This window comes from Physcomitrium patens, chromosome 21 (genome assembly GCF_059467195.1).
Source record: "Physcomitrium patens ecotype Gransden chromosome 21, ASM5946719v1, whole genome shotgun sequence".
Taxonomy (NCBI): Eukaryota; Viridiplantae; Streptophyta; class Bryopsida; order Funariales; family Funariaceae; genus Physcomitrium; species Physcomitrium patens.
The window spans coordinates 9,571,563-9,643,651 of NC_143430.1; the positions used below are offsets into that span (position 1 = coordinate 9,571,563).

General features: G+C 34.5%; 5 protein-coding genes and 1 long non-coding RNA gene across 24 annotated transcripts; 2 read left to right on the forward strand and 4 right to left on the reverse strand.

Annotated features, from left to right (window-relative positions):
- Positions 1-262: 262 nt before the first annotated feature.
- Positions 263-5,393, forward strand: LOC112273896 (uncharacterized). 8 transcript variants are annotated; one of them, XM_024502930.3, is made up of 7 exons: positions 264-779; positions 911-1,144; positions 1,374-1,452; positions 2,043-2,412; positions 2,547-3,155; positions 3,257-3,833; positions 3,917-5,393. In XM_024502930.3, exons 4-7 carry the CDS (start codon positions 2,097-2,099, stop codon positions 4,620-4,622), a joined length of 2,208 nt encoding a protein of 735 aa, XP_024358698.1. In that variant the 5' UTR covers positions 264-779; positions 911-1,144; positions 1,374-1,452; positions 2,043-2,096; the 3' UTR covers positions 4,623-5,393. The 8 variants fall into 8 exon arrangements, with proteins under 8 accessions (XP_024358701.1, XP_024358698.1, XP_090101936.1 ...); XM_090245811.1 differs by having other exon boundaries at positions 265-779; positions 3,920-5,393; XM_090245810.1 differs by lacking the exon at positions 1,374-1,452.
- A 3,028-nt stretch (positions 5,394-8,421) lies between these two features.
- On the reverse strand, positions 8,422-17,685 carry LOC112274280 (dual specificity protein kinase YAK1 homolog). Of its 2 annotated transcripts, XM_024503602.3 has the most exons (18): positions 17,234-17,684; positions 16,657-16,856; positions 16,209-16,362; positions 15,675-15,784; positions 15,312-15,381; positions 14,927-15,009; positions 14,420-14,498; positions 14,043-14,206; positions 13,725-13,857; positions 13,253-13,361; positions 12,930-13,012; positions 12,675-12,749; positions 12,462-12,536; positions 11,284-12,164; positions 10,788-10,898; positions 9,835-10,565; positions 9,370-9,652; positions 8,422-9,188 (listed from the first exon to the last, which is right to left on the reverse strand). In XM_024503602.3, the coding sequence occupies exons 1-17, from the start codon at positions 17,597-17,599 to the stop codon at positions 9,621-9,623; spliced, it is 3,456 nt and encodes a 1,151-aa protein (XP_024359370.1). In that variant the 5' UTR covers positions 17,600-17,684; the 3' UTR covers positions 8,422-9,188; positions 9,370-9,620. The 2 variants fall into 2 exon arrangements, with proteins under 2 accessions (XP_024359370.1, XP_090101737.1); XM_090245611.1 differs by lacking the exons at positions 8,422-9,188; positions 9,370-9,652; positions 9,835-10,565 and having other exon boundaries at positions 10,862-10,999; positions 17,234-17,685.
- Positions 17,686-20,569: 2,884 nt separating this feature from the next.
- On the reverse strand, positions 20,570-21,082 carry LOC141044658 (uncharacterized). The gene is made up of 2 exons (XM_073529737.1): positions 20,795-21,082; positions 20,570-20,693 (listed from the first exon to the last, which is right to left on the reverse strand). Exons 1-2 carry the CDS (start codon positions 21,080-21,082, stop codon positions 20,649-20,651), a joined length of 333 nt encoding a protein of 110 aa, XP_073385838.1. The 3' UTR covers positions 20,570-20,648.
- LOC112274058 (uncharacterized) lies at positions 20,628-26,199 on the forward strand. Of its 7 annotated transcripts, none has more exons than XR_012216305.2 (5): positions 20,628-21,519; positions 21,815-21,960; positions 24,635-25,240; positions 25,400-25,470; positions 25,698-25,894. XR_012216305.2 is itself a non-coding variant. In XM_073529734.2 (3 exons), exons 1-3 carry the CDS (start codon positions 21,432-21,434, stop codon positions 24,755-24,757), a joined length of 357 nt encoding a protein of 118 aa, XP_073385835.1. In that variant the 5' UTR covers positions 20,628-21,431; the 3' UTR covers positions 24,758-25,894. The 7 variants fall into 7 exon arrangements, 2 of the variants coding, with proteins under 2 accessions (XP_073385835.1, XP_073385834.1); XR_012216306.2 differs by having other exon boundaries at positions 25,421-25,470; XR_016499778.1 differs by having other exon boundaries at positions 24,635-24,773; positions 25,117-25,470.
- LOC141044659 (uncharacterized) lies at positions 25,832-27,055 on the reverse strand. Its single transcript, XR_012216307.1, has 2 exons — positions 26,362-27,055; positions 25,832-26,086 (listed from the first exon to the last, which is right to left on the reverse strand). It is a non-coding gene; the product is annotated as an uncharacterized LOC141044659 (long non-coding RNA).
- A 30,514-nt stretch (positions 27,056-57,569) lies between these two features.
- LOC112273975 (SH3 domain-containing protein 2) lies at positions 57,570-60,829 on the reverse strand. Of its 5 annotated transcripts, none has more exons than XM_090245861.1 (3): positions 60,698-60,829; positions 60,096-60,254; positions 57,570-59,448 (listed from the first exon to the last, which is right to left on the reverse strand). In XM_090245861.1, exon 3 carries the CDS (start codon positions 59,306-59,308, stop codon positions 57,953-57,955), a length of 1,356 nt encoding a protein of 451 aa, XP_090101987.1. In that variant the 5' UTR covers positions 59,309-59,448; positions 60,096-60,254; positions 60,698-60,829; the 3' UTR covers positions 57,570-57,952. The 5 variants fall into 5 exon arrangements, with proteins under 5 accessions (XP_090101987.1, XP_024358860.1, XP_024358858.1 ...); XM_024503092.3 differs by having other exon boundaries at positions 60,519-60,814; XM_024503090.3 differs by having other exon boundaries at positions 57,570-59,356; positions 60,519-60,813.
- Positions 60,830-72,089: the final 11,260 nt, after the last annotated feature.

The following is a 72,089-nucleotide window of genomic DNA, read 5'->3' on the forward strand; positions in this document are numbered from 1 at the left end:
CGCCGAGACAGTCACAGTGATCAGAGGTTACTACTACCCCTCGTCGCTGGAGTATATTCACCCGATTGTGGGGTCATGAACGGTGTTTTAGAAAATATGAAAAATAAAAATAAACACTGGGCCATCGAAAGTCAAATAATTTCGTTTGCTCGGACAATGAAAGCGTTGGTCCTTGTCTCGTGTCCACGTCGTATTGCTTTCCTTTTTTCTGCCCCTGACCCGTCGTCTACCAATCATCACACTGTCAAACGATGAAAGGGTAGCCCCAGCTTGGTCCGTATGACAAACTGCACAATACTCTACGCAATTTTATGGAGTGAGCACGGCCCCAACCCAAGAGATTGTTTCAGCTGCCATTTCTCCATCAACGCTTCCGTCTTCTCTTTCCGTGATCGTGGTCTCTTTCCAACGAGGAGTAAAATTTAGCTTTTCAAGGTTTGTTCTTCGTTGTGTTGTGCAGCTGGAAGTGTGTTTGTCGGTGCATGGGTTTCTGTGTCTGTGTAAACAATCCGGTGATGGAGCATTTTTCGGGATAATGGGGATGTGGCTGTCCTTGCAATTCACTCAAAATCGTCAATCAACTGAGTGGTATGAGGAAACTTGTTCAAATTTTTGAAGAGGCGGGATCTATCGTTGTAGTAATAAAACCGGAGGTTTTCACAGTAGGCTGGGATTGCCTGTGAAAGAGTGGGGAGAAGCACGAGCTAGCCATGTGGGATTGCCGTTTGTGAGGAACATCAGATTGGAAGAGCAGTTGGATACCGAGAATCCAAAAGAAGGTACTTAATCCGTTCTGCTCTTTAGTCTGGTTTCTTCTTATTTCCCATATCTTCTCCTGTTAATTAGAACCATACGCTCTGCAAAATTCCACGGTCATGAGAAGATCGGGATGTCCGCTCCGATTCTGCAGCATCGCTGTTTACGCTTTTTACTCTGCCCTCGCCAAGAACCATCGTGACGTCACAACTTTCCTCCACTAGAGACGTGGCCACAGTCGCCGCACTACCCACCCTCGAACCTGTTGTTTCACGGCACCGCTTCAGCAACAGTTAGGATTTCGAGCTTCACGTCGATTCTTTTCGTTTTCGGTGAATGACTGAGCGTTCCCACAGACCGCTTGATCACTCTTGGGTTTTTTGGAGCGGTGAGCTCCTCCTTCTCCTTGAACAGGCTTGCCATGTCTCGATTGAATTCTTCGTGAGATTTTTGGAGCTACTTCAGGTTGATAGCTTTATCATTTCCGTACCTTGTCCCTGACCCCATAAGTCCCGACTACATTAAGTGGCGCAGGATGCATTATTGTTTGTAGATACGCATCGCTATATCCAAGTCTTGGTGATCAATAATAATAATCTTGAGCCGGTACAGTACAGGTGGAGGTCATGCAGCGGCTTCCACCGAGCTTCTAGGGATTTGTATATTCAGTAAAAGGGATCGGTAAAGAGCGCCGAAGTGAGTAAGCAATCAGTTCAAAGAAAGCAGCAAGATTTCCTTATTCTCCTTGTATTAGATCCACGTCGTGATCGTCTTTTTGACTATTGACCAGCTGTCGTCACGGGTCGTCTGAGCTTCCAAACTTAGAAAGCCCTGCTGGTTTGTTTGTATGTGTAGCTAAGAAATTTAGGGCAGCTTAACATTAACAGTTGAGGTAGTCCAAGTATGGAGCCAAGAGGAGGCTTGAGATAATGGAAAATTGAAGAAGATTTTCATTTTTTTTGTTATAAACAATTTTGCATTGAAAAGGCACGTATATATTCAACACGAGATCTTTGTAAATGTTTGAGGGATAGATACGAACTGCCCACAGTTTTAAAGGAAATAGAAGATAAATTTACACCGATGTGAGACACCTTGAAAATGAATTCAAAGTCTACGTAAATTTTCAGAATGTTATGAAAATCTGAGACTCCTCCCGTCCTTCCTCAACGACAGGAGTGATGTAAATTTCTGTAACCAGCTGCATACATAAGGGAATTTTCAGAGATCACAGTACTTCGAAACACTTGAAGCTTTACTATGTTAATTGTATATTGTTTTTGCAGGATTGAATTCTAACGAGAATTCATCGAGATATTGATGCGGGTGAGCTTGACAGCATGGCACCATCTGTGAGGAGCGATGCAGCCTCCAAAGGCCATGGCGTCGCTGGTTTCACAAAGAAAGCCATATTCGGAGCTTTTGTTTTGTGCGCTTGCATCATCGTCCTATTTCAGCATGTGCGGTATACTCAGCTGGTTATTGGAATAGAGCCAGATCAATACTCGAATTCAGCAGTGTTAGATGTAGAAAACGTCATGACTCTGTCTAAATCGGAGAACGATACTGAACAGGTTTTAGTGGATCCATCCGATCCGTCAGACCATCAATCCATGGATTGGATGGTGAATTCTAAAGTTCACAACTCTGCCTCAGGTGAGCTCCAATCCTTTGATTTTACGACCATGTAATGCCCCTGCTCACTCTTGTGTCATTTATGCTTCGACTCAATTAGCGTCAGTTGACAGTTCAACGGTTTAAAATTTGTTAATTCTCGTGTGGGTGTTCAGAAGATATTGATGTTTCTATAGCCGTCAACAATGAGGAAGAGATCGACAGAGAGATTGAAGAAGAACTGGAACCTGATTGGCAAAATACAGATACCAGCTTCAGTGGCTTGCCAAACCGAAGTGGGATTGTTTCTGAAACCAATGCGAATTCCAATGTCGAGGACAATGAAGCGTCGAGTAGGGTAAGCCAACGAGAGTCAGTGGATGAGACGGGAGATATGCCGCTGCCCCTTCTAAATCAAGTCACGGAAGCATCCAAAGCCGTCGAGCTGAGAGAGACCAGTACTACTCCTGCGTCTGACAACGACTGGAACATCCCCAGAGCTGTCCCGAAGAATTGGACACCGCCAAAGAAATGCGCAACAGCGGAAGAGATGGGAGCTGAAACAGTTGGGGAAACCAGAGCTTCAAGCCTGCGGGTCCGTGCCATGATTCGGGAATTCATTGCCGAGCATGGCGCAGAACGGGTACGCAAGCTTCCAGGAGGGGAGTTTTGCCGACGTGGGTTTGTGCTAGGGCAAGCGTTGGAAGATGGATTCGGCAACAATATGTACAAGGTGCTTACAGCAGCTGGACTCGCTGTTATGCTCAACCGGTCTTTGATCATAGGTACCAACCCTAAGAAAGTCACAGAAGCTTGTAAACCTACTTGGAAGTCATGATGCAGCAAAGGTATAAACTAACGCATAGTTGGAAAAAAAAAATTGCAGCCGAGCGCGGAGGCACCAACCCAACTTACGTGGTGCGACCCAAACAGAGGCCGAGACCCGCTTTTGGAGCTTATTTGGAATTTTCAAACCAGACATTCACAGTGAGAGAGGTGCGGCGTCTGTGGGCAGTACACGATTGTGCAGGGAAATACAACCGCCATCTCATCTTACAGACTGATTCTCTGGAGAAGGGCTTCAGGCGCACGAGGTGCATTTGCGATGATTGGACCTCTCTCACGGTTCCGATCTTCCAATTCAAAGGTACAAGTGGCCCAGGGGCGATACAATTGCTTTTGAAAAGCAGCCATCCCGTCATGCGCGCGGCGGCTGCTAAGCTCTTGGGAAACCCTGCTATCCCGAACTCCCGCCCCAATACTTTTGGAGAACTGTTTCGAGCTTTTATAGCGCCGAATGCTGATATTGAAGAAGCTGTGCAGTGGGCGTTGAAGGGAGGGCCGGATCCTGACATTACAGTTCACCTCCGAATGCTGCACAGCAAATCTCGGCTGGGAACAGCAGCTGCATCTACTTGCATCACTAGCATTCGGCAGAAAATCTCCTCGGAGCTGCTCAGCAGGTGTTACAAATTCTCAGAACCGCTTGAAGTAATTCTTTAGCTGCCCAGACACTCTTGAATGCTAACCATGTTCATGGTGCCAGCAGGGGACGACGCCCAAGGGTAGTGGTGGTGACGGACACCCCTTCCATCATCCCTGCGCTGCGAGAATCCTTAGGACAGACAGTGGATGTTGTCCGATTCAATTACATGGCATACGCGAAAGAAATCGCGAATCGAAGCAAGGCGTTCAGCCTCAACAGTGGTCTCCCCGCGCGCAAACGGATCCGAGACTGGGGCGAGATGCCGCGCTGGGTGGCCATGGTGGATTTCTTCCTCGCCGCTCGTGCTCGCACCGCGGTCGTATCCGGCGCATACCGCCGCGTGAGCACGACATACGCTCAGCTCGCGGCAGCCCTTGCAAATGCTTACACCCTCAACGAATTAGACACCTCTCGCCCGGTCTGTGCCTACTACAGCAGCCTGCAAGCCCCACTTTTAGCTTCTGGATTGGCAAGTCAGTCCGGGTGGGGCCACACTTGGCGTCCGTTTGGTGGGAAGCTCGGATGCAGGAACCAGGAAAGGCAGTGTGCCCGAACGGCTCTGTTGCCATACACCTGGTGGGACGCTCCATGGCAGTCACCAGTAAGTAGCGACATCCGAAAACTTCAAGGGTTAGCAGGCATCGATGACAACGGACAGGTTTCGGAGAGCACCATGGACAAGTTTTGTGCAGCAGCGAGACGAAAGCCTCTACTGAAAGTGAAACTGCAGATTCCTAGCTACGAGCAAGCCATCGCGGAAACCTGAATCCCAATTCTCGGTTTCAGCCAACAACGTCTTTGAACTGCCATCTCTGAGCCCCACCAGTGCGATTGTTTCGACATGGTCGCCGAGGTCTGGAATCCGCAAAGCTGAGTTCTGCTCCTTGTCATGGCTGTGTATCCTGCGTGCAGATCTTCCAGACGACTCATGGCAATTGGGTATTACTCACTGGCAAGCAGAAGACGATCTGAAGCTCAGTGAATAAACAAACCTCCTGTTTGTTTCGGAACATGCACGCCTTAGTGTCAGAATTTGTGGCAAAAGTTGCGGTGTCTGATTGAGGAGCACATTCCAGGATCTCCACCTCGATGACACTAGAAACCAAAGTCGGAGCACTCACTCAGCACCAACTCTGGAAGAAGTGATATACCACAATTTGCTAGTGCGAAGAGCCTGTCAGCGGACCGTTCAAAAGCAGAATTCAAGTGCTCCAGTCATTGCATTTATTTAAAACTTGCTGGTCCTTGGGCTCGCGGCCACCGTGTTTTGGAGTTACTTCAGATCACATTTTTGTCTGTTGGTTGATGGGGACCCCACAGCAAGAGAGATGTTATGTCGAACTTGGTGTCAATTGGTGTTCGGTGTCAACTCTCTCAGTTGCTGCTTCCACTGGCTCTGGGAGGTTCCAACTTCCACTCAAAATGGGTTGGAATTATAAGAGCGATGGTGGTTTCCAGTTACCTTGAGAGTGTTCAGCTGCTCTTGAGAGTGGCAAGGAGAGGGAATCACTGATAATAAATTATCTTCTTCAGTTTACCTTACATTCTTTTTTGGATTGGAAATGACATGTCATGTACCTAGCACTAATATATATATATATATATATATAAGTGTACATGTACAACACATGAAAACTATGGCATGCATCAAGTTTGTTGACTTCACAATTTCAGTCCACAATCAAATCTTGAACTCTTTATTTTCAGGATTTAAAAATAGAAATAGAAATACACTAATATGTTGCATTGAAATGCTAGACATAGTTGATTATGATAGATTTAGTTATCATGAACTTGTGTTTTAATATGAAATTTTGTGTTGTTTAAGGTATAAGTATGAAAAACAGAATAGACATGAATAGCAGATAAAATCAACAGTTAAACCAAGCACTATAGAACTAAATACACTTTTTCTTTTTCTTTTTCTATTTTAATTTTATACACCAGTAGTTTTAGCTCTCATATAAATATTAACGAACTTTATTTAAAAGGTCAACTAAGAGAAGGTGACCCTCTTTAACAATTGTAGAAGATCATTCTATTAAAAATATCAAATGAGTTGTCAAATGTCTATTCAGACTTTAATTTGCATAAAGCTTGAATTTTTGTGACTCGGAGTATGACCCTCATTATAAGACCTTATTAAATTTGTGAATTACTTTATGTAAATTTTAACTTTTTATTCCTAGAAATTTTTATTTTATTTTATTTTATTTTAATAATAACTAAGTAAAATTTTAGAATTTTAGAACTTTTTATTTTAATTTCTATTTAATGTACTATATCATGTAGTTTATTTTTAAAAATAAATCTTAATTTGGTTTTTAGTGATAATAATATGCTTTACATTCTCTTACATATTTTTTCCAAAAACTTTTAGGATATATTATTTAAAACAAATACAATATTGTTAAATTTATTATGCAAGCCAAGAATAATTACATTTAATCCACAATTCACTTATATTACATAATAATCATAGAAAAATCTCATTTAATATTTACTTCTAATAAAGACTATAAATTTTAATTTATCTCACTATTTAATAATGCTTTAACTTAAAATTTTGGATGAAATTATTACATTTTCAATCATTAAAATAGAACATATGCTATCACCTTCAAAAGGGACTTTGAAGATTAAAACCTTGTAGCATTACCCATTTATAACAAAACAAATAGAAAATTAATCATCTTTAAAATTATATTAATTAATATTTTTTATCATTAGAACTATTTTAATGTAAATTAGTAGTAACAATACTTAATTATTTATCTTTGGTGGATTATCAATGTCTTTCTGCTACATTTTTATTATCAATGTAGCTATAAAGCAACTTCATACTTATATACTTGAATGTTGTCCATTATTACAAACAAATTATTTGTAGACATTTATAGATTATTTAGCAATTCTTATTATAAAATAATCTTTTACTTATACATTTGATCCTAAAGAGAATCATCATATAGTAAATATAAAAAAAATTATGATAAGTACATCATATTCTTTTAACTTTATTTTTTAACCTACATGTCAAATTCAACCAATATAATTTAGCATAATTAAATACAAAGGTCTAATAAAGCCTCTCAACAAAAGTCTAAACTTACTTCTAACCACAATCAAATTAATTCAAGTCCAAGTGACAATAACCACTTAACAAGTCCTAAAAAAATAAAGATAATTTTTTATTTTAGGAATGTATGTCTATGGTTGTGTTTACTTTTCTATGCCATTTTTGTCCGCTTACTAGTAAAGGCACAAATAGAGGCTTTATTTGCAACAAAAATACCATCTATATTAGTTTTTAAATTCCAAACTCTAATTTTTTAAAATTCCAACAAACAAACCACTTTAGTCAATCCTTGCAATATCATTTAATTCTTTGAATCAAACATTATTTATAAATAATCATTAATATTTTAAATACAATTCTAAAACATCAATACTTCATAAAGATATTAGATATAACTTTTTGAGTATTAAAAAACATACATATATTTTATGGTAAAATTTTAAACATATAATTGAATGAAGCAATAATTAATTATTATATAATATTTTAAAATTATGTAATGTAATCTTTGATGTTTTACTAAAAAAAAAAAAAAAAAATCAAGCATAAATTTTAATTAAAGAAAATCATTTTTTCTAATCTTATCATAACCAAAAATAATTTCAAACTTCTATTCTTTATAAAACTCCACCTCAACAACTTTAAAGAAATATTTGAAGCTTTTATTTTTTTTATCAAAAAATAATAATTATAGTCATAAAGATGTATACTACTTAGAAATATACTTAAATAAAGATTGTACAAAAGTTTAATCCAAGTATGTCATAGACAATTGCACAATCAACAAATTTAATGTCATTTTTAATAGACAACAATTCAACTCATAGATTTTAATAATAAATAAAAACTTCGTAACTCTATTAAATCTTAAAATTAATAAAGCCAAGTATAAGTAAACAAGAATTCTACAAGACAATGATTAAAGCTCTATACTAAACCATTTAGAAAATTATCATCATGAAAAATTTAAAAGATTTGTATTTATATTCTATATATTTATTAAAAAGTCATCATTTTTATACAAGAAATGATAATATATTAATCTAAATATATAGATATTAAAAAAATTATTAACTTAAACAATGTATTATCTTTATATTTAACTTTGATTAAATAAATCACTCATAACTACGCACATTAAAGAGCAAAACTGGCTGTTTTCTTCTTGTGTGCAGAATTAACACAATTATGATTCAATAGTTGATAAAAAATTTACTTGAAGAAAAAACCAGAACTGGCACCAACTCGCCCATTAATACTAATTCCTATCACAACGAATGCCAGTATTTAAGCAACAGAATCATCGCGGCATGAAATAAACATTAGCAGCCAACCCTCCCTGACCGTATTTGACGATACAGATTGCTACCAACATGATCAAGAAATTTCAGAAACTAAAATTGACACGTTATATTTAACTGAATTTTGAGTGGAGAAATGAAGGCTGCAGAATCCAACATTGCTGATCACACAAAAAGAAAACATGTGCTGCAATCATGCATTGGGGCTGGCTTAATGATTAGATTTTCCTACATTGATTCCTGAAAAGGTTGCTATCACCTCATTTGAACCAATTAATAGCTGTGACCTTGCCCACTTCTTCACTACATGAAATTCAAGATGGCTTTCAGGGCCCGAACGAGCTGCCGATTCATGCCAGACTTGAAAGTTTTGCTCATAATCGAGCCTTCATGCAGTACCGGAACTTGAAAATGAGTCATATTATTGACTCTGGTTCAAAGTCTGTCTAATACCCATGGCTATGGCTAATTGAGTTCTAGGTAGTTGTATCAAGTTGAATGCTGTTGAACGAAATCTGACATTTGGAGAGCACCCCGTCAATGGAACCAGGCATGTGTTGACGGGAATAATGGAAAAAAAGGTGAATTTGCCCATAAATCAAATACAGCTCTACCGCTTACAAATCAACCACGTGCTGGTATCTTATAACCACAAGAGCAGCACCTCTGATTCAGACAATCTGGAGTGCATTCCGAATGGCAAGCCAATTGTCAAGCACACCAGAATCGGCTATTTTACAGCGCATATGCTACTTCAACCACCAAACACGGTATTCCACCGTCGGAATGTGCACACACTAACCCGCCATTGCTCACAATCACATGAAAACCTGGGCATTCCCTATGTCCAGACAACCATGCAGATGCAAAACGGACCGCAACAACTCCAACGTGCTGTTCAGCTGCACTTGTAAACAACCTATGTTGGACGAATTTTCTAAGATCGAGAACCCTTCACAACACAACACAGTGGAGACATAACAGTTAAGTCAAGGAATTAGTCATACAACTTACATGCTTCATAAACAAACGATACAATTAGGAGTATACTATGATAAACTAGCACCATAAACCCGACGAGTATTGAGCTTCAACACCAACGGCCCCTGTTTCACTTGGAACTGCTGTCATACCTGGAAGAGATTTCCATACGCCTGCATGGAATTGACTGTTCATAAATGATCGCTGATATTTTGCGAAATTCACAATCAGTCTCATATAAGCCTCAACTTGGGCATAACATGCACAAGCTCCTCAGCCTCCATTTGCTCCTCAGCGCTACTCAGTGCACCTTCGCACTCTTGTGCACAAACCAACAAGGCATCTATATGCCGCCAGATCACACGGCTGCTTTAATGACTACTGCGCCGGATCACAGCCTCATTCACTGTCGACCTGGCATTGGGGGCTTTGATCCTGAATATTATCAATTATGTCATCATCACATTCAGCGAAACGTCCATGAGGACTATCACCCAACCGTACCACAGTAGCCAGAAGAAACACAAAATGATACACACACAATCCAATTTCACCTCGCAACACAAACCTTACAGCCTCCTTTCATCCAATATCCAAAACGTGAGATCAGAAATTACCTAAGCAAAGCTCATGGCTCTGGGGAATAGACCAATGGCGATGCAATTCCTCTCCTCCCCCATAGTAGCCCTGATGTGGGGCACATTGCATTGCATAACTTATACCTCCATGACCTATACCTGTTACCATTGCAATTCCTGCTGCAGCGGCGGCATTCGAATTTGGATCACCTTGTCCACTATTCACTCTGGCAGCACTAGAGGAATGGGTATCATAAGCTGCCCCCATGTACTGAACTCTGTTATCATTCTGAGGGGATGGCAATTGATTCCCATGCGCTCTCATGTCCCTATTGGAAATCCCCGGTACCACCCCTGAAAACTGCGCCTCTGGAAGTGCGTGATTCATCCCATAGTGCTGTTGGTGATGCTCGTTTTGAAGTTGGTGCTGCTGAAAAAGAAGAGCCTGCTGCCACTGTTGCAAAGACGCTGTTCCGCCAACTGCACCACCCACTTCCCCAGGCATATGCCTCATGGCCCCCTGATGAACAGGGTGAAGAGGAGTTTGCTCTGGTGATATCTGCTGCCACCCATGTTGCGCCTGTTGCTGCTGGTTACCTTGCTGATAACGCTGCTGCTGAGAATTATGAGAAATTTGGGGTCCAAGCCTGCTAGGAGAAGTTTGACTCGAAGAAAAGTGGCCGGGCTTCGGACGTAGGTACCTAGACTGGGAGCTATTCGAAGACGCAAAACTATCTATGCTTGAGGTGCTCACTCGACCTTGTGATGTCCTGCAAACACAGCTCATGCCACCAATCCATCAATTCCATGACAAGCGCGTTGCATGCTACAGAGAGTACATTAATTCCTACTACTACTAATACTAGAACTATTATAATGAAGTCGTCAAAAATAACAATCAAACACACCAATTAAATGACTCGAAATGCAATCCATATTCTTTCGAGAAAAATATAAAGTGGTCAAGAAACTAATTTGAAACAAGATATTACCTCCTCGACGTGGTCCCATCATAAAAGCCGTCACCTCCAGCTCCACTGGACCTAGCAGGGCCTTTCCTTGCTCCAGCTTCGTGACCATCTTCTTCTAGAAGTAGTTCGCCACTGCAACCAGATCATACACCTCAGTAAATTAAACACCGACAATCAAGCAATCCAATGTATGCAAACATTTCCAACACCTGCCTGCATGCCAGCCTGCTGACCTGCAAAACAAAACCATCACCACAAATCCCACTACACATCATCTTCACGACACTAAAGCAATCCAGTTACACATCTAAATCCATCACGTCCAAATCACAACACACTTAATACATCTACAGCTAATATGAGAAACTACCACATCGTTGCTAAATACGTACTAGCACACACACACAGTAAAAGTTAAGTGAAAGGACTGAGAAATGATTCTCCATGTCCACTTTCCGAACATGCACACGCACACGGACACGCCCAAAATAGGTTAAGCGACTTCGGCTATTCTTACCTGAAGTCGGGATCCCAATGAGTGCTCACTGCGGAATCTTCATCTCCACCATCCATAGAACTTCCTGGTGATAAATGCGAACCTAGCGTGCCTGGACCGTAAGAAGATAACCCCCGCAGCGACTGCGTCGCCCCCCCACTGTTGCCATTCCTAGCACACCGAGAGTGAGGTACGTGTGGACCACCTCTTCGTACCCCACCTTGACCCTCAAAACTCATATTCGGCATTGCATCCACATTCGCATTCCCACTGCCGTGTTGAAGCCTCGACCAATGCGCCAACTCCTGCTGCTGGGACAGCTGCGACCCCTGTCCGTGTCCACCGGGACTGGGGTGTCCTTGCCAAGGCCGCCTCCGAAGATAATGCCCTTGCGCACCATTTGCATTGCCCGGTTGCCGCGCAGGCGAAGCTGAATTATACCAATTCGGGGAACTTACCTGCGATTGAGATCCATTCGACTGGAAGAAACTAGATGCTGGTGACGAAGGAAACGACCCTGGCGACGCACCATAAGGACCAGGGGACAGCTGATAGAGATTTTGATGGCCGAATCCAGACGGACTCTGTCCCAGATTGAATGACGGACTGGCTCCAATATTCAATGACCGAAGAGCTGGATGTTGCGGATGCATAGATGGTACGAACATTCTCCCTTGCCAACTTGATTCGGGAGAGCTGCCTACCCTTGATGCTTGAGCACTCATGCCCATCGCATGTGCACTCGGTTCGTCCATATAATTGTCGAAATTGCCGTCCATCGTTACACCTTCTCCATAGCTTCCAAAACTGCCCACACTGCCATGACTACTCCCTCGTGAAAAATGACTGGGATGTTGATGAGGGCTCGCAGCGTACCGAGTACCTGTGTTTAACCCTCCCACCTGATTTGCAAAGCACAATAAGTAATCATGTAGCATCCAGATTGTTTATTCGAAGAACCACATCAACCAAATCACAGCTATCATGACAGGTTTGCTGCCATAAATAAATGTATTCACGCATCACGACACCCTCCATCAACTTCAATACAAGCACACATGAAACCGATCAAATTGTGTGTATGTATGTGAGTGTATATAGTTCAAATACAACATAGAAAAGTTTCAAGCATGACAACCTCCACTATCCCTCAAATTCCTCGGATAATGGCACAAAAAGAAGTGCAGACACTAAAATACCTGGGGAGAAAGGCCTGCGCCAACCCAATGCCCCGCCGCGCCACTATGGTCTATGAGAAGACTTTGATTCACAGACTGTAAAAATTACACCGCATATCAGAAACTACAGTCATCCAATTACACACATTTTAATGAATTCCACAGCATCACACCTTCAAAATATAGCAATCAATCATATATAGCTCCATAACAAAACTTCATCACAGCAATTACCGCTCGTGGAGTCTCTGGAACAGGAACATAAGGCCCAACGAATGGCTCATCTGTTATGAATGGGTGCTGCGCAGCCTGTAAAAGAGGATTAGCAACTCACTGTGAGAACATCGTCACACGCAAACTACCTCACGCAATTAGTCTTCCAGGATTAGGTTCGAATGATAGTAAATATCAGCAAATCATGATAATAATCTCGTCAGTTTGGGTACTGCACATTACTTTACAACTCACAAAGCCGTGAAATCACATCACCTGCTGCGGTGTCCATCTTTTCCTTGGGTCACATTCGAGCAAGCCTCTTAAAAAATCCACGAAACACTCCCGAGCTTGCATCTCTGCACAATGAACATCGAAATTATGCGCTGAATCACACCACAACTTCACAAAACAATAACTCGTCCAACACATATGACAACGATGATGAATACCACATTCTGAGGAACTTTACGAAGTAAAACAGTGCAGAAGTACTCATTACCAACTTCAGAAAAACATACGTAAACCATACAGCCAAGCGCTCGGAAACTATTTCAACACAGCAACTACAAGTCGTCAAGCACCAAACAATGAACCACCTTTATTCTGATCCGCCGCTGGCATGGGCTTCATGTGAAATCCCATTATCACTTCCGAAAGATTACCATTGAAGTACCTCCTCCCAATCTCGGGCTTCTTCCTATGACGCTGCACCACACACCCACATCCAATCATTACACTCCTACCGTAACTTGCACGAAAAATTAAAACCTAAAATCAAAATGGATTCCCCCCACATACAAGGATTCAAAACCCAATGTTACAAAACCAGCGTATTTACCAACACGAATTTGTACTCTGTTAGGGCACCCCACAACAGACACTACAACCCCAACAAAAACACCTCAAGTAAAAGAGAATCTGCAACAGAAACCCAAGAATCATCTTCATCTAAGTAGCGCTTAACGACACACCCTATCAAACTATCTCCACACTCGAGTATACAACTAGATACCACGTGGTTAAGACAAGTCAATCCTATCATCAAATTCAAACCATCTGGCAACGTACCGCTTCATACTCCTCGACTGTCAGCAGCTGATAAGCGCTGACACTGTGGTCGGCATGAGGAGCAGCTGTCAGTAGCTTGAAGAACTTGTTCGTGTACTTTGCATTCCTCAAAATATGATCCGAGGGTTGGCTTCTGCATCATCATCCAAACCATGCCCACACATCAGTACTAGTTCCATACACAGAAAGCTGCACTCATCATGCATAACCCCTTCTAACCAACACTAAAACAGCAAATTTCGCCCCGAACTCATCCGAGCAAAATTTCAATAGCATTTAGCAAGCCCAACATCTTAACATCATCACGGCACAACATACTCGAGTTTCTCCTTCATAAATAGCAGCATATCAAAGTCGGAAGCTCCGGGGAACAGTGGCAGCCCCAGGAAAAGCTCAGCTGCCACACACCCTAACGACCACATATCGATAGCGGTGGTGTACCGATGACCAAGCAGTACCTCGGGAGATCTGTAAAACCGACTCTGCACTCGTCAAAACCACAATTCGCGTTAGCAAAAGCATCCATTCCAAGTTATCACACATTCGATTTTGCATAGGCAGAATCTTAAACATACAAAGGAACACCGCAGCACGTGGTTCCAGCATTATAGCACCCTAAACTTTTGTTCCATATTACAGGTACAACGCCATATTCTCCTAAACATCAAGCCATGGGATGCAAACCATCACTCTACCTGTATATATGTGTATACAGTTCGATCTTCTTTACACGCTGAACCGAAATCGATAAGCTTCAACTCCGCGGACCGAAAACTAAGACAAACAAAATCCAACCAAATTAATCGATTAGCCAGGCACTTGTGAGCACCTTAGTCGAAATTCTAAACACCTGGCACAAAGCAAGGTTTCCAACAATATACGTAATAAATATTGCAAACCCAGGCTCGATCCAGCAAAGACTACAAAACAAATCGATACCAACAGCTTAAGCAGGTTCTGCCACCGACTTCCATGATCGAATGTAAAGACATAGACTACATTCAAAAACGTCTGCATCGCAAGAAACGGATTGGCTATGTCACTCTGACAACATGGACAGAAGTTCCCAGCAAAAGCCATTCCGGATTCCATCCTCTCCATCATTTATGAAACGCTGAAACATCTAACCCATCCAAATACTATCCACTGTTCACGTAACTACGCAGACCAGCAAGAACGACAATTAATTGAATAACCATTACCTCTCAGTCAGAAGAATGTTCTCCGGCTTCAAATCACAATGTATAACCCTAGCTTCCCGCAGAAGACTCAGAGATTTCAGCAACTGGGTACAACCACAAGAAACTCATCAGAACAGCCACGTTTCACACATACCAAACGAACAAACCTGCAGTCTCAAACAATGAGGCCATACAGCGACTTCTTTCAACAAAGATTCTCAGAGACAACTGATCTTGGAAGAAACCCTACAAGACAATCCGCCGTAAATCCTAGCGGGCATTCCTTAACCATCGGTCTTACAGCATTACTAATCATCTTTACTAAAACCAACACACCCACAGCGAATCACACCATAGTCTACCTTTCAGGATAGACAATATGTCTCGATCTCACCAAAATGCATACCTGTTTAGTGAACATTCGCACCAATACAAGGGACATGCCCTTCAAATTCGTTTTTTTCAACAGCTCGTACCTGCATTCCCGTATCAAAACAAACACACCATAAAAACACTACGTACTGATCAGAACTTCAACCATCTCCAAAACAAACATGCATTTCGCAAAAACATGCAAACGAAACTGCATGACTAATCACCAGGGCACAGAACTACCACAGGCTTCTCCAGAATTCCCGTGCACACCAAATCAACCCACAACCCTACGTGCAAAACAACTCCTGCTCGATATCCGTACTCCCGACGAAGGATCACGAAGATCTAGAACCCAGTGATAAAAGACAATCACCAGTTTTGAGAATGCACTCACAAGTTTTCCGTAAGAAGCTCAAATACAATGCATAGATGCTCATGGTGCTGAAAGTGGTCTAGGCTTCTGACGATGTGGTACTGGTCATCTGGATCGTATTCCCTGTTCAGCTGTTAACCAAGGTCAACAACCGCAGGTTAGAACAACCCGTGTTCATTCAAAGAGGGATCAGTATGAATTCAAACTTTCCTCCCGTCTAATTCTAAAACACTTGCACACTTTCCGTTTTACATCCTTTCAATTTTGTTCTTCTGCAAACCATACTTCTAATTCACAGCGTCGAAATCGCCAAGCTCATCCGAACACCTACAAAATCCTAGAACCCCGTCTGTGAACAGCTCGGACTCTGCAGCTCCTCTAAGTTTTCATCACCGAACCCACGCTCATGCGGTGATTGCAACCCTAAAAAAGTCCCACGCATCCTTCCGAAAAACCCACCACAAACAATCACGACCTCGTTCCATCATCTTTACATCCCTACCACACCCTCAAAAAACGCCCGGTTGAGTGTCCGCGCACAAGCTAGAGCCCTACCATGTGCAAAATTCCGATCTCGAACCGCGCCTGGGTGTAATAAGCTGCCAAATTCTTTATGACCTTCACTGCAACGTATTCATTGGTCTCCTCCGTATAACATCTTGCTACCTGCCCAAAAGTGCCAGAACCCACCAGATCTTTCACGACATACCTGCATACATACCCAACGCATTTCAACCCTAGTGCACTCAAAACTCCTCTCATATTATTTGCAAGCTCCATACATGCACGGCATTCTCCAACACCATCTCCTTTAGCGCGCTGCTCAAGACCTAGACATCTCTACCAAATAAAGGAAGTCTACGCACCCTACTTCCCTCCAGAACACACTTGAGGGAGAGCAAACACATCAATTCTGACCTAACCATGCAAAATTCGCACTTTGAAACCGAATTACGAAAAATCAAACTTACTATCAAAGTAAATTATTCCCACTATTACCAACCTGCGAGTACCATCGCTATTCACCAAGACTTGGTTGAAATACAGCACAAGGTCGTGCTTTTCATTGTCCAGGCCATTCTCTGACACGATTGTCGATGGAACAGTCAGGTATCGCTTCGGATTCAGATCCGGTGAAAAAGCAAAATCGGGATTACAGTTTTGGAACGTCACCACAATATCCTTCGTGAGCTTGTACGCCAACTACGTCATCAACATGGAAAGTTCCTTCTCATTAATCAGCTGAAACCCAATGAATAACAGCAGGCACAACAGGAACAGCACCCTACCACCCCTCGTGCGCGTACATTCGTTTAGTCGCAACACCCAATCTTCCACTCATTAACATCAGCTGATTGAAAGTGAAGACATTCATGATCGAGAACAACGAGCGTAAACGGCTATTCCCTACTTGACAAGGATATCCTAATTGCTTATAGGAAATTTGTACGCTAATACGAAATTTTAGAGCCAAACACAGCTTACCCCGCGCATGCGCGCGCACACACACTTCTAAAACATAAATAAAATTTTGTTTTTAAAAAATGTAACAAGTGTGCAACCGAGGACCGAAATTGTACCGGACGGGTAACGTGGATATGCAATCGTAGTGCATTAACTCCAGCGTGTTGCCTCAACACCCTTGACGGTGCCTCGGCCCCACTGCGCTGCCTCGACACCCTTGGTGCCACATATGCCTGGAACGAAATCGATCGGGGAAACCAATGAGACTGAGGCATCGGATACAACAGCCTGCGGCCCCGACCACTAGGAACCCCAAATGTCGAGTCATCGTCGTCGCTACTGGATTCGCCATCCGATGATGGCGACCGTGCTGAATGACGCGCACCTTCCTCCATCATCGGCATAACAACGTTCCTCCAACCTTGAACCTGAACACTCCTGAGCCGATTCTCGTAGCAGATTCCACCTTCAGCACAAAGCATTCACTCCCCTAACTCCCGCTGTGTGTGCCCCCCCCCCAAAAAAAAAAAAAAAAAAAAAAAAAAAAATTAGTTCCCCACTACTAGTTGCCAACAATACCCTGGCCACCGACCCAACCGGGCTGGACATGCATCACAAACCGATGCTCCCGTAGCAACCACACCACCTGATCCACCGCGGGCAACCACTTCTCGATCCGCCACAAGCTCCTCCATTCCACAATCACGCCGAATACCAAGTCCCTCCACTCCACGCCCTTTCTCCTCGCCCCTCCTCCCTCTCGTTCCTTTCTCTTCACATCTCCCACACTGCCCCGAACACCCCGACACTACCGCATTGCCGTGACATCCATCCAAATCCCACAGCCATGGCCACCGTCACCTGCCTCGCGAATGCGACCCCTCTCCCGACTCCTCTGCCTCATCCTGCTTCGTCGTCCCACCCCACCCCCCCCCCCCCCCTGCTTCCCCCTCAAACGCCGCTTACACAGAGCAGCGTCTAAGTTGGCTGCAAACACCCACCGCTACCGCTATCGCCCGCGAATTCGCAGCAAGTGAACACTAACACGGAGGGCAGAGTCTGTGTCTGGTCACTGCGGGGCGGACTACCGTGCGCAATGAAGCTGCTCAGCATCCAGACTTCATCGCTTGCAGCGTCGGCATCCCCACCCCCGTCATCTCCTCGCCGTCGCCACCTTTCGTTCGTTTCCGCTCCTCGGTCGATGCCTTCTGCTCCTCCTGCTTCTTCTCCTTCCTCTTCTTCCAGAACCAAGTGTTCATGCTTTAAGCGATGCACACTTTTCTTAGTTGGAATTGGGTTCTTAAATCTCGCCACCAAATGCTCGTGTCATGCATGCATTTCCCGAAGCAAATCAAGGCCGAGGGATCGAGAAAAAAAGGAGTTTTCCATTCATACTATCAAAAAAGTTGTTTAACCCTCTTTTGTATCATTTGGATGGAATATGTTTGTATGTATTTTTGTTCTCCTCTTTTCTGTGTGTACTCGTTTTACGAACGTTTGTGTTGAATCATTGCTTGTTTTAAAAATTGAATCCTAATTAAGACTAAAGTAAACATAAATGACTTTTTGCTGATCCATTTGAAATACCTTAGCATTTTTGTTTCCTTTGTGTTTACAACTTTAATTGGACATTTAACTTGACAAAAATTGATAGGGGGTGCAATTTTATTGTATGGCACCACTGTACAAATTACAAATGTGAAGCTCACAGTATCAATTATGTACAAAAGACTTGGAGATCAAGCCACACAAAACACACATTCCTTGTAGAACTCAAGCAGAATTCTTCACGTGTGAATTGTGATATTGACCCCTAATGAATAATTCAAAGTTAAACATGCCACAAAATACATGAAGTTTTTTCCTATTGCCTAAAATGTCCATACTTCAAATTTGGATTTATTAACACTTTTCAATCCTATTTAAGTTGAAATGGGGGAATTAGAGTATGAAGTTATGAAAATTTTGAGTGGTGATGAACTGAAATAAAAATGTATTTGAGTTGGCCCCAAATTTCCACACAAGGGGCTCTTCTCCCCGTTTAAAAAATTCTCAAACATCGTGTTGAAAAAACATTTCTCCATTTCCAAGTCATCTTGTCACTTGGTCCATTCAACCCTAAAAGTGGGGCCGTTTGAATTGAAGGGAATGGAATGGGCCCCACCTAGTTGACCAGCTTCTCAGTCCTCGTTTGAACTTCATGTTTTTTTATGGTGCTAGAAAACCAAACAACACAACACATCACAACAAAATGAGCCAGTCAGGAGGGGGCATGAGAATCTTTCCCAAGCATATTCCATCACGGAACATGACACATACCCTAACCAAAATACGGGGATTGTGCCAATCTTGTCCTTGGAAACGTTTGGGTGTCCAGATCAGCATGGACGTTTCCACATGAATCCACGTAAGTACCAGAAAGACACACACATTGAATTGGGATATGGGATTGCAAATGGTAAATTTATTCTCTCTTGCTCTTTCTAGTGTTACTCCAACAATCTTTCCATTGAATTCCTTTACAAAAATACAAAAAAATATATTATGTAATTGGCTGTTTTTTTTTTTTTTTTTTTTTTTTTTTTTTTTTTCTCATGGTTGATTTTAATGCAAGAAAATTTAAGATATATTTTTATTTTCTCACTGTGCTTATTAGTATTTTTATTATTTTACAAACATTTTGTAATGAAACCTACTCAAAACTGAAGTAAATAATATTTTTCATTGTTATCATAAACGCTTCAAACATGGATTTTAGACAGTATTATGGATGTCAATTGCACAAGCAATGCACCAAAATCACACTGATGATTTTTGACAATTTCAGTGAGAAATTCCTTATACATGTTTCTTAACTGTGAATTCCTCTTGCCACAATTTGACATTATTCTCGTTTATTATTTTAAAAAAATATAAATATAAATGCATGGCCATTCATCAAAAATATATTTTTTAGTTCAATTTGGCATATTGTTGGAAAATCCTGAATAATGTACCGATAAAATATTTTTAAAAACAATACTTACTAATAAATAAGCAATAAATAGTTTAAAACATGTTTGGAATGAATTTCATATGTAGTAAATGTTTAAATTGTACATGTTTACATGTCTATAATTGAACTACTCAATATAATTATTACACGATGAAATTCCATTTTTAAAACACTTGTGGGTAATATTAGAACAGGGATAAAATATTCTGAATAGTGATATAATTATAATAATGTGATTATTACAGACGAATATGATAATAAACTTAACAGCAATAGTAAAACGCAGTTTAACAGAACACATTTGACTGAGACCATTTTAAAGTATCGTTTCATTCATCTGACAAGGTCCGGCATAATACGACGAATGAAGAATAATCCATCCAATTACATCATCATACATCCATGAGTATCCCCATGGCAGTTTTCGGCGTGCGGCTGAAGCGGAGGCGAAAACGAAGCTCAATCCACAATGCGATGGCGTCGGAAATGGTCCCCTATCGCTCTGCTACCGATCTCATTGGCCATGGCGCTCTTGCTCAGGACTGATCCCACAGCTTCATGGGCACACGGGAGTGTTTTTCCTGTCACATTAATAACAAAAAATTGAATTCAGATTTTCATTGCTGTGATGCTTGGACACGGGTTAGGGTTTTGGAGCACAATGCTTATGGTTTTGGGTCACCTTGAGATTTGGCGAGCACAATTTACAGAATGTAACGCCAACTGGTTTAGGAGTTTGATCTTGTTTCCGGATTTCATAAATCGTCTTCTTGCCTTCGTCATGGTCTATCGTGTTGGCGGTAAAATTTCTGAAAAAATGGCTCCAATATCGTCCTATTTCGCCGCGTCCCTGCCCTCTTTTTTTTTTTTTTTCCTGACTAGTGGATTTTGTTTCCAAATCCACAGGCAGGTAACTGCAATTGCACGAGCAGTATGCGGGATCTTGGAAGCTACTTTCAACAAGCCGCATTCCGCGACATTTTTTTTTTACTCGTCTGGTTCATTGCAACGTACTATTTTTAGTTTGGTTGCCATGTCACAGCTGTGGGTCCAGGAGCTGTTCTCTTTCTTCATGCAGAAACTTCTCATCTGGAATACTTATTTAGTAGCCGCAATCCGGAATCGGAAATAAATTTAGACGTACTGGCAACATGGCGGGCTCATGTCATGGTTGATTCGTAACCTCAATCAACGAAAAACTGCTTTTCATGCACCGATGGAGATTTATCGCCTTTCCAGGAGTCACAGCGGCAGATGTTCCTCCATCATCCGATGCAACCGTGTTGTAACCTCAATGGGTAACACCAAGGAAGTCGCGGATGTCGGAAAATCAACGCAATGTGACCCCTGAGCTGTACCATCTAGGCTACAAATTCTGTCGTGTGAAGCACTTCAGCTACAGACAACGTAAATCCTATCTGCCACTTATTTTCGGATTGAAATCTGCGTTTACGTGTCTACCCTAATTATAGAGGAAACGAAATCCACCGATTCATAGTTCACGTCAGATCTTCTAATAGATTACTCGCATTGCACGCCGAAAATAGCCTGAAACGAAAACGTTGCGAGAGATACTGTGTCCGCGAATAGTGCATGTACCTTATCTGAGCACATCTGCCACACCGTGAACCCCATGGACTGATGAACAGAGTCAAACACAATCTAAAAACACGAGTGTCGTTTGAATGAGTGGGCAATGCAGTGAAGGCTTTCGGCACTTGTAGCGGAGCTGGAGATCTGGAGTATGCACCATCTGGATTCCGGGGAGAGGGGCTCCTACATCGTGAAGTCCGCAAACGTGCTGATCTGCTGATCTACTGCTGCTGCTGCTGCGAACACAACCACACGGTGAGTATTTCAATATTCTTCACGCATCTTCGGACTGCCCCCCACTCTGTTCCGCTTCCTCTTTGCGAGAATGGGGCTTTTTCTAGATTTGCGCTCGGTTCCAAAGCAGACAATTATACATAAACTCTTCACACACACACACACATATATATATATATATATATATATATAATGATTGCATACACTGTGGCATGAACACGTTAAAGATGAAGATCAAATCAGAGCTTTGTGTGTATGTGACTGTATATATATGTTTAAGCTTTTGAAAAATTCTGTACCCACAAAAGAAAAGGTGTTTTAATGGGGAATGGGGTAGATTACAATAAAATAAAATAAAAAATCATTCTCTGAAAAGGAGGAGTTGTGAAAAAGTTTAATAGTACTCTACTGGGAGTGCATTCATTGGAAGTTGAAGGACCCAAACATCAAGCATCTCTTCTAGGGCGCATGTTTAACATGTTTGTTTGGGGTGCACAAGAGATACTCTATAAAAGATAAAACACCTGCACTATTTGCAAATTATAAAAAGATAAAAATATATGTTTTATTTCAAAAATCAATGTGATTTAGATAAATAAAAATAAGTGAAATAAAACCATGGATAGATGACATCTTCCACATAAAATATTTTGGAAACTTCTCAAACATGAATTGAATTTACAAGTGTCATTAGAATCATTTAATTTTAACATATTTGTTTTAAGAGTGTTGTGAATTGAGGAAGTTACTGTGAATGTATCCTATAACTTAAATACTTAAAAATGTATGACTTCAATCAACAAATTAATCCCACATACCATCATTTTTTGAAAATATCAAATTAACAATTTTGAATCTTATTATAATTTTAAATTCTTTGTTGCAAGACTATCAATTTTTTTCCAAAGTCAAAATATTAAGTTATAAATAACAACGATATGTTGTAAAAAATGAGTCAAATAGTTTTAAACAAATTTTACTAGTTCTGAAACAGTTGTTTGATTGTCTTTTTGTTAATTGGTAGAAAACTCAAAATATTGTCTACTACTTGATTCAAATGCTTAGTTGGTCTAGAACTCAAAGGTTGATATTTATTTTTTGCTTTAAAAATTTATAGATTATTTTTCAAAATCCTTACACGAAAATTAAAATTAATTTTAGTATAATATTAATTAAAGTCCATGATCTAAAGTGGTAGCATTAAAAAATGTTTTATTGTTTTTTTTACTTGTTATAATTTTAGTAAATATCCAAATAAATTAACTAATATTATCCTTAAAAAGTACTTATTCAAATAACAATAAGAATTAGAATAGTTTCAATTAATCAAAAAGAGAGTTTATTATGACTTTCTTGAACAATTTTAATAAATTTTTATTTATTATTTATTAACTGAATGTATTTCTTTTACTCTAATATGGAGATTAAGTAACAAAATAGAATTTAATTAACTCTTAGGGTTCTAAACAAACTCGTATCATAAAACAATAATATAGTTTGAGTCTTATTACAAGACCTTTACAGGATTATGTGCAAGATTTTGGTACCAAATGCATTATGTATGTCGTAAAAATCTATAATACACATGTTAATAGAAATAAATAGTAGTACATTAGGTTGATAATTTTTCATGTGAAACAATGTAGAATAACCGAAACATTATTTGGATCTGAATGTATCTTTGGATATATTATGTAGTAAAATGAACTGCTCGTAGAAGTCATATGGATTTAAGAAAGTATTGTAGAAGCACATTTGTTTTGTATTCCTTATGGTTGTTAATTTTTTTAATGACCTTCTTATTAATTGTTTTTGATATTATCAACGTTTCTTTTGTATTCCAATCTTGGCGTAAAGATTATCCAATGTACTTATGTTTGAAAAATAATATGATAAATTCTGTTCTCTAAAACATAACTAATTTATATATACTTTTTAATTTTTTTCTATAATTTTTTAAATTTATTTTTGGCAAGTTTTCCTTAAATCATGTCTTTAACATATTTTATTGTTATCTTTGTTTACAAAAAAATTGACCTTATTTTAGATAAATATAAAAATGTTTGTTTTTGCACTTTTTTTCTGTTTTTTATTTTTTATCATAAAAGACATTTATATCAAAAGTTTCAACTGATTCAAATTCGATTTTTTTTAATGTTTTATAAATTAATTATATATTTTTAATTCCAGTTTAAATTGCATACTATTTGGGCTTAGAAACTTCTACATTTACTTTGACTACAAAAAATAAATTTAACAAAAGACATAGTCTAATTTGTTGCATTTACAGTTTTTCCATAAGCTTATGATTATTTTATTTTACTTCTGAACTTTTTTTATTGCATTTATCTCATTTTTGTGGTTTTATTTTTATCTAAAAATAAAAAACCATAAAGATGAAAAGACCATCTTTTGACCAAAAAGATTAGTGGCACTTAGGAGCCACTATATATATATATATATATATATAGTAAAGTAGGTACGTATTGAGCGTCAGAAACTTTATCAAGGTGAAGAAATTCAATGTTTTCCGGACGTAATATCTTCAAATGTGTGGTATACTTTGAATATCGAGGGGCATAACCACGACATGTGCTACTATCTGTGCTCAGTGTGATTACATTTTCCCACCCTACATTGTTGTGTAATTCATGTATACACAGTTGTGACGTAATCAAAACGCTGATGTTTGCAGATTGTTTGCGTTCTCCCTGTTCTTGCGAATGAGAATGCCCCTTCTTTCGTTATATATTTCTTCGAATTTGATGACGTGCAGACAAGAGTGTTGGTTTGGAACACATTAGTGACATTATTATAGTTTGTTGCAAGTGCAGGTAGAATGGAAATGATTCATCATTTTGTTATTATATTTACGTAATATTGCTGTAAAACTTTGTTAGTCAACGTTAAACTTCTTGCTTGATCCAAATGTAGAATCGAATTTGTTCACGGTTTTTAAATTTTCATTTTTATTCGTGTTCTTTGAGGTCTTTTGGTAATGTGTAGTGTTTGTCTATGTTGGACTGTAATTCTCATGTTTCTGCTATGCTGTGGCTGCTTTTCGGATTTGTTGCTGAGGAGTCTGGTACCAAATACTTACATGATAAAGACTTCTGTTTTCATTCGCTCAAGGCAAGCTCTCTCAACTTCAAGACTGTTAAGATTTCTGAAAAACAGGTCAAAGTAATACTTTCAGCACAAATCAAGAACTTCGTCACTTCTGCGGCGTGTGAATTTGGTATTCCAAACAGTGTGAAGACATGAACGGTTGACAAATTGTTGAATGCAGGATGCTGAATATGTAAGAATTGTCGTTGCTTCAAATTTGGTGCAAATTTGCTTTGATTAATCTAGGGATATCACTCTGAGGGTTGTATTGTATTATGTCATTTGATTTGTTATAGAACTCTCAAGGCAACACAGGAGTTACAAAAGAGTGTTGTTGAGATTGCCTGTTTAGGAACTACTGTCCATATTTCAGGTGCTGATGAGGCATTACAACACATGAAACCTACAACTCTTGTTTTCAAGGTATGCAATTCTGTCCTCCAATATTCATTCTTTTTACTAGTATTCACAGAAATGGCTGCAATAAAATGCCTTTCCATCACCTGTTGGTCTTACTTTTCCAAAGCTTGTGTGCTAAATAGCATCATAAAACCAAGTCTTGTATGTACTGTAGAATATCTTCTGTGCAGAAAGAGCTCAACGATATTTTCTTTGAATTGAATTGATGAAAATGGCTAAAAATGTGTCAGACAGTGGAGAATGATTGTCAAGCCACCCGAGACGTTTTCATGTTCATCAAAGATTCTATAATATTTACGCACTCAGAATCGTTTTTCCATTCAGGGACTTGCCCAACTCTATTTGAGTTGTCCATTTACTCACGTTTTTTTGTAAAATGTAACAATTTATTGATAAATTTCCAATGTGACAACCTAGAGTTGCAGTACTACGATTTGGTTGCAAGGTGTGATACTGCTAACTAGAGTGGAAGCCTTGCAAGATTATGTTGGAGGGAATTTGTAATTGTTAACTGAGCCTAAACTTGCACCCACATCACAAACTAAAGACTTGCTTCATGTTGAACAAAATACAGTAACCTGATCCAATGTGTTCCATTTTGTGACATTGATAGCTTGCTCTGGAACATAATAAACAATTTCATCCTTTTTTGTGTGGAAGAGAGAACATATTTTAAACCTTGAATTCTCTTCAGTTTGTAGTTCAATTTGGTGGATATTTGAATTATTTAAAGACTGAGATTGGAGGTGACTTTGGAAGTAATTGTTTATTAATGTGTATATATATAAATATATAAATAAATATAAATTCACTGAAATAATTTCTCAAAAAAAACCAAAAAGAAAAAAAAAAGAGGGAGATTAAGAGAGAGATTCTATGGTGCCACACACTCACCCATCACCGCTGGACCCAACAACTCAAGCTGTGTGATTGATTCATCCGTCCATAATAACACTTAACCACTCACGAAGCCATCCGTAGACTCATCGTGCAAGAGTCTGGAGCTACATCCCATGCAGCATGCGATACCTTTTTGCACCCTTTCCTTTCTATCTGTCTGTATGTCTGTTGCAGGGGACTTCAAGGCCTCCGACTTCTCACGCCTGATCAGGAACTTACTGTTTAAGGATGGAAAGCTTTTCTAGAAAATGTGTGGAAATAGGTTACAACAATTAGTTACAGTACAATTTTTAATTTGCAAATGACAAGTATGTTACACCCAGTTCTGTAAAATTGTTCGATTTAAAAGAGGATTTGAAACTACACTTGAACTAGAAGAAATTTAGCCAAAGCTTCGGGGATGATTGTTAGAATAAACAGAACATTACAATTAGTTGCCATGCATAACGGTAATAGATCCAAAACAGTCGCACCTCCTCGCATCCCATTGAGGAGTTACGACCAGTGAGGTCGTCCTCCTTGCAGAATATATTTTGTATTATATCTAGCATTTATTAATAAGAAATTTGTAAACACCCTACACAATGTTACTCTTCTGATTCTTATACGGTACCAGAGTGACAAAAATTAGAATAAGTTTAAGAAAAATAGACAACTAAAAAAACCAAAAAGCTTATAAGATGAAGAGATGTGCCAAAGACTTTTAGCATAGAAATTGGGATGAAGAGATGTGCCAAAGTCTTTTAGCATAGAAATTGGGATGAAGAGATGTGCCAAAGACTTTTAGCATAGAAATTGGGATGAAGAGATGTGCCAAAGACTTTTAGCATAGAAATTGGGATGAAGAGATGTGCCAAAGACTTTTAGCATAGAAATTGGGGCATCAATAGACCCTCAATCAAGAGAATGGCTTCCAATAGCCTCACCACCAAAGAATTGCCAAAATTCAATGGCTCTTGGTAAATAATTTGGAAGCAAAAGTTACAAATGAAATTTGAAATAGAAGAAATGTAGGAGTTGATTTTTAGCAAGAAAAAAACACCAACACCTATTCTAGAAGCAAATGCAACAATACCATAAAAGCAAACAAAAATTCAAACATGAAAGAAAAAAGATTATGTTGCACTTGCAGCAATTTGGAATTATATTAATAACTCTATATTGTCTCATGTTGGCATATGCAAAATATTTAATGAATCATGGTTTGCATTGAAAAACATATATTTAATTAATGATGTTGTCATTCAAGCTCACTTGTAAGAAAAATTTATAATACAAAAAATAAAAGCATGTGAATTGTAACACAATATCTTTACAATTTTAAAACTTTACTTCAATAATATTGCTTTCTAGGAGTGATAATTCTACCTCAAATTGAAATCCTCATACTTATAAGGTCTATAACATTCCAATATGGCACGATTATACAAACATTATAGACAACTAAGACTATAATTCTATTTTAAGATGAAATAGCTATGAAGAACTTTTCTTCTAATATTGAAGCCTTCTTTGCTAGCCACAAAAATAAAATGAAGTGGCAACCATGATCACTATCAAATCAACCTTCAAAAGACCATAAATATTCGAAATCATGTTTTCATTGCAAAAAGATGAGACTCTAAGATTCAAATTGTTTCAAAAACAAAACAAAACTTCAGCTAATATAACAACTACCAATGCTAAGAAGAAATATAAAAATATATTGAAACCAAAAAAATGTGAAAGAAATACCTCTCTTATTTTATATGCATATATATCTTATATAAGTATATTATTTTGCAATATCACCTTTATTAAGAGTTACAAAAGATAATCAATGGTTTATTGATATTAGAACTATTCATCACTTAATTCATGATAAAATACAATTTATAAATTTTCAAGCCTTTCCATCTTACAAAAATATCTTTTTACCTTAGCCATTTTAATTGTCAAAAAAATAAATCTTTCTAATGAGCCAACTCAAATTGCTTCATTTTTTGTTGACTAAGCTAACATACTTTTATTAATTTTTTTCAATATCAAAATAATAATTTTTTTATTTATTAATAGCTATATTATTATTTAAAACTTTTTTCTATCTATTTTTGATATTTATATAAGATTTCATTCTTAATTAGCACTAATCCATGTTATTTTTGGATTATATTCATTAACACTTTTTTGTTTGCAAATATTGCCTTTGTGCCTTCCTACCTTTGTTCAACTACTTTAATTTCTATGTTTTCATTGGCCAATTGCTGAGTTTTCATCACCATTTCAATTGATTATTGACAGTCCTTGTCTAGTCTTTAAAATCAAAATCAAGTTCTATGTCAAATACGTCAACTATATCATTTACTCAAAGTTGATTTTCTTTGCTTCTATCTCTAGTTCTAAGTTGCTAACTAAAGAAACAACACCATTCAAAACTTGCCACTATTATACTTTTTGAGATTGAAGAACTTGTACAAGCTCACCTCAAGATTTCAAAAAAATTCAATTATGGCACTGCACATTACACCACATAAGTTTAAGTTGTATTCACCATTTTTTTATAATATAGAACAGTTATTGGCCTTTTTATTCAATATATTTTATAATATACTTGCTCCATCTACATCTTGAAGTAAAAGTAAAAAAAAAACTTACCTTATAGAAGATATTACCTTAAATAAGTTACTAATGATCAAAGAGTTGACTCTTGGTATATAGAAAAGACATCCTATAGACATATGATAAGGTCAAGGACCAAGAGTCAAAGTCAAGAAGATAAAGTATGAATTAGGGAATATCCATAAATTATATAAGAATAATTAGTATTTAGCATAGGATACCTTTGTGGTTAGTAAGATGCCAAAGGATCCAAGGACCATAGGATATCCTCGAGGTATGTTAGATACCAAAGGATCCTAGGACCAAGGATCTTATGTATAAAAGTCAATGAGTGGAAGTTGTCTTGTAGAGTAGCAACTACAACATATAAGTATTGGATGTTGGAAGTGAGAGATATCTTATTCTATACTCTGTTTGTGTACAACCTTGCTGATGCTATGTGTTGTGACTTCAAAGTTTTATTTCTTCAATAGGTTATGGGCCCACTCACCTTTAGTTGTGAGTTTTGAAATTCTTTGAAGTTGTTTTGTTGTTATGAGGAGTAGATCTTATGGTTGTTGCTGATGTTAGAATTTGTTATCTTCTAAATTCCTTTTTTGTATCTAGTTCTTGATGTAGTTATGCTCTTACTTGCTATTAAGTGCATTCATGGTCTTGAAGATTGTTATACACTTTAGAATGTTATTTTTGAACATTAGTGGTGTGTTTCTTTGCTGACCTACCTCATTGTTATACTAACATTGAACTTTCATGTACTTAAGTTCTTAATAGATCTTATAGTCAAAAGAGGTGTTGTGAGACATTAGAGGTGATAAAAGAATGGCAAACCTTATAAGAGAGGTTTTGATAGTATATAAGACTTGTGAGAAGTCTTATAAGTGAAGTTGAGAGTGATCAAAGTGTGAAATCACTAGTTTACTGATAAAGAGGACATTCTGGGTTTCTAAGGCAGCAACACCTTTTTGTTGATTTTGATAGTTATATCTTCTCTTTTCTTGATTTTCTTTGATCCACCCCTTCTTTAGACATGGCTTCAAGTAAAGGTGAGGGCTTGAGAGTGATTGAAAAGTTTAGAGGTGACAACTTCTACCATTGGAAGAAGAAAGTGGAGCTTTTACTGGCTTCATTGGACCTTTGGAACATTGTTGATGAAAGTGAAGAGCTCCTAGTGATGATGCTGATGTCAAGGTGAAAAAGAAATAAAAACGACATGAAAGGAAGGCTTTTGGCATGATTGCAACAAATCTTGATGATGCCAACTTTTCACATATAATTACTTGTAATAGATCAACAAAAGTATAGAAGACTCTTTGCAACATCTATGAGAGTAGAAACCTTGCTAATATTCTATGGACAAGGAAGAAGTTCTTAACGGTAAAGATGGAAGAAAGAGATGACCTCATGGCTCATGTTAACAAGGTAAAAGTACTTGCAAACCAACTAGCAGTTGTTGATACGCCAATTGATGATAGAGAAATTGTGTTGACATTACTCATGAGCCTTTCTCAGTCCTACAACTATCTCATTGTGGCATTGGAGTCTATCAATATAAAGGAGCTTACCATGAATTATGTCACATCAAGACTTGTACATGAAATAACCAAGAGAAAAAAAAAGAGCTTCAAAGTGATGATTTGGCTCTATTCTCAAGACAAGGCAAAGGTAGCTTTCCACACCAACGTGATAATTTAAAAAGTAACATAAAGAATTACAATATTTATAAAAAAATCAAGTCATTTTGTTAGAAATTGCTACAAGGCCAAGAGAGGAGATAGAAAAAATGCAAATAATGCTAGTGATAGTTTTGGTGGAAATAATTATGCTTTCATGGCAAGTGAAGGAGCTTCTATAGCTGCCATGTCTAAGTGGATTATAGATTTGGATGCTACTAAGCACATGATATCATACAAGTGTTCATTTGACACTTATGAAGTAATTTCTGCAATAAAATTATGGTTGGGAGATAATGGCATGGTACAAGCCATTGGAATTGACTCCATTGTGGTGGAGATTGTGGTGAAGGACCAAATGAAGAGGATCAAATTGAAAGAAGTCTTACATGTGCCAAAGATGAAGAAGAATCTTCTTTCGGTGAGCAAACTTGTATCACATGGTTGTAAAGTTCAATTTGACATGGATGGATGTTTTGTAAAGACATTGAGTGGATAACATGTTGCCAAAGGCCTTAGAGATGGCAACCTTTACTTCATCAATTGTAAAAAGGTGAATAGAGTTAAAGTGGCAAGATATGCTGATTTTCTACAAAATCAAGACAAGTTTGATATTTGGCATCAACAACTTCGTCATTTGAATGCCAAAATCATGAAAGAACTCCAATCTATGCTAAGTGGCTTAGATCTTGGTCAATTCAGCCATAATGCTATGACACTTACTTGTGAAGGTTGTATTCAAGGCAGACAACAAAGGGCTTCATTTCCAAGTAGAATTATAATACGTGCAAGCAAATTATTGGAAATAGTTCATTCTAATATTTGTGAATCAATGAAGATACTATCAATTGGAGGAGCAAGGTACTTTGTGACATTTATTTGATGATTTTTCAAGAAAAGTAAAGATATACATCATGAAAGCCAAGAGTGAGTGTTTTTCAAGGTTTAAAGAATTCAAGGCACTTGTGGAGAAGTAATGTCAGTGCAAGATAAAAATATTGCGCACAGACAATAGAAGTGAGTACATGTCAAAGTATTTTGATGAATTTTTGAAAAATCAAGGTATTGCAAGACAAAACTCTACTCCTTACACTCCACAAAAAAATGGAGTTGCTGAAAGAGCAAATCATACCATTGTGGAGATGGTAAGGAGTATGCTTCATGCACAAAACTTTGGGCATGAATATTGGGCAGAAGTTGTAGTCAATGCAGTGTATACAAGGAATAGATGTCCAACAAGTGCACTCACATCAATGACTCCACAAGAAGCTTGGAGTGGCAAAAAACTTTATGTTTCACACATGAGGATCTCTAGATGCATTGCTATATAAAGAAACCAGATTGTATGAGGTCCAAATTTGATGCAAAGAGAACAAAATGTATATTTGTTGGATATTTTGAAGGTACCAAAGCATATAGACTTATGTATTTAGAAACCAAGTAAATCATTAAAAGTCGTGATGTAGAATTTTTGGAACACAAGAATGCTTGTGAGTACTTGGAGATGTGTCAAAGTGGGAGTAATGGTGTATTTGTAGATACATCTTTAAATCCAGCAATGAAAGAAGAAAAAGATGATAATGATGCTAGTAAAGATGGTGGAATTCCAAATGAAGATGAAGAATTAAAGAAGGTAGATCATGAGGTGCTATAATTGTAAAAACCAGCAATGAAGACAATCAAGATGTTGAAGATGATGATGGTAATGAGGAGTACCAACCTTTAAATATCAAGAGACAAGTTTTAAGTGAAAAGAAGATTACAAGAGCTATTGGAGTGCATGAAGGTGAATCTTTATTAAGTGAAAGGAGATATTCTTTGAGAGATAAAAAACAACTTAGTGTATGGTAGAAAAACCACATCTTTCTTCAAGTAAGTGAAGAACATGCGAATGTTACACTCTTTGTTGATCCATTGAATTTGTATGATGCAATGAAGTCCACGGATGCTATAAAGTAGGAGAATGCCATAGAAGGAGAGTACAAATCACTCATAGACAATGGAACATGGGAATTGACTCAACTTCCATGAAATCAATCTTCAATTGGTTGTAAGTGGGTGTTTAGAACCAAAAGGGATGTAATAGATAATGTTACAAGATACAAGGCTAGGTTAATTGCCAAAACATATTCACAAGTTGCTGGAGTTGATTTCAATGAGAGATTTGCTCATGTGGCCAAATTCACCACCATTAGAACTGTCGTAGCAATTGAGGCAGCAATAGACTTGGAAATGCATCAAATGGATGTAAAGAGGGCTTTCTTGAATGAAAAGTTAGAAGAAGATATCTACATGGATCAACTTCAAGGATTTGTTGAAGATGACAAACAAGACCTTGTTTGTAAGTTGAAGAAATCTTTGTATAGGCTCAAGTAATCTCCAAGAGAATGGTACCAATATATTAATACATTCTTTGTGAATGAAGGATTTGTAAAGAATGAAGCTGATCATTTATTGTATGTGATACAATCAAATGAGTTCATATTGGTTGTCATCTTTTATGTTGATGATTTGATCATCTCAATCAATACTATGAAGATGATGGATTGGTTGAAAGTAAAGTTACAAAAAGAATATGAGATGAGTGATTCGGGAGAGTTTCACTATTGATTAGGAGTGGAATTTATGAAAGATTGTACTAAGAAGACCATTACAATGAGCCAAAATAAGTATATTGAAGAGATGCTAAAACGATTCAATATAGAAGAGTATAAGCATATTGGAACACCTTTGGAAGCCAATTTGAAGTTGATAAAGCTCATGAAAGAAGAGTTTGCTGAAGTTGAAGAACAAATATGAGATATTCCATACAAAACAGTAGTGGGCTCACTTATATATGCAATAGTTGGCACAAGGGTCGATCTTACATATGCGGTGAGTGTTGTGAGTCAACACATGTCAAAGGCTGGACCAATCCATTGGACAACCATTAAAAAGATCATAAGGTACTTAAAAAGTACTTTGAACTTCAAATTATATCTTGGAGGTGATAACATTAGTATGCATGGTTATTGTGATGCGGATTGGATTGGAGATATAAATGATAGAAGGTCAACAATGGGATATGTATTCTTTATTGGAGTGGGAGCAATTTCATGGAATTACAAAAAACAACCAATAATTGTAAGGTCAATAATAGAAGCGAAGTACATGACAGCAAGCCATAGTACAATGGAGGCAATATGGCTAAGAAAACTTTTGGAGGACATTGGAGACGTGTAAATGGAAGCAATTCTAATGAATTGTGACAATCAAAGATGTCTTGCATTTGCAAAGAATCCAAAGCATCATTCAAGGACCAAACACATTGACATTCAACATCACTTTATAAGAGAGAAGTTTGAAATGGGAGTGATTGATATGAAGTATTGTGCAACAAAAGACATGCTTGCTCATTTATTGACAAACACATTAGTAAAAGATAGACACCACATGTTGACAAAGGCATTAGGATTGAAGGTCTTTTAACCAATAGCAAAGTAAGAGTGTTGAAATAAAAAAAAAAAAAAAAAAGTTACCTTGTAGAGGATATTACCTTAAATAAGTTGCTAATGGTCAAAGAATTGACTCTTGGTATATAGAAAGGGCATCCTATGGATATATGATAAGGTCAAGGACTAAGAGTCAAAATCAAGAGGATAAAGTATGAATTAGGGAATATCTATAAACTATGTAAGAGTAATTAGTGTTTGGCATAGGATACCTTTGTGGTTAGTAAAATGTCAAAGGATCCAAGGACTATAGGATACCCTTGAGGTGCATTAGATACCAAAAGTTTCTAAGACTAAGGATCTTATGTATAAAAATCAATGAGTGGAAGTTGTCTTATAGGGCAGCAATCACAACCTATAAGTATTGGGTGTTGGAAGTGAGAGATATCTTACTCCATATTTTCTTTGTGTACAACCTTCTTGATGCTATGTGTTGTAACTTCAAAGTTCTATTTCTTCAATACTACCTTCATAGAAAACAAAGTACAATCAAGTTTTTGATAGTGGCAACCTTCTACTATTTACATCCACTTGAATTTATTTATTCTAACTTTAATAGATAATTTTCTATTTTTATATTCTTTGGATTTGAATATTATATTATCTTCATAGATAATTATTTTAAATATACTATTTTATATTTCTTTCAAAGAAAAAATAAATATTTTACAATATTCAAACTCTTCCACATTTTGGCTAAAATTCAATTAAGGTACAAGTTAAAATTCTTCTACTATAATCAAGAAAGATAATACCTTTTATCTGCCTTTGATTGATATCTTATTATTCATGGCATTTAACAAAAATATATAATTACTTAAATATTCTAACAAAATGACATAAGTGAAATAAAGAATCTTACCTTACTTAATACAACTAAGTATATACTTTATAAGGTACAAATTACTAAATCATATTAAATAGAATCCATAACATATACTATTCATCTTTAAAATTAGTACCTAATTAAATCCATTCCACTATACATTACTTTGTTTAATCTTTGGTATAAAAAAATCCAATTTATTATACATTTATATGTTTGGCAATTAAGTTTTTGCTAAAATCCTTGATGTAATTAATGTTAAGCTTGACGCTTTTTTTATTAAATGTATCATATTTGGTTATAATACTTTGAACAAAGGCTATAAGCTTCAATAAATTATCACAAGAAAAATTATTATTTCTCAAATTATATCTTTTAATAAAGGATGCTCTCTTATTATTCCTTTTAAGAAAATTCCTTATCTTACTCTCAACACTATAATCTAGCAAGATCTATTATTCTATTAAATAATTAAATTTATCAATCATCTTTTTTTTGCTAGCGCTTGATTATTTTTGGAAATTTGGATATGGCCATTGTGCCCACATACTAGTACTATTAACCTAGTCATATCATTCACAAACCATCATTTTCTTAAATATACCATTGTTCTAGACATGCCAATTATTGATCTACATCTAATATTATTGACATCTCTACACTCTTCTAGCACCTCTTCACTTTCTATGGCAATACTATTATCATTGATAAAGTCTCATTTTGTACCTCTTTTTAATACACAATGTTTAGTAATGTCTTCTCAATCTCCTTGGACTTAGTATGGTCTATCTATACCGTATCTTATGATTTTCTCTGCACAGGTTATCAATACCAAATTTGACTTAGAAGTGATGCTCCATATTAAATGACATGTATATTAATCCTTACATCTTTGCAATGGCTTTGGCTCTACTAATTTTTCCAACTTGATTACAACAACATCTCTTCTACCTTGTCATTTCATGTGATACAATTGCAGCATATCTCTACCTTGAAATCGTGAAGAGAATTATGATCCATCTATTCTTTATCCTTCTTTTGGTTGTATTAAATCCAAGTCAATCAAACATCTCTCCTTACTAACCTGTTGATGGTTTTTCTTGAATTCCAAATATATCAACAAATAGTCCATTCACCAATATTGACACACTAGCAGTAAATAATTTTTGATAAATTAAATTCTTATATATTCAATAATATTTTGAATTTTTTAGAATTTCCTTCAAACCTTGTTTAATCATGTGTTGATAAATCTTTAAACTCAAACTGAAGTCAAATAGCATTATTAATTTTTTTAAAGCATAATTTATTGTAAAAATATTTAGACAAGTTTTAAGCCTTGACTTCATCAAAATCTTCACTTTCATTGTTCAAATTCAGTTTGTATATTTCATCTTTATTCTTGCTACTCAATAAGACTATTATATTTCCTAAATAGATGTTAAGATTATTTTTTTTCAATAACTTTCTATATAAAAAAAATCTATACATAAGTACAAGAAGGTGTTGGTTTTTTGTCCTTTGAAATGCTATATAAATTATACAAAACCTTGTATGGATTGAAATAACCTCCAAGAGAATGGTGCAAAGTAATCATAGCTTTTCTTATTTTTTGTAATTTTATTAATTCTATTGTAAATGGCAATATATATTATCTTTATAAAAGAATTGTCAAGGACATGAATCTTGAAGAAAGAGAATCCTCAATACACTCTTCTATCACTGAAGAGAACTAGAAAGTGATCCAAAAGGTGATGTAATATTAACTAAAATGGCTATTGCCAAAAACAAGAAGACTAGAAAGTCTTGAAAGAAGACTAAGACTGAAAAGGCGTTGACAAGAGTGAAGAAAGCTTCACTCTTGCCTCCATATATACTACCTAACTAAGAGCCACATGGCGATGTCCTATAGGACCTCCAACATGTGTTGACTTTGCTAGCCACATGTCTTATCTTGAAAGGCAAGTCATTTATGTATGCACCACGTAGTTGGCTTGTTCCACAAGCTACTATACGGAGGTAACTTGTTCCACAAGCTACCAATATATGGTTAGCTTTTTGGCCAAGTTTCTAACCTACGAACACATCTAAAGTCAAAACCATATCTATGAAGCTTCTAGGAAGCTTCTTTAGAAGACTTTATGAAATTATTCTATTTTACCTACTTCTACTTAATCATATAAGTAATTATTGAGGTAAATATATATGTCTATGACATTATCCTCCCTTCTAAGGACGAGTTCCATAAGGAGCAGTCTTCATATGTTGAAGAAGTCCAAGATGCGGCAAATTATATTTGCTACTTCAAGAGTAGTTCCTACCTCTAATAAAATTGCTAAATATCATGATTCTCTTCCAAGGTCATGATACCAAACACGTTGTATCTTGCCATCTATTCAAGGAAGAACGTGTCGTTCTTGAGTATCTTCATCTCGATTTCGTCAACTTGAAGATTGTGATAATCATAATGTCTCATTTGGTAAGTCCGCAAATAAAAGCTCTTGAGTTGAATCTGCTAGTTGTTGGTGCTCCATCTTATTACAAATACACAGAAGCTACAATGAAAGATAGAAGATAGAATGTTATTTTTTTTTGATCTTGTTTCTTTTATAGCAAAGGTTTGCTATTCTTCATCTTAGTTTTGATGGATGTCATTGATGAAAGATTTCAATTTTCTTTGCTGTATTTACAAGATTCTTTGATGGCTCCTATGTGCGTTCACTAGTACCGTATCCGTATCAATGAACAAGATATTCCAATCTATTTTGGTGCCACCTTGAGTCTAAGACTTCTTCTATCTCAAACTCTTGATTATTATCCACTTCTACAAGAGAAGGTGGCATTTGTCTTCTTCCCAAGATATTCACTTTCTTATACAGCTCCAAAAGAGGCAAATGAAATACAGGGTGGATCTTCATAGACTCTTGTAGATATAATCGATAGGCAACAGAATTGATTTGTTTACAAATAGGAAAAGGTCCGAGCCTACAATTATCTAATTTATCACAAGGACGACTAGTCTTGATATTACGACAAAGTAACCATATCTTGTCGCCTATATTATATTGTGGTTGTTCCTTGCAATAGGCATGTGCATTGATCTTTTATCATTCTTGAGCTTCCTTTAATTGTATCTTCATTGTTGTATGTAGTTCTAACAAGCGATTTGCTAAATCTTCCAATGTAGGATTATCAACTTTTGAAAAGTCAAAAGTATCAAGACATAGATGATGACCATAATTGGCAAAGAAAGGTGTTTGTTGAGTGGAAGAATGTATCAAATTATTATATGCAAACTCTACCAATGGTAAAAGAGTTGTCCAATCATCTTGATAATAGTTGATGATAGATTTCAAATACTGCTCTAAAACTTGATTTACTCATTCTGTTTGTCCATCAGTTTGAGGATGAAAAGTTGAAGAAAGCTTTATATCCATTTTTAGAATCTTGAATAGGATTTTCTAAAATCTTGATACAAATTGAGTCCCCCTATCTGATATAATATCCTTTGACAATCCATGATAGCGATAGATATTGTTAATGAAAAGCTTAGCTATTTTTTCACCTGTGATAGATTTTGTACATGATACAAAATCTACCATCTTGATAAAATGATCTACTATCACGAATATAGAGTCATAAGAACCTGAGATTGGAAGCTCTATGATGAAATCCATAGAAACAGAAGACCATGGTTGTTTTGGAATAGGTAATGGCTGAAGAAGTCCGTAAGGTTGATCATGAGGAGTTTTTGATCTTGAGCAAATATCACAAGATTGTACAAAATCTTTGACTACCTTCCACATTTGCGGCCACCAAAAATCCCTGGATATTAGTTCCAAATTTTTATTGTATCCAAAATGTCTTGTTGCTGGAAAGTCATGATGAGCTTGAAGAACACGTAATTGAGTTTCATCTTGTGGAACATATAGGCATCCTTCAAAATATAATAGATTATTTTTGAATTCAAACTTGGAAGTATCATGAGACTTAGAAGAAGTATCCTTGATATCTTGAATAAGAGGATCAGAGGACATGCTTGATTGAATTTACTTCTCAAATGTTGAATCAACAGTCAATGTTGATTTTATAGCTTGAAGATAAAAATGCTTGGGCTTCAAGAGAATTGATCTTTGTTGATCAAAAGATGCATCTTCTTCTTTTGGTGCAAGATAAGAACGTCTAGAAAGAGCATCCGATAGACTTTGTTGTTTTCGGGTCGATAAGTGATCTTGAAATTGAATCTAGATAAAGACATGTTCCAATGGGCTTGATGATGATTCAAGATACGTATTGACATGAAGTATTCAAGGTTCTTATGTTCTGTATACATGGTAACTGGACTTGAGGTGCCTTCTACATAATGACGCCATTCTTGAAATGAATCTACGATTGCAAGGAGCTCTTTGTCATGGATCTCATAATTAATCTCGGTTGCTGAAAATTTCCTCGAGTAGAAAGCTATTGGATGGAGTTTGTCATCCATTCTCATTTGTGACAACACAACACCTATAGCAAAATCTGACGTGTCTATTTCCATAAAAAATGCCTTGGAGAAGTCAACAGAATATAAGATTGGTATAAAAATGAATTCCTTCTTTAAAGCTTCAAATGATGCTTGTACTTCTTTATTCCACTCAAGTTTATCTTTACAAGTGAAACGTGTAAATAGGGCTGTAACTTGAAAAAAATTCTTGATGAGGATTTGATAGTAATTAGCAAAGCCCAAAAAGTATTGCACATCTCGTATTGTTCTTGAAATCTTTCAATCTATGATAGTTTGAACCTTCTTGAGATCCATTATAAGGCCTTTGTTGGAAATGATGTATCCTAAGAAGTGAACTTGAGTAATATAGAATATACACTTTTCTAATTTGGCATATAATCATGCATCTCTAAGTTTCTGTAACACGCGACGAACATGAAGTTCATGTTCTTTTGTGTTCTTAGAGTAGATTAGAATGTTGTCTAAATAGCAAACAATGAAATCATCTAAAAATTCATGAAAAACATCATTCATAAGATGTTGAAAAGTGATCGGTGCATTCATGAGTTCAAAAGGCATGACATTATATTCAAAATGTCCATACTTAGTTCGAAAAGCAGTCTTTCATTCATCTCTTTCTTTGATACGAACTAAGTTGTATGCTCCTCGTAGATCTATTTTGGTATAGATCTTTGTTTGATTGAGTTGGTCAAAAAGTCCTGAAAGGCAAATGATACCTATTTTTGATGGTGATCTTATTGAGTCCTCGATAATCCACACACATTCGTAGAGATTTGTCTTTTTTCTTCACAAATAAGATAGGAGCCCCAGCTGGAGATTTAGAATGGCGTATGAAGTTCTTTAACAAATTCTCATCAATATACTCTTTTAATATAGCCAACTCATTCTGTGATAAGCTATAGATTGATCCGAATGGTAGTTGAGCTCCTTCTTGCAGATCAATTGAACAATCATAAAGTCGATGCTCGGAAAGAATATCTACATTCTTCTTTTCAAAAACGTCTTGAAATTGTTCATATTACTTAGGAATACCACTCTATATTGTTTGACTATTAGAAATAGATATAACATATATAGCAAAAGATGATCTTTCTTTTGGAGCATGCTTGAAAGCTTTTGCATCTACTAGTAAAGGTTTAGATATACTAGACTTACATACTTCTACTTTATTAACGTGATCTTCGATTATACTATCAGAAAAGTTAAGGTTAGAAGAAATCCAATGTATTTGAGGGTTATATTTTTCTAGCTATGGTAATTCTAAAATAACTGGATTAGAGGGAGATTTTATTATATTAAATACTACTATGCTGTTATGATCTTTAATAGTTATATCTAAAGGAATAGTTTCATGGGTAATATTTCCAGAAGACAATGAACGACCATCTATGACTTCTACATGTACGGATTTAACTTTCTTCACTAAAGGTATTTTTTGATTTTTGGCAAAATCTTTGTCTATAAAACATATTGAGGCTCTTGAATCTAACAAGGCAAAGATTTTGTGATTATTAGGTCTTAAATATACTTCTCTTTTAAAATAAGATGAGGGGTCTGAAGAGAGGATAGGACCTTTACTAAGTATTGCACATGATTCCAGCCGCATGGTCCCTATTGTAGTTGGAAAAACTCGTTTTCTGACACACTATCTTCTTTGGTAATTGTGCTCCTCATTTTGTAATTGTGTTACTTCTTTGGATAATATTGAGCAGTGTGCTTAGCTTCTCCACAATATAAACACAATCCCTCTTGATGATGTTGAGTCTTTTCCTGCTTCGTAAGAGGTTTAAAACGTATCATATAAATTTGCATTGATTTCGGCTTTGACGAATACGTTTCAGAAAACTTAGGAGCAACCGCCATTACTTGACTTCTTCCTCTCCAACTAAATCTTTGTTCTTGATGCCTTTCAAATAAACAATTATCGCATGCAATGGCTTGAGTAATAAATTGTTCTAAAGATTCTACTTTCGGTATTGTTAATAACAAATCTTTGACGCTATCCTTCAATCCATATCGAAATTGGTTGATAAGTACTTTGTTGTTCTAGTTCACATCGTAAGCAAGATTTTGGAATTTGGTAGCATATTTAGTGGCTCATTGTGATCCTTATCATAAAGATAGAAGCTTGGTCTCTGCTACTTGTTCTTGATCACTTTCTCCAAATGTGGCCGTAAACACTTCTAGAAATGAATTCAAATTGTAAAGTAGTCGTGAATCTTTTTCCATTAAAGGTGCAAATGAAGAGAGAGCACTTCTTGATAGTAGTGCGTCTATAAATCCAACTTGAATAAATCCATCAGGATATTGGAAAGGTTGCAACCTTAGATAGAGCTTCATGTGTTGCAAAAATCTTCGAAATTTTGATCTTGTTCCATCAAACTTCTCAAGCATACTAATCTTTGTCCCTGTCATACTTGTAGAAGCAAAACTCCCTGGATATGGTTGTGATGTTGATCTAATTGCTTCTTTCAACTACACAACTTCTTGCAGTAGACTTTGAACTTCTTCCATAGGCATAGGCATAGTATTTCTATGATTCTTGTTGAAAATACGTGAGATTTCTACTCTTAGAGTGTTGACAAGTTCATGAAGATCTGCTATAGTTACAAATATATTCTCACTTCCATTGAGAGTAGGATCCATAATCTTTCTTTCTATAGACAACTCAAATAAATCCAAAAGTTAAATTAGAGGAGGATAATCCGCAACCTCTAAAAAAAATCCCACACAGAAGGATAATCCATTTTCTTTAAGGAAAAAATCAATATTAGAAAACAAGATTTTTTGTTTAAAGGTGGGTAGTCTGGAACCTTCAAAATACAATAATAGAAGTGGGATAATCCACTGACTTCTAGAACAAGACAGAAACAATATGTTAGCACTCTTGTCAAACTGTCAAGGACATGAATCTTGAAGAAAGAGAATCCTCAATACACTCTTCTATCATTGAAGAAAACTAGAAAGTGACTCAAAAGGTGATGTAATATTAACTAGAATGGCTATTGCCAAAAACAAGAAGACTAGAAAGTCTTGAAAGAAGACTAAGACTGGAAAGGCCTTGACAAGAGTGAAGAAGGCTTCGCTCTTATCTCTATATATACTATCTAACTAAGAGCCATATGGCGATGTCCTATAGGACCTCCAACATGTGTTGACTTTACTAGCGACATGTCTTATCTTGAAAGGCAAGTCATCTATGTATGTGCCACATAGTTGGCTTGTTTCACAAGCTATTACACGGAGGTAACTTGTTCCACAAGCTACCAATATATTGTTAGCTTTTTGGCCAAGTTTCTAACCTACGAACACATCTAAAGTCAAAATCGTATCTATGAAGCTTCTAGGAAGCTGGTTTAGAAGACTTTATGAAATTATTCTATTTTACCTACTTCTACTTAATCATATAACTATTGAGATAAATATATATGTCCATGACAAGAATAGTCTTGGCTATTCATACCTTCTATGTGGATAAGTTATTAATTGCTTGCAATGATTACTTGCTCCTAAAATATATGATTAATTAGCTTTATAGTTGCTTCTTCTTTTGAAATTTTGATGAGATATACCATTTGCAAAGTTTTCAAATTACTGAAAATCTTTGCAAAGGATAGTTGCAAATAACCAAACTTTGTACTCCCATCAAAAACTAGTAGAATTTGGATTCTATAAGACTCAACAAGCTTCAATACCCCTTATCTTGAGGATTTACTTCTATGCTATAGATTTCTCTTTTAACAACAAAATTTTCTACTCTTCTACCAACAATTCTCCATCCAGCTCCAAATTTTTTTTTTATGCTAATATTATTGGATCTTCCAATTAGGTAAGTTTATATACTTAACTTAATTCAACCTTTACAATTAGTTTACTTGCCTAATATATGCACAATTTAGGATTGGCCTACATCACAACTTATAAGTATACATTTAGTTATATTAAAGAGACACTCAGATACTACATCAAATAGCACCAAAATTTTAATCCAAAAATACTATTTGACTTTAGTAATGCAAATTGGACTAGAGATATGGACCAGAGATAATTAATCTCAAGCTATTGTTACATCTTGTCTTATGAAGCAATCAATTGGAAATTATTATATCAAAATTAACTGCCATATTAAGATCAAAGGTAGAGTATATGGCCACAACCATTGTCAACTCCGAGATAATATGGTTTTGGCATCTCTTTCATGCTTTATATAAAGATCTTTCTCCTCTTTCAACAATTCTCTATGACAATCAATTGATATTTGTACTTATTCATACTATTAAGTTTAATAATTGAACTGAATACATAGCCATAAAGTATAATTTTATTGAACAACTATGTACAATGAAGAAACTCTAGTTTTAATATTACTTTAGTACAATAATATAAGCTAATCTTTTTACCAAAGCACTATCTAGTCCAAAAATAATTTAACACTTATCATCCTTGGATATTATTGGAAAAAAATTATAATCATCCATATATAATAATTAAGTGTGCATATTAAAATGAATAAAGAAGTTTACAATTAGTTGTTATATATAACAATAATAGATCTAAAATAGTTGCATCCTCTTGTATTTTGTCAAGGAGTCACAATTAGTGCGGTCATCATATTCACAAAATATATATTATATTATATCTAATATTTATTAATAATAAATTTATAAACATCTAATACAATATGTTTTTTTAGTTTTTATAATGATTGTAGTATGAATACAAGAATGAAATTTTTTTGTAATTTTTGCATTTCATTTATCTTACAAATCTTTGTTCATCCACATCACAATAAAAGAAGAACTTTAGAAGTTATAGAGAGCAATAACTTAATTTGGGCTATTGCTACACACTTATGTTGTGATTAGGATACACTCTTGCTATCTTTTTTGTCTTGGAGTTTGAAAGATAATCTTGGTTAATTGTCTTCTTTGGCTTGAATGTAGTTTTTTTTAAGTTAGTTTGGTGAACCAATAGTGACTTCTTTAAGAAAGTTTTATTCTTGAATTATTAGATGCTTGAAATTTGTATGATTTGATAAAGATTTTTGAACAATAATTGATTTTTTTGGAATAATTAAAAGAATTACTAGAAGCTTTTTGAAATGATTTTGAAATAAAAGTTGGAATATTGGTAAACTTTGAACTATAATGAAGTAATGAATTTACTTTTATATAATAGTATGTACCCGGTGTAGAATTTTGAGCCAAAGGTAGATTATGAGGATGATTTTTTGTCCTCATGGATCCTTTTATGGCAACTTTTAATTGCATTTACAATAAGTCAAATATATTCAATTATTTATTTTGAATTTTCTTAGATTTTTTTTAATTGATAATAATAAGTGTGTTATTAATGTAGATCAAGTGTTTTATCGATCTCAATTAAAATCAAATATATTGATGTTGGCTTAAGCCTTGTATCAAGTATAAGAATTGATAGAGTTTAAGTAATTTTAATGGATTTTTCAAAAAATTTGAATCTTAAGTTGATACTAAGTGCAAGAATAGATTCACAATGGTCTTAATATTAATGAATCTTGTCATAAATTAGTAGTATTAATTGAGCTTGATTGAGGCTATTAAGAATTAATGATTGTTAGGACCATCATGAAATGCCAATTCAAAAATGGTACAAAGATAGGAATTTTGATAATTTGAATGTTGTGCAGTCATACAAGTTTGTTGGAGTATATAATTATATTGTGAAATTGATCGAGTATAGTTGAATCAAGATCTATTAAAAATCTTACCATTTGTGTATAATTATGTATAACAACTATATATACATGTTTCTTTATAAATTTGATTAGATATCATCTTACTATGTATATCTTTAGCTCAACCTTACCTCATGACTCTTTAGTATCAACTAACTTAGTACTGAATAGATTAGACTATAGTACTACTATTAGATTAGTTAGGATTTTTTTAATATAATTATGATATATTCTTAAAACTATTATTAATTTGACTTTCAACCTCTTTAAGTTATAAGGTTGTTGAGACTTCTTGTATCTTAATTAGTTTAAATCATACATGGCCAAATTATTTATTATGCTATTAGAACCCAAAAATTTATTCTTCTAATACTCTACTTTTAAGTTAGTTTAAATCTTATATGTTTTATTTTTGACTAAATTAGTTCATCTTAAGATTAGATCATAGAATTATTTAAATTACTTAATTTGATTACTTTTCACCAATTAAATTTTTTTCATGTCTTAAAATTAGATTATATATATATTTTTTTTGTTTTTTTAGTTCTTTGTCTACTTTAAATTGATTTTCATTGATCAAATTTAGAACTTATGTCTCTTATATCAAAGAATAATTTTTAATTATTTCTTTATTTCTTTATTATTTTATTTATTTTTATTACTAATACTTTTAATCATAGAACTTGCTCAATATTTTATTGAGGCTAATAAACTTGATGGTGAAAGTAACTACATTATGCAAAGAATTTAGATTAAAGTTCTTTTCATACAAGATGAGATTTGGGATAAACTTGTCTTCAAGCCATCTAACAAACCTTAAAGAAGATACTCTACTATTGTTGATTGCCTATAGACAAAAAAAAAGAGGGTCAAAATAATTTCTATTCTTAGAGGCCATTATTTGTAATAAAAATCTTTTAATGTCTAAAAGCTTTCACATTGATGTAATAAAATATTAGATCTACTTCAAACAATAATATCATAGAGACATGTTTTAAAAAAAATTGATGCTTGAATATCAACACTAAAACATCAATATGTCAAAAGAGACTTTTATAGATGATACCATTAAGATAGTTAAAGATATCATTGGCAAGATAATTAGCATAAATATTAATTTAGAATATATAAAATAAATACATATTTTTTTACAAGACCTTTCTAATAGTTAGGGACCATTCATTTCATATTTTGGTAGTAATTTTATAAAAATTATTGTATCCACCTATATAATATTGATGGAATACATACAAATTGAAGAATTAAAAAAAAAGGCAATTATGACAAAGACAAGAAAGAGACTATATATACCAAGTTTTGCAATTATGGCTTTTATTTTAATAACAATAATTATTAGGAATATAATTCATATATTAGAAATAAATACTCAACTTGCAGTGACTACAAGGGCTATTAACTTGATTACTAAGGAATGAAATGCAAATAAGAATCTCCATATATACAGTTATTGAAATAAACCAAGACACTAGAAAGTCCAATGCAACTTGAAGTGTCTTTGTGAGCATATTGTTGTATCTTAGATTCGTTGTTAAGAGGACAAGCCTCTTTAAGAGAATATAGAGTCCTTGATTGCAAGTAGATTATAAAAAATACAACATTGTTCCAAATGAATTCAAATATGAAAAAGTAGCTAAAAGGTTGAATACAAATTTTAGATTAATTCCTTTTTTGTTCTAAGATATTTCCAATCCCTAATTCTAATCTCAAATTCAAATCTCTTCTGACTAAAATATCTATAAATTACTTATTATTAATTCAATTTAGAAAAAATTTAATTCATTGAGCTTAACTCAAGCTAAAAATTCAAAATATTAAAGTTGAAAAAAAAATTTAAAGAAATTGAGAGCTAAACTAAGAAAAAAGTTAGTTGTTTACTATAGGTGCAATCTTGAAAATCCCTCTTTACAAATATGCTTACATCTCCTTTATTACAATTTTTTCTTAAGTGCTAAAGCTTATTAAAAAGCTAACAATAAGATTTAGTTTTTTTTAGAATTTCAATAAAAAAAAGATAAAGATAAAGTAAATGGCATAGAAAATTCCAAACAAATCTTAAATCTTATCATCTAAAAATTCTAGTGATCCCTCTCTTACAAATTTGCCTGGATCTCCCTTATCATAGCTCTTTTACTTGCATACTAATACTTGTTGGAAAGCTAACAAAAAGATCTAACTTTTTAAAAAATCTCAGGAAAAAAAAATAGAAATACAATAAATAACATAGAAAATTCCAAATCAATCTTGAATCTAGCTGCCCAAAAATTTCAGCAACCCTCCATCCACAAATTTCTCTAGATCTCCCTAGCCGCTCAAAAATTCCAATAACCTTCCACTTACAAATTTTATCTAAATCTCCCTTGTTACAACTCTTATTCTTGCATGATAAGACTTGTTGAAAAGCTAATAATAAGATCTATTTTTTTTTTTCAAAATCTTAAAATAAAAATAAAAAAATTCAATAAATGGCATGAAAAAATCTAAATCAATCTTGAATCTTTTTATTCCAAAATTCTAGTGATTTCTTTCTCTTGTCACTTCAATCCCAACAAAATTCTATGTAATGTCCAAATCCCTTCTTTCTTCTCCCCTCCTCCCCTCTTTCCAACCTTCTTTCAATATCCACCTTGAACTACTGTAGAACTAGATATGTATCCTAAAAGGCAATATCCTCAAAGCATAAACAATTTATTTAAGGAAAAAATCTCATATTCTAAATTCCATTCAAATTTTTAAATATATTAGCATTATATTGGACCCCTCTTATAAGTAAAATTAATTCTCCTCCAAATATCTTTGATGCACTTAAATAAAATATATCAAGACATTGTGTTATTGCAATGAGTTGCTCCAAGGAGCATTCCATTGTCCAAATTGACCTTATTGAAATGTATATTTAATACTATTGAAGATATAATAAGTATTATGATTTTTCTTAAAAATACTTTAAAACAAATCTTATAGAATATCATTCTCCACCTTATTATATTAGCTCTATTGTATCCAACTATATGATTGGAAAACAAGATAGCTTTAAATCAATTGAATCTAATTTTGATGTTACTGCTACCAATGGAGCAATATTATTTTTATTTTTGAAAAAACAATTTCTATTATTGATAATAAAACCTTTATCAATGCTTTGTATTTGTTTAGTTTGAGCAAAAATTTTATTTCTTTAGAAAAATTGGTTGATGATAGATTTTATTTTATTTTATTTTATTTATTTTTATTATCTCATTCATGCATAATCTTTGATGAACAAACACCCTTACACATTATCTTATATATAGTACAAAATCCATCCGATAATTTTTATAGATTTTGTGATTAAATATTGAATCCTAGAATCAAGGTATGTATTTTTTTGAATGTTCAATTTTCATTGCATACTAGTTTACCTCAACTTATGTACCTTGCTATCCATTAGAGGTCTAAAATTCATGAAGTAAGCCATATTTCAAAAAATTAAAATAATCTCTAACAAATATGCCTTAGTTGTTTAAATTACTAATTAACTTATCACATAATTATACAAAATTTGGTCATGAGAATTTCTTTGCTAACATTTATTAAACAAAGATATTTTTTTTGTATTTTGGACAAAATTCATAAAAAAAAGATTTCTAAAAAGGCTCAATCTACCACTAACCAACTACTTCAATTTCTATATATTGATTTTTGTGGATGCTTGACATTACTTTTAAGAAAAAATATATACTCACATTTATTAACAACATTACAAGATACACATAGGACTTTTTTTAAAGCAAAAATCAAGATATTTTAGTACTTTGAGTCCTTTAAAAACATGGTTGGAAAAGAGCTTGGGCTTAGCATTTTGTACTTGTAGACTGACCAAGGAAGCAAATTCTTCTATATTCAATATTTTGAATTGAATTCTAATCATGAAAAACAACAACAGCTTATAGTTCCATCAACTCCTTATGAAAATGGTATTGCTAAGTAAAATAATTTTATTTTTTTAAAGGCCGTCTATAGCATATTTTTTAATAAAAAAATTCCATCTTTTTTATTACCTAAGATCACTTGGATTCATCATATATTCTTAACCGTTATTCCATGTAAGAACTTATCAACAAAACATCTTTCAAAATGTTCTATCATAAGAAATCTAAATTTGCTCACCTCCATATTTTTAAAGGCACAACACATGTTCACATTCCAAAAGAATTTAGGCATAAGTTTCAAGTAAAGAATATAAAATATATATTTGTTGATTAGAATTTTTCTACTAAAAGCTACCAATGTTATGATCCTTTATACAAAAGAGTCTTTATTGTGCCAAACATTGTTATATTGTAACATAACTATTGGATAAAAGAAAAAAAGATATTATATTATAGAAGAGATTATTTGAAATTTTAGTTAAAAATTATCTTAAAAATATAAATAATAGTTAAAGATTTAATAAAATATTAAGTTCTAATATTTTTTCTTTATAAAAATGATTTTATTTACTTTTAAGGACCATAAACAACAAAAATAAATTTATTTTAGAAAAAAATAATATTATAGAAATATTTAAATAAAAGCAAAGAATAGCATTTAATAAAAATTACTTAAATAAATCTTAGATTAATACGTACAAAGAGAAAATTATGAATCAAGGTCCAAACCAGATCTTGGGATACAAAATTATGCACCTATGGCAAATGAGACTCTTTTTTTTTGATTGAATTGTAAATTTTAAGAAAAATTAATAAAATATCTAAAAGTATTACTTTTGAGGGATTTTAATGCATATTGACATTGTAAAAGCTTTACAAATTTTGGATTGTTATAAGTGACTTTGTTTTGTGGTGAAAAAAATGATTATATTTTGGTAGTTATATAAAAAATAATTGAGGTTTAAATGAGTCAAAAACTTGGAAATCGGATTTTGAAAGTCAATAAAGGTTTCTTAGATTTCAAGCAAAATATCAATTATATTAAAAAAATTCTTGTATATTAATAGTTGACTAAAGTTTTAATATTTATATAAATTTTGGAAATTTTTTAATAATTTAAAAATAATATATTCAAGCTAGAAGATTTCATGGAGGTTAAAGAAAGAGAATTTTTATTATTCAAGCTAATTTTGAGTCATCTCTCTCAATTTATATGTTAGATTTTAAAAAAAAAATTATATACTTATTTTTAAGTAGTAAGTTGAGATATATAAGAAATTTGAATTAAGATAAAAAATCAATATAAAACTTATAAAAATTTGAGATTTTCTATGGTATTTATTTTAAAATTGACTAAGATTTGTTAGGATTTCTTTGTAATTTCTTTATGATTTTTTAAAGATTTTTTAGGATTCTTTTGATCTTTTTAAAATTATCTTTTATATTTTTTGGATATAATTAGGATTATTTATTATGATTTTTTAAAATTTATTTAAAGTTGAATATAGTATAATAAGTTTGTTAATATTATTTAAGATTGTTAAGATGTTTTTAAACATCTTATGTATTGTTATTTTTTGGATTCTAATTCGAATTTAAGATAAGACCAAATCCTTCTTCAATTAGATATTTAATGCATTTTCAATTTAATTTTTATATAACACGACAATGTAATATTTTTTAAGGACCACAAAAGAATTTTTTCTTCATCTCTACTTGCTTCAAATTTCTTCAACAATTTATTGTCTTCAATTGAAATATTTGCATAAGCTCTAAAGCTGTAACTGGAAGTAAAAGAAAATATCTAACTTGGAGATGAATCTAAAAAAAACTTCTATAAAAAGAAATCTCTTAGAAGAATTCAAAAAATTGATTATATAAGAAATACTACATTATGACATTTTTTTTTAACTTTGGCCAAAATTAAATCAATACTTATCATTCAACCAACTTGAAAGTTTATTAAAAGTAAAAGAGATATTATATTTATATAATTTTATAAAAATATTTTCTATATATTAAATAAGATTTCTATATATATATATATATATATATATATATATATATAATCAAAACCTTTCATCAAGTGAGTGATAATATAAAGATTAAAAAATATCTCAGTAATCTAGTATAGAAAGTAGTCATGTAAGAAAAATATGATCCATTCATAAAAAACAATATTTAGGTCTTTATAGAGCTTCCATTGTATAGACATGCTATTTCATGTAAGTGGATCTTTAAGACCAAATTAATGATGTATAAAAAAAATCAAAATTTCTAAAATCAAGAAGAAACTAAATGACAAATATAAGATAAAAGATCTTAGTAAAATTATATCTTAGAATTGAGTTCAATTAGTTCTCTAATGGCATGTTTTTTCATCAAAAGTCTTATTGAAAAGAGATGCTAAATGACTTTGACTTTGGCATGGAAAATTATAGATTAGAATATATTCTTCTACAAAAGAACTATGTTATTCAATTGAATATTACAATAGCTCCAATGGATATAAACCAATATTATTGTATGGTAGACAAGCTTCTATTTTTGACTAATATAAGATTTGATCTTTTATATGTAGTAGAGATTGTAGCAAGGTTTACAGTTAAATCTCAATTGTAGTATCTAAATGATATAAAGTACATTTTTAGATATACCAAGAAAACTATAGACTTTAAGACATACTTTAAATAATCTCTAAGTCTAACATTAGAAAGATTCATTAATACAAACTCTTTTAGATGTCTTAAAATGTATTGATCTATTATTGGGTGTATCTTTATATCAACTAATGGACCAATTGTCTTGTTTGATAAATGAAAATTTATAATATTTGATAGCACAATAGAAGCCAAATTCAAAGTACTATTAGAAGTAACTAAAGAATCCATTTTTCTACAATGCTTATTTATTGAGCTCAAGGTATTGATTCTACCTATAATACTAGTCTATTTGACAAATAAAAGTATTCAAAGTAGTTTTTCAAAAGCACACATATCAATGGCATATAATTAATATATCTATTTTGATAACATGGAATTTGTTTGACTTGCACAAAATTCCATCTTTTATATTCATACGAAATATATGAAGGCTAATTATTATTATTATATATATATATTTTTTAAAAAATCACTAAAATATGTTCCAACTAAGATGCAACATGTAGACATATTTATCAAGTAAGTTCTATGACAATATTTTGAAATCCATAAAAGCTTCATTAGTGTACAATCATTGATTTAATTATAAATTATTTTCTAACTATTGATCATCTACTCATAATGCTTTGAAGGCCAATACTAAGTAACATGGGATGTTATAAATCTTGTTATTTGTACTTGACTATGTATAACAATTGTTCACACTTAATTCTTTGTAAACCTAATCAAATATGTCTTTAGCACTACCTAGTCTCACTACTCTTTAATATTAGTTAACTTAGAGCAAAATAGATTTGACCATAGTACCACCATTAGATTAATTGAGATTGATTTAATATGTCTTATTAAAGATTGATCTAATATGCTCATGCCATATTTTTAGTGCTATAATTGATTTGACTTCCAACCTCTATAAGTTGGGAGACAATTGAGGTTTGTTGTGACTTGGTTAGTCTGGACTATGCATGGCTAAATCATTTATGAAGATTATAGGATCAATCATTAGTTTGATGAGATAGAGAAGAAGATAGCAATATCTGGCATTTAAAGGAGGTGGTAGTTGTTGGGTGCTTCTCGCACAAAGTGCATTGGATTGTGTTTTGTGATGATTTTGTATTACAGTTCCCAGACATGATTCTCTGCCCGACTTTGGCCACAGACAAGGTTTTGGTGTCCACACATTCAAAGTTGGTTTTGAACAATCTGTGTCGAGATCTTTGTACAATCCACATCTCCATCGATTTAGTTGTCTGGATGTGGATGACACTAAGATTCGGCCTGAAGACGTGTTCCCACTGCAAGGATGTCCCCCCAGCTCCTTTTGTAATTTTTATGTTTTTAGAAGGTCTGTAAGAGTTAGGTACCTTGATTAGTGGATGAAGCACCAAGGCCTGCCCTCCTTACAAATATCTGAGCTGACTGAGCTTTGGTCAAGTTAGTGGAAGTCTCAAGATTCCAGGCTAAGAACTGGCCAATTTTTTTTAGGGGTTATAGATGATGAGTAAAAATTTGATAGGATCTTGTAGGGACGAGATAAATATCCGTGCAGGATCTCCAGCTCATTTATCTTTGCCTGACAAGCAAAAGAGTAAATGTGTAAGTTCATGCAGTTGCGTGGAGCTGTTGGCAATGTAGGTTATGATTATCTGCGGTGGTTTGATGGTGACCGAAGGAGGTATTTTCTGTTTTGTGCGCAGCCCGAAGAAAGAATGGTGCTGAACAGAAATATCGGCAATTTCTTTGCTGCAAATGGGCAGCTGGCTTCCTGCCCTGGTGTCATTGTTCTTGGAATTTATTACAACGATGGCAAGTCCATTATTTTCTCATGCTCCGACACACAGCAGCACACGCTTGCACTGTATAGACGATATGCAGTGCACAGTGTTCAGAAGTTGAGTGAGGCGGACTTAGTCATGCTTATGGTGTGTATCAGAAATTGGAGGGGATAGGTCAGTGGTTGCCAAAAGGACTTAGATTGAGACTTGGTGGGTAGACTCCACTCTAGGTCTCCATCCTGACTGATGCAGTGCTGTGCAGAAAGCTGTTACGAGCGTTGTCTTCGTCGCAAGATCAGTGATTAACCACTCTGCTGCAATTGGTAACGGCAACGATGGAGCTAATTGACTGGCAAGGAAATGGTATACACAATGGTTTGTGTACATACAAAAGCTTTACATAAGTGCATCATTGAGCTACTGTCAGATCCCAGGGTGACTCATGAAGTCTGTAGCGTGTGGGTTACATACAAGAGCCAGGTAATGCCTCCAGCACACTGCGGATAGTCTTCTGGATTGAGTGAAGCTCTTGGCAACGTTAACTTATGAAGATGTTTTTACTTCGGGGTTTGTATCTGCGATGAGCTTGATATTCTAGAATGAGATTATGTTTTCTAAAGTAGTATTTGGTCGATACATGATATCTTCTTCGTTGGTGTGCAAAGCGACCGGACATTGGGTAAGAGAACTGACTCAAACTTCGGCATGAAAGCGGCCACGTAAACACCTCATTTTGTGTTGAAAATGTGTGAGCTGGTTTGAGAAATGTAGAAAATGGGTTTCAATTGTTTGAGTCAAGTTTCAACATGATCATTGTTATCTGATTAGAGGATCATACATAGTACTTGAATTCTTACTTCATTGTGTTGATCATGATTTAAAGTTTGGTACTGGAACATTTATATCCCATGTATATGTATATTAATTTTTTGAGTATTTTTTCCATTTAAAAAAATGTATTAAGGGAAAAATGATTGAAATAAGAGCTGGAATATTGTAAATTGAATTTTTATACTTTGAACATTAATTTTATAAAATGATATTTTAGCAAAGTAGTTAATTGAATCTTTGGTTGGCAACAATTAAATGTGATAGAACAAAATGATAGAATAATGATATAAATCAACAAATTTTGATTTTAGCATCAAATTATATTCTTGTCAAATGCAAAAAATTAGTGTTAAATTTTAGCAAGTGATTCCATTAAAATATACACCATTATATCGAAAATAACTAAATACATTAATATATATATATATATATATATATGTGTATGATAAAAAAGACCTAAGAACAAAAAAAAAAATCAAAAAACAAAGAATAATAACAATTCAATAAATCAATGTAATTTTTGTCTTAAAATCTAAAAAAAATAAATATATCATTTAGTAAAAAACTGCATATATAATAGTCATAAAATCCTAATACTTTATTGATTTATAAAGTATTATGATTGATTTGACCAAATTTTAATTCATGGTTCTAGTTTTTAAGATTAGAGCTTTTATATTTATTCTAGATCAATCAAAAATATTGCTTTTTTATTGGTCTAATTATCTTTAGAGTGTCTTTACTTAAAGATTTATCCAAAGTCATCTCAATCTAAGAATTTATTGAGATTTTATTAGAATTTGTTGTAGCAATTTTTTTAATAGACAGTAATTTTTTTTCTATCCAAATTTATCTAAATTAGACATAAGATAGATAAACCTACCAAGTAGTCTTGTTAAATTTGGAATTATAAGGATGTATAATAGAATGAATGAATGTAAGTATCTATTTCTAAATCTTTTATAACTTATTGCAGTTAATACAAACATAATAAATATATTCAACATTTTTATATTGTTGCTTCAAACCTTTTCTTATCTTTAGCCATCTCCTACTTTCTTTCTATTTTATTTTATTTTATTCTATTCTCTTTTTTATTTTTATGATATTTATTTATATCTAAAAGATTAAAGAACCATATGTATATGTATATATATATTAAAAACAACTTAATATTTCTTAGAAGATCTTTCTTAACTTTTTACTGATTATATCTTTTTTAATATGACTTTGATTGGAACAAATAAAAATTCTATGTATACATCTTGTGTAGATGTAAAAAAATCCTTTACTTGTTTTAATCTATTATATTATAAGAAGTTTATGCCTTTTTAAAATTGAAACACTTTTGAAGACTTTAATGACTTTAACCACTTTTCATTTGTTCATTTAAAAGTTTTTTTTTATTTATAACTTCAATTGTATTCATCCTTGACATTTTAGAATCATTAAAGTGCAAATTGTCCTATCTTGTATTATATTCTATATGAGCTTTGCAAATCTTGGATATCATTTCTTACCTATCCAAAGAAATTTTAAAATAGATATTATAAATTTGTTACTATGTTGTTAAATAAAATATAATTAAAAATGATATAGAATTTAATTTTTTTAAACATTCAATAGTTTTTAATAAATGGTTTTAAAATCTAAATATACTTTTCAAATTAAAAAATAATTTATTACTTGATTATAAAATAATTTATAGAATGATATCTTATCAGAATAATCTATATTTTTATATATTGATTCTTTTTTATTATACTAATATTGGAATTTATTTATTTTAATATGTATAGTTAAGTTATATCACCAGTTTAATACAGAAATTGACATTTAAAAGAAGGATTTGATATAGAATTGTATGGTGGACTCTTGTCTCAAATGACTAAACCATAAGACATTTTATCATCTTTTTAATCAACAACTGTTGTATTGTGGCATTTTGTAGAAAAAAGTTCAACGTTTCTTCCAATTTCGATGGTACGAAATGGGATAGGTTAGTGGTGGCTCCTTTTATTGACCAAATTATTCGTTAAAAAAATAAACATTAAAAAAAAAGTATAAAACAAAGGAGCCGCTAAGTGGATACATTTCTTTTACTGCATGGATATCTTTTGTGCCATTACATTTGATATTTTTTTGAAAAAATTATCAATTTGAAATTTTTCAATTTGAAAATAAAAGAAAATAAAAGAATCAAAAATGCTATTTAATACATAAAAATTACCTTGGTTTAGTTGCATGGTTGAAGGCAGATAAAAGCATTCATTTTAATAAAATTTTAATAAAAGAATTATGGAGAGTAGAGAAATTGGGCATAATAAAGTGCAACTATCCACACAATTATTGAAGGGGGTGAGGTGGTGAAATATAAAATAATGATATTAAAATGATATTACTATGTATATGCAGGGTGTGTGGCACGAGGGCTGTTCATGCACAAAAATGGGGGTGGCCACTTACAGATTCTCAAAAAAGAAAAAGGAAGAAGAATGAATCCTTTTACTTAAATATTAAATACATGATGATTTATATCCATAAAAAATAACCAAATTCATTTAGAATATGGCGTAAGATGGGCCAAGGTTAAAGTTTATGAAATTGAGGAGGCTTTGGAAAAATAAATTAAACTTAAGTAATTGCAACTTAGGGATCTGAAATCAAACCGGATTCGTCACCATCCATTCAAATTGATGTTTTATTTAAGAATGAATTTGTGAGTGCGTAGCATTCAAAGTCGCAGCATTTAGTCAATTCTGAGACGGATGGTGACGAATCCGATGCGATGCAGCGCAGAATTTCATGAGTGACTTCAGCAGTGGGGATGGATTTTCAAGGCATTTTTGTTGAACAGGTAATCACAGATGACAATTCTCCGATGCCATGCAGCCCAGATGTTGAAGTGGGTCAAGGCACTGCAACACGAGAACTACTCAGAAGCCGAAGCATTGCGTGGAGTGTAGTAATCCATCAGTCTGACAAGGTGTGCATTGCATCGAACTAACTCGGTGGCTGGATTAATATCGGATTGGTAACAGTACCGAGTTGGGAACGGTACAGCAATCTGATGCTGGAGTAGGAGGGGCTAGAGTGATTACACAGTCGTCGACACAGTGCAATGGACGTTCGGTTTGTGCCTGGATTTGTGTGCAATGCACCAAGTGCACAGCACGATTGACATTCTGTGTCAACATACTGTAAGTGGAGATTGTTTCCATCTGTTTATTGTGTTGAAATTCAACCAGAACAAGTTGAGTTGGTACGAATTAGATTATTTCAGCTCTTGAAACGCATGGGATGATACAAAGAAGGTAAGTTACTCCATTTGCAGCATCTATACATCCTACTATATTCGGTTGATGATTAGATTCTCATTTTCGGCGGCGCGATAAATTCGCGGCTTGCCCACCTCCACGATTCACTCCAGCGGTACCTCGGTGCTCAGAAAAACATGACTTCATCAGGGTACGGTATCTGTCTACGACCGCCAAATGAGGAGAAATCTGCAGACTAGTGCACTGGAATTTAGCACCTGAATAATTCTTCTGGTTAGTACAGATTCATCCACGACACGATTCATGATCCTCCAGAACCATGACCGCTCCCCGGCCTTCTTCGTCCTTTTCGAATGGGCTGCTTCCGCTCTACATAAGTGGAAGGAAACCATCCCGATTGGCCATTGCATTCTCCCTGGGACCAGCCAGATGAAGAAACCTCGCGTACCAAAACTTCGTCACCAACTGATAGTGAGAGCTCTCCATCGTCCTCTCGTTCAAAGGAGTGTGTAGCAACTGCATAGAAGCTTTTGGTTTCGACACAAGCAGGCACTTCTACTTCCTGGTCATGGTCGTTGTCATACCCTTTGTTGCTTTCGTTTGAAATGTTGTGAGCTGATTCTGATAGATTCGCAGTCATGTGGCTAACGGTGTTTGAAGGAGGAGTTTCAAGATAAGGAGTTTCTGTGTCTGAATGAGTTTCCGTATAAGCAGTTTCACTGTCTGAAGGAGGAGTTTCCGGATAAGGAATTTCTGTAACTGAAGGAGAATTTTCCAGACGGGTTTCCTGATAAGGTATTCCTTTAACCGTAGGAGTATTTTCCAGGTAAAGAGTTTCCGGATAAGAAATTTCTGGAACGGGTCCTGCCCCATGATAAGAGTTGCGAGAAGCTCCATCTCCATAATTCGAGGGGTTTGAGGCTTTCCTAACCTCAGACTCAATTTCATGATGCAACGTGTCCAGAATGCTGGTTACACGTTGAAAATATGCTCTCTCCGCAGCAACCAATGCGAGCATCTTCTGAAGATTGGTTTGCTGTTGTTGAAATTCAACCAAAGTCATCGCAGATGTGGCATTCTTACCCATTGCGCTCATTGCGGAAGTGTTTTCTTCCAGCTTCTGCTGAGCTGCTCGCAATTTGGCAGCATGTTCCGGATTGCCATTAGCATCTTTGGACTTCCTCCTGTTGACATCAAAAGCGCGCTCACCCACTTCTTGGCATAGACGGTCATACTTTTGTTTCAAGTGCCGGGCATCCACTAAAGGTGCACCATGGACCATGGCTTTTAAAGGCTCTACAACCTGCGAAGCCAGAACTCGGTGAAAATTTTCCCGCTCTTTCTCCATCCTATTCTTTGCTGAACTGTAATGCTGTGTAGCTCTTGAGAGATTCTGAGTAATACTAGGACCCTCCAATCCATATTTTTTGCAACCTTCTGCAAGCCTACTTTCAACCTCAAGTTGCTTTTTACCTGTACTCACAAAACCCTCTACCCCTTTAACGACATCCTTCTGGAAATGCTTTGCAGCCCTAGTTGACATGTAGAGCCGCTCCAGCTCCTGATGTGTTTGACGCTCGGCTTCATCTAATGTCATGTTGCCGCTTCCACCACCAAACTTCTTTGCCAAGTGAAAATTGGCTCTTAAGAACACCATCTTTCGAGGCTGCTGAAATATCCTCAAGCATCACCTTCAAACGAGAAACTGCTGACTTTCTCAGAATAAAGTCATACAAGTAGGTCCTCTCCAAATTGTATCTCCAAAAGTACATCTTAAAACATGACTTCCGTTCACATCTGAGATCGAGACAGAAAAAGAAATTGTGAACTAAGCACTGGACTGCGGGAGCTAGCAGTAGCAGCATTCACTAGTGTGCTCGTGTCTGAATTTAAGAAAATGCATAAAATCTACATGAAACTGAAAACTACAAATCCCATTCATACTACTAAAGACATAGAAGGAGCACATTAGTTTAAGTCACTTCACCAAAAGAATTCCCATATTTCTCACTATTTAATTTGCCTATATAGGTTTAAATTAGTGGCCAACTTATCAGTATGGACATCTGAAATCCTCCGCAACGGAGATACGACTTCAAATCACATGATATCTGTGAGTGTACTCACGTTTAAGGTCGTTACTGTCAACTCAAGGTTGTTTCAAAGGAACGATACAGGTAAACATATGCGGAGACAGATGTTAAGCAATGACTTACGAATTCAGCCACTGTGAAGATTGATGGACGATCTGACAAACAAAACTATCATTCGCTAGACAAAGGCTGGTAAAGGGGGCGGACCACAAGCGCTTCAGCACTCAACTGGCCAATTGCCATCTCCTAAAAAATACTACTGGACATTCCTCATTAGATTGAGATCGTCATGGTTGAATCTACTCGACAAAGAACACCAACAAAAGCAACTTGTTGAAGAAAGAAACTCACCACAAGAGCGGTCGAGAGAAATGGCAAAGCCCACAAAAAAGCGGGACACCGGTGTCCACTCACAGATTCCCTCACTCTAGATTCCTCTATCGAACTGCCTCGCTTCCGCCGATCCAATCTCAGTGGCAAAGATCTGTAACACCTCACATCCTACCGCCTCTACACATTCCAGCCCAACGAAGAATCAGCCACCCCAACCTCACAATTCCAGACTCCTTGCACTCTCCTACCCCTTCGATAAGATCACAAAAGCCTTCTTCCCAACTACTATTCAATCCGTCGACGCGCAAATTACTACAAACCAACGCCACATTCGAGGCAAGAGCGCGGTCTACAACCCATCCAAGATAAGAAGCTAGAGTACTCCCAAGGAATCGGACTCAGGGAGGAAGTCAAGGCGGAGCGCAACGACTCAACACCCACCGTATGAGTCAAACCCAAATCTCGAAGACGGTACAAATGGGACAGGTGCGGACCAGGGATCAGTCCGCCAGGCTCATTCGAAGGAACCTTCGCAAGCTCGAGTTGAAACGAAACGCCGAACACCGAGCTGCAAGTGGAATAATCATGACCAGCAAGGGGAGGGGGGGGGGCAACAATACCAACTTGGCAGCAGGATGAGTGGTCTAATCTGGTCTCCAGGCGCAACAACCCTCCATGAGTCAGGCAGTGAGTGCGTTGCGGTTGCAGGGAGGCTGCTGCTCTGGAATTCTTCCACGCAAGCATGACAGTCCTTTCGCGACGGGCGTCGGCTCTTGGGGCCCCTGGTTCCAGGGTTCTTCTGCTGGATCAGTGCAGGCGTTGCGTTGCGTTGCGTTTGCATGGTGGGGCGGCGCTGTGACTCGCCACGCTCCACGCGTTCGGCGCGTTTCCAGGAGGCTGCTCGGCGAGGCGAGGCGGGGGACTGGACGAGGAGCGCTCCCGTGATGTGGGGGGGGGGGGGGGGGGGGGGGGGGACAGGGTGGGTTTGAGAATAAGCCATTGCGAGGAGGGAGACTGTGAGGGAGGGCACCGTGTGTGTCATTCACGCTGTTGGTGGATCATCATCTCTGCCCCTCTTTCGTTGGGTTTTCCATTGCGCTCCGTTCCTCTGCAATGTTGTTTTTTTGTTTTGTTTTTTTCGTTTGTGTTTAACTACTATTGTTACTGTGGAGGTATGAACCTGTTGCTTGCCACTATCAAATCATTACCTTAATTTACTTCAATTTTTTTTTTTCTTGCTAAGACCAAATTTATCATGTTAAAATAGATTTCAATTGCATTATTTTTGTTTTTGTTTTTTTTTAATCATATTTCTAACATATTAACAATGTATGTGGACAAACAATATTAATTTCAATGCATTTCTTAGCATTCAATATTTTTTTTTTCTTGCTAAGACTTTGGTAAATACATCTACCACAATTCTTTTTGCTGCATAGTACTTCATACATATCTTTGTGTCATCAACTTTATCCTGATCAAATTACTATCTTTATTTCAGTATATTTTCCAAGATTGATCTTAACAATTATTTGCAAAAACAGTGAGTTTTTGGTTGTTTAACCATCACAAACATTACTTTGGTTTATAAAAGTCTCTTGTTTGGTAATAATTATTTTATATGCATGACTTACACAATATATAAATGTAAATACATTTTATGGGATTTTGATTAAAAGAACACAAAAAGATGGTGACCAATTTCGAAAAAATATATTAGCATAATAATTTTTTCATTTGTGGAGATGGTACGTCTTTTTAGTGAAAAGTCTTATAAAATTAAAGTATTTACATTAGAATTTTATGAAAAAAAAAGTTACTAAATTGTTAAAATAAATAAATGCTTTGATCTAAAACTGAAGATCTCTTTATAAGTAATTGACTAACAAATAACTAATTGTGAATTTTGTTCTTTAAAACATAAAAAATTGTTTTAAGAAAAAAACATAAAATAAATATCATTATGTAGTGGTCAAAATTGAAGATTAAGTTATTTTGAGCAAGAATTTGAAGACTTTAAGACATGGTTCAAAAGTGTTAAGCACATATTAGAAAATATTTACTAAGTTTTCAATTAATTAAAATATATTATACAAAATAATTGACAATTTGATATTTTATACAAACTTGGAATATATTTATGAAAACACACTATGTTTGAAAAGCTATTGTTTTTGCAAAAAATTGCAAAAAAAGAAAAGCAAAGCAAAGCAAAGCAAAGAGACTATAAAATAATTCAGATAAAATTATACAAAAGTTTTTGATTTGAGAGAGTAGATCATGAAGAAAGGAAAGATTTTTTTATATAATTAAAGAAAGGTACAAAATTATTCTTCTTTAAATTAGAAATCATCTACTTAAAAATTAAATTATTTTTTATTGTTTAGAAACTCAATCTTTAAAGCCTTAAAAATAGGTAATTTCAATGTTATGTCATTAAAAGTTAATACTACTATTTTGTTTCAATTTAGTTTTTTTAAACTATAGAATACCATTTTTGGTTTTTATTTAATATTAAATATGTTTTTATTAACTCTTTTTATATATGTAATAAATAACATCTACTATTTTTGGAAATTTTCTTCCAAAAGGTGTAACCACATAATTAAACCACAATAAGGTCATATTTCATTTGGTTTATTGTTTATTTAAAAATTATACCTTTATAAAATTAAGTGTATTTTTGTGCTTTATATTTTATATTTTATTATATTTCTTATAAAAAATAGAATTTGAAAAATATCGATTATTGTCAAAAATAATACAAATAAGAAATTATACAATTTGTTTTGAAATAAATAATTATATGATCAATGTGAAATTGGATAAAACTTTTTATAATCTCTATATTATAAAAATCTTAAGTTAAGTAAAAAATCAAACATGTTTGATTCTATAATTATTTTTTTGATATTAGAATTAAATGTATTAAATTTAAATTAATTTTAAGGCCTTTTTTCATATTTTAAAGGCTTTTAAGAAATTTTTATTGTATAATAAATTTTCTTTTCTTATGAATCTTATGAAAGGTCTTACAATTTAAAGAAAATTCTTTGATAAATAATTCTTTAGAAACTTGCAAAAGGTTCTTTCTACTTTGTAATATATTCAATTTTTAAGGAACCTATAGAGATTTTTTTTGAAAAAACAAAAACTAAGAATTTTATAATATGCTACTATGGTTTTATGTACAACTACTATAGGTTATGTTATAGCCACCACAACCCACCACCTACTCAATATATTTTTTTAGTTTTTTAAAAATCCTAATTAATTTTTTAACATTTCTAATATTTTATTTTATTTTATTTTTTCATAGAAAATAAATTTAGTTTTAAGAAAAAAATATTAAAATTTTTAATAAGAATAAATTATGGTAGTAGTAGCAAAAATTGTGGTCGCATTAACAACACCTATATATATATATATATTTATATTTTATCTAAATATTTTTATAATTCTATTACATTTGATTAGAAAAAATTATATAGTAGTCTAAATTTAGATTATTCTTTCTTGTAGTTCTATTAAAAAATCATATAGTCTATATTTTAAAAACACATTTATATTTATGTTTATGATTATTTTTTTCTTTTTTTTTCTTTTTTTCAAACATACCTTTAAAGTTAATATTTATAAAATATAAATATTGATTAGACTCATCAATTAAAATATATTCTATATTATTGAAAAAATCACAAATGCTTTGTTTTATTTTGGATATCTGTGTAAATAGGTTCATTTCTCAATTCAATACTTTCTATTCATTTTTTACATTTTGACCAAATAGTTACCAAATTGTATTGTTTAAATTCTATAAATTTATAATTTTATGATTTAAAAGAAAAAAAATTAATTAAAGATAATACATAATACTTAATCTACTATAAAATGTTTTAAAGGTTGTATTCTTTTGACAACATTTCTTGATGTTGAAATTTATTTTTCAATAATTTTAATAAGCATTAAAAAGCCCTTTTGTGTATAAGTATTAAGTTTTTTTGTCTAAAATATATTTAACTATAAAACATATTAATGCTCTAGTGTCTCAAAATATGTTTATACAAGTATCTTTATATTCTATTTCATTCATTATATATACTTTTTTTTTATAGCTATGTGTATATAAGAAAAATAATCAGAGACTTGATTTTTTTTTTTAAATAATCGTATCCATTTGTAAGATGTCTATTAAGAAGATATATTGTTATGGTATAATTAGATAATATTTCTAATTAACATATAATTTAAAATTTGAATTTTGCCTTACTAGAATGACACTATGATGCTTAATTTAATTTATTATAATAAATCATAGATTGCCTTTTTAATTTTCTTCTTATATTTATGGTTTCAATCAAATTGGATCAATTTGTATTGGATCATCTTGATCTTGCATGTAACTATTTGTTATGCTACATAAAAAATATAAATCATCTTTATTAAATTATTTTAGTAATTAAATAACCATTATCTTTGGTTGATCTATAATTTTCCTTTACATCTACAAATAAATCAGACTTATATTATTAAATCTTTATGGATTTGATTATACACTTGATAATACATGTCTTTTCTTAAATATAAATTAAATTAAGACATAATTTACTAATTTTACACTTTCTACATATTACTGTACATGTAATGCAAATTTCTACAAGTGGTTTTATTACTATGTTTTTTTATATAAATAAAACCTATTATATGAATTTTAATCAATTTGAATAAATTATATTAATCAATTTGATTTTTTTATAGTAGTTTTTTAATAAACCTAATTTTAATCTAAAACCCATCCTAATCTATCTTTATTCAATTCAATTCACAAAGTCTTGAATCTATATTATAACCAAATATTAAATGTAAAATTTAAATAAATTCTAATTTATTCCTAGACAAATCCTAGATCTTGAAAGCTAAGGATTATATATAATAAACATTAATTCAAGACAATTTTTATTCTTTTACAAATCTTAAATCTCAGTTATAATCTTATTCTAAATCCTAACTAAATCTGAGTTCCTGGGAATTAAATAGACCTAATTCAATCTTAACCAAATCTTAAACAATAATTTTATAATCCTATATTAAAACAATTAAATGATTCCTATTCAATCCTAAACCATAACCACAAGTTAGATCAATACTCACTTAATACTAACCTTAAACCCTAAAAATTATTATTTTTTTCAATCACACCAAGTTTACATTACACCAAGTTGCTACAATAAACTTGTACATCATGTTATAATATCAACTATACCAATTACTTGGTCTGTACAAAAACAACATAAATTTCTTAAATTCTACCTTGTACTACATTCTATCTTTCACAAATGTGTGTCCTAGTATGGCAAACTTAGCAACTGTTGCAGGAGCCGCACCTCTACACCATCCGCTTCTACAAATTAAAGGCTTACTTCTAAGCAGGTGGTTGATTGAATTATCACTTGTGTTAATGACTAAAAACTGATACTATTCTTGCTCACTTCTAGAAAACAACAGTCTGCAATTTTTTTGAATGTAGCAGCAGCTATAGTTGTGGCATCCCTTTGACTAGGAAGAGATAAACAACGAAGCAATTGGCACACTGTCTAAAATGATCGCTGCACTGCTCCACTGATTGCTTAGTCTAGGAAAAATTGTAACCAAAAACCACGACAGAATTGCCGCACTGCCTGCTCTCCAGTCTTGGTTTCTTCAGAAAATTCCTACGCCGTGGTGTTTTTTTTTAATCTAGGCGCTTCGCGCTATCTCTGCTCAATGAAAAAAATGCGACGGGATTAAAAAAAAAAAAAAAAAACAAAAAAACAAAAAACAAACAAACTACAACCTTGCGGTGGCATCTGCCGACATAATCTTGTGCACGGTGCTACCTTCAAACACTATTTTGTGCCATCGATGCGCCTTCTATCGTTTTCATCATAGACCTCCTATTCGTCATCCCAGTCGATAAAGATTTCGGCCCTCAATGGCTGAACAGTATAACGGCCGCTGAAGCTGTTGTTTCGGACGACGGAGGCATTGTCGATGGAGCAGTGCCACGTTTTGTGATTCTTCAATTGGACGTTGGATTTTGAGCCATCTCATCGCTCGTTGCCACAAGCTGAGAATCCAACTCTTTGAGCTCAAACACAATCGTGTTTTTTCCTTATGTAGATCCATGTTTCCAAGGGTGCTCTCCGCCTTCGCGGCAGACGCCTCCAGATCTTTTGGAACCTCAGTTCAATTATCTACGTCCTGCAGCTCTTGTAATTCTTCTCGAGGCTTGTCCGGTCACAGTGGTTTCATGAACCAAATTCACCTCCGCTCTTGCAACCATTCCTTTCATGTCTTCTGTAATTCTCCCATCCTTAGACATAGCCTCCACTACACCATCACATTTCTCCTCGTACTGATTATGGTCAGCCTGGGCGGCTTTCAAGTTCTGTTCACAATTATGCAGCTTCATTTGGAAGCTTTGGAGTTCTTGCACGACTTCATCAAACCCAAATTTCTCTTTTCAAATGTGGTCTCCACAGCTTCATTCCGGTTTTGAAAGCCTCCACTAAAGATCTTGCAACAGAGCTTCTGTTGATTGGGACCTCATGAGCACTCTTCAAGTCATGGCACAATCGACCCATCTCAGATTGTGGATTGAACCTTCTCAATTTCTTACAAATCAGTTGTTTTTTCAAGTCGTCGATGGCGTCCTCCATAACTCTTCGCTCTTCCAAGACAAGCTGCACTTTCTATGCCCCTTTCATCCACTTTCACTCACCTGCTAGCTGACGGGTCCTATTTAGCAAGGAATTCTCGACTTGAGATAGCCTTTCGGTCTCCATTGTTGACTTATCCAACTCTATCTTCAAACTCACACAGACCATGCTCTGCAGGGCGTTTAGGCTCTACTTTGCCTCTGGTTGTCTCTGTTAGGATTTTGAATGTGAAGTTTCTCGAATGACTACTTTCTTATGCCCTGCTCAAACATTGTTTGATTTCACCACACGGTATCAGAGTTCCTCAATGGCGGCATCCTTGGCTGCCATGGAAGCTACGAACGTCGATCTCAGCAAGTGTGCTTTCCCATTCAGTCTCACCACTTTTGATCTCTCAGTCAACACTTGATCTTATGCAACCTCCGCCAGCAACCTTCGGTCAACTGTGTCCTGCTTCAATAACAAAAGTTCGCACTTCAAGCATGCTTGTGGCATCCCTAACTTTCTCGATGTCTGTCTATGTTTCGTTTCTGTACCTCATACTCAAAGGCTCCCTAAACTCAAAGGCTCCCTAAACTCAAAGGCATCAAACTTGTAGATAAGCTTGTCTTTCTCATGATGTCAGGTTTTTTCATTCGATTGAAATTGCACCAACGCCTTGTGATGTGTCGCTTGCAATTTATTCAGGTCTAGATCTCTTCGTACAATCGAGTTCTGTTTCTGAGCAAGGAGGTCAATCATTTCTGAAACCTCTTCCTTCAACCGTAGAATATCGAGCACGCTGGACTCCTGAACAGTGTGGAGTTTGAAAACGAAGTCTAAATTTTTCTCTCTACAATATGCTTCTGCTGATCAAAGGCTTCCAAACCTTCGTTTGAGTTAATATGAATTTGTTATTTATGATTTGGCCCACTGTTTTCACTCAAAAAGCTCTTGCATTGCATAATTCCATCCAAATTGTTTTGTTAAGTATTTCCTTTCTCTCAACTTTTTACAAACAAGATAGCCCTTGTAGCAAAATGCATTTCCATGAAGTGTCAAATTGTGATCAAGTTTCTTACATTTGATTTTTCTAATAGAAATAGAAAGGCAAAGTAGTGAGGATTTGCTAGAATGTAGTTCACATTTTGTGAACCATATCTCTCAATCCTTTGATTAATAGAAATAGAAAGGCAAAGTAGTGAGGATTTTCTAGAATGTAGTTCACATTTTGTGAACCATATCTCTCAATCCTTTGATTTGTCTAATAGAAAGGAAAAGTAGTGAGGATTTTCTAGAATGTAGTTCACATTTTGTGAACCATATCTCTCAATCCTTGGTTAAAAAAGTCTCAATTCTTAATTTTAGACATTGTGTAAAGATGTTTCTTTTATAAATTATTTTACAAACCATTATTTATATTTTAAAACAAATAATTTCTATCCAATGTTCTAAATAGTTAATTTCATTTGATATGCCTTAAACTAAATTTTAAGATTTTAGAGTTTATTACTTGCAATACTTTGGTTACTTGTTTCTTCTACAATCATATTTGTAACACTTTGCATGAAATAGGCTATTCATAAAAGCAACTCAAATACAAGAAAAAATCCAACTTTGATGTTAGATTAATTAAAATTTTGGCATATTCTATCTTCTAAACATTACATTTGCATCTATTTGTGCATATATATGTGACTGTATATATATATATATATATATATATATACACACACATATATTCAAATGCATATAAACATATATCTAATGAGTAATCTATTTTTATGAAAATGGCTTAATTCTTTATTGATCTATATTAAAAACTTTGATTAACTAAGTAGACATTTCAATAGTAGCCAAAGATAAAAAATTGACTAATTTATTTAACAATAATTTCAAGCTTAAATACTCTCTTATATCAAACATTGTCAAAATTAAGCAATTGCCTAATCCATTTGGCAATGATGTCAAACTTAAGCATCCACTTAGAATAAAGACAATTAAAGCTATGATGTTGTTTAGTTTATGTAGCAATTATGTTTAATTAAAATACCTCTTTATAATAAAATATTGTTCAAAATGTAAGGTTGTTTATTTCATCTGTTGCAATAATATCAACCTTGCAACCATCATTTTTATATAATTAAATTTCTACACTTGCTAAATTTATTTGGCAATGATATCAAGAGTGAGCATCCATTTGTACAAATAGTCAAAGATTTGAGCTTGCTCAATTCATATGGCACTAATGTCAAGCTTGAGCACTTATTTATATCCAAAGTAGTCAAAGATGTGAGATTTTTTAATTCATTTGGCAATGACATCAAGCTTAAGGATCCCTTCATTTTTAAAGTATTCAAAGATGTGAGATTGCTCAATTTATTTGGCAATAATGTCAATCTTGAGCACTTGCTAATATTTAAGGTAGTCAAAGATTTGAGGTTGCCCAATTCATTTGGCATTGATTCCAAGCTTGAGCATCCTCTTGCCTCAAAGGTACTTAAAGATTTGAATTTTTTCAATTTTTTTGGCAATGATTCCAAGCTTGAGCACTTACTTATATCTGAAATAGTCAAATATGTGAGATTTTCTAATTCATTTGGCAATGACATCAAGCTTGAACAACACTTCATTTTTAAAGTACTCAAAGAGGTGAGATTGCCTAATTTATTTGGCAATAATTTCAATCTTGAGTACTTGCTAATGTCTAAGGTAGTCAAAGATTTGAAGTTACCTAATTCATTTGAGAATGATTTTAAGCTTGAGTACTTACTTATATTAAAAATAATTAAAGATGTGATATTTTTTAACTCTTTTGGCAATGATATTAAGCTTAAGCAACCCTTTACACTAAAAGTAGTTAAACTTGTGAGTTTACCCAATTCATTTGGCAATGATTTCAAACCTAAACACTTACTTATATCAAAGTTTATTAAAGATGTGAGGTTGCCAAATTCATTTGGCAATGATGTCAACTTTGAGCACCAACTCATGTTAAAAGTAATCAAAGATCTAAGATTGCCTAATTCTTTTGGCAATGATATTAACATTTGATACCTATTAATATCTAAAACTTTCAAAAATTTGAGGTTGCCTAATTTATTTGGCAATGATGTCAAGTTTAAACACCCTCTTAGATCGAGGGCATGTTAGGGATATAGTCCTTAGAACCTTCTAGAGACAAATTTCTAGAACCTTCTAGAAGCAAGTCTCTGGAACCATCTAGAAGCTTCCTAGTTGATGGAAATTACTTGAGAAGCTTCCTAGTTGGTAGAAGATGTTAGGAACATAGTGTTAGGGACATAGTCCTTAGAACCTTCTAGAGACAAGTTTCTAGAACCTTCTAGAAGCAAGTCTCTAGAACCTTCTAGAAGCTTCCTAGTTGATGGAAATTGCTTGAGAAGCTTTCTAGTTGGTAGTAGTTGCTTGAGAAGCTTCCTAAATAAAAGTATATATTGGAATCGAGGCTGAAGAATTCTTCAGTCTCGACAAAACATCTCTTGGAGCTCTAACTCACCTCTCTGGTGTTGTTCTTGTATTCATGTGATTAATCTAGTTCTTGCCAGTTCTTCTTGAACTTTTTGTTAGTTCTCAATTCTGTATTTCTAAGTCTGTGACAGTTTGTCAAGACTTCACTCACCTCAGATATCAGAGCTAGTTTCTTCCTCGTTAGAGTGCGGATTACCCCTCTGCTTGGAAGTGTACTAGCATTTTAGAGGTTGCGGATTATCCTCCTCTAAACTGATACTTCTTTTGTTACAATATTGGAATCTTATTCTTCTTAGAGAGAGTGGATTATCTCTTTTCTTCAAGCTCTTAAGGCATTTTAGAGGTTGCGGAGTACCCTCCTCTAAACCAATATTGTCTTCTTGTAGAGTCATTTCTGTCCTTCTCTTAGAATGGCCGGAGGCCAAGACATTAATATGATGGAAAGTTTGGAGTCCAAGTTGGATGCTATCATGAATGACCTCACTACGTTATCGCAAAGAACTGCAGAGATTGAAGGAGTCGTGGCAAGGCTTCATAATGATGGAACATCTGGGATGTCACAATCTAGGTTGCACTAGCCTCAAACTTCTACACTTGGAGAAGCAACTTTGTCTTAGGTTCAACAAGCACTGCTGGTTCTACAACATAAGGAGCCTTGAGTTAGCCTTCCGAATAAGTTCGATGGTACGTGTTCCAAGTTTCGAGGATTCGTCAATTAAATCATATTGATAACAATTTTATAGCCCAAATGCTATCCAATGGAGGAATCACGTGTTGGGCTTGTTGGAACCTTACTTATAGGGCAAGTTGTATCATAGTTTGCTCCTTTGTTTGAGAAACGATCGTCCATACTAAACAACTTTGAAACCTTTTTGGAGGCATTTGCGGAAGCATTTGGTGAACACGACAAGGTTCAATGGGCTACAACAAAGATCCGGTCACTACAACAAGGATGCGCTCTACTTCAGTCTATGCATCGGACTTCAGGCAATTAGCATGCGACATCAATTGGGACAAAGAAGCGTTGATGAGTCAATTCTATTGGGGTTTAAGGGACGATGTAAAGGATTTGCTATTAACTCTTCCTAATTCACAAATGCTCAACGAAGCTATTAGCCAAGCTGTGAAGTGCGATAATCACCTATTCTAATGCTACGAAGACCAACGTTCAAGACAACATATGATTCGCCACGCCCCAACTGTGTTGGCAAGCAACGTGAATTCACATTCAGAGGTAGAAGACATGCAAATTGATGCGATACGTGTCAAATCCCTTACTCTAGAAGAAAAAAAGTAGTGTATGGAGGAAGGTCTATGCTTGTATTGCGATGAAGAAGGCCACAAAGTTGGAAACTGTCCCAAGAAGCAAAATCGATGTATTGTCAGGACTAGGGGTGCGTTTGTTCAGGAAAACGAGGATGCCTAGCCACAATAGGAACCGTGCGGTTGGACAGTGAAATATCGCAACAACAACCAGGTTCCTTTCTTTCTGCTCAACCTGCCCTTTGCTTTACAATCCCTTTGTTTATTGGCCCTCAGAAACTGAGAACCTTAGCATTTTTGATTCAGGAGCATCTGCTTGTTTCTTAGACGAAGAATTTGCGAAGCGTCATAAGATCCTTTTAGTACAAAAATCCAAACCTGTTCACGTTGAGGTCATAGATAGGCGACCTTTATTGTCTGGTAGTGTCACCCATGAATCACAACCTATAGAAGTGATGTTTAAGAGCCATAGTAGTCATATTATTTTCAATATTATTAGAACCTCATTAAATCCTGTTATTCTTGGTCTTTCCTGGTTGAAAAAGCATAACCCATCCATAGATTGGAGGTTGCAAAAGATGAC

Excerpts from the sequence above, each read along its gene's own strand:
- LOC112273896 (XM_024502930.3), top strand. The coding sequence starts at position 2,097 with ATGGCACCATCTGTGAGGAGCGATGCAGCCTCCAAAGGCCATGGCGTC. Across the intron at positions 2,413-2,546 it reads AGTTCACAACTCTGCCTCAG|AAGATATTGATGTTTCTATA; the intron begins GTGAGCTCCAAT and ends GTGGGTGTTCAG. Across the intron at positions 3,834-3,916 it reads TCCTCGGAGCTGCTCAGCAG|CAGGGGACGACGCCCAAGGG; the intron begins GTGTTACAAATT and ends TCATGGTGCCAG.
- LOC112274280 (XM_024503602.3), bottom strand. The coding sequence starts at position 17,599 with ATGCTTTGTGCTGAAGGTGGAATCTGCTACGAGAATCGGCTCAGGAGT. Across the intron at positions 14,499-14,926 it reads AACATTCTTCTGACTGAGAG|TTTTCGGTCCGCGGAGTTGA; the intron begins GTAATGGTTATT and ends TGTTTGTCTTAG. Across the intron at positions 12,537-12,674 it reads TTCCAGAGACTCCACGAGCG|TCTGTGAATCAAAGTCTTCT; the intron begins GTAATTGCTGTG and ends TAATTTTTACAG.
- LOC112274058 (XM_073529733.2), top strand. Across the intron at positions 25,471-25,697 it reads CTACAACTCTTGTTTTCAAG|ACAGTGGAGAATGATTGTCA; the intron begins GTATGCAATTCT and ends AAAATGTGTCAG.
- LOC112273975 (XM_090245861.1), bottom strand. The coding sequence starts at position 59,308 with ATGGTGTTCTTAAGAGCCAATTTTCACTTGGCAAAGAAGTTTGGTGGT.
- LOC141044658 (XM_073529737.1), bottom strand. The coding sequence starts at position 21,082 with ATGCGGCTTGTTGAAAGTAGCTTCCAAGATCCCGCATACTGCTCGTGC. Across the intron at positions 20,694-20,794 it reads TGTGCTCGCCAAATCTCAAG|GAAAAACACTCCCGTGTGCC; the intron begins GTGACCCAAAAC and ends TTAATGTGACAG.